This window comes from Dendrobates tinctorius, unplaced genomic scaffold (genome assembly GCF_039654945.1).
Source record: "Dendrobates tinctorius isolate UK_male_01 unplaced genomic scaffold, ASM3965494v1 ptg000017l, whole genome shotgun sequence".
Lineage (NCBI taxonomy): Eukaryota > Metazoa > Chordata > Amphibia > Anura > Dendrobatidae > Dendrobates > Dendrobates tinctorius.
In genome coordinates this window covers 4358655-4430743 of record NW_027361685.1, presented here as the reverse complement: position 1 = coordinate 4430743, position 72089 = coordinate 4358655, and the positions used below count along the sequence as shown (strand labels likewise).

Genomic DNA, 72089 nt, shown 5'->3' with positions numbered 1-72089 from the left:
TTGGCTATTTCGGACACGTTTCATGTGTCTCTCCTCAAGCCAGTTCACATGTCCCGGTTTTCTGAGCCAGCTGCCAGAACATCAGATCTGTCGTCTGACGAGTTTGAGGTCAATGCCATCGTGGGATGCAAGGTAAAAAGTTTTACTTGGTGGATTGGAAGGGTCATGGACCAGAGGCCTGGACCTGGGAGCCGGTGGAGAATATCCACGCTCCTCTTGTCATTGCAGAGTTTGAGCGGAGCGAGGCTCAGAGAGGAGGGGGCGTAATGTTAAACGTCGGATTTCCGGTGCTGCACAGCGGGAATCCAGAGCCTTGCCTCTGACGGTCTCCCATTCCTTCCCAGCCGCAGAGGAGCTTGCTCAGCAAACTCGTCGGTCCCGGCGCTCTGTCCAGACCAGCTCCGTGGGTTTGCTTACTGCTGCCACCCCTGGTTCAGCTTTGGCAATGCATGCTGCTCAGTAGCAAGATCCTCCAGGGACTAAGTCCTCATGTCGGGCCACTGAGCATGCCTGTGGAGTGATCTCCCATTGGAGATCAAAGGTCATGTGCTCAGGTCCTGCTCGTGTTCGGATTGGCCCATCCGAGAAGCAAGGAGGATCACGGATGCCTGCGGCTATAAAAGGTTTGCATGGCCCCTCGGCCATGCGCTAAGATAGACTCAAATAGTTTGGTGTGTATGATGATGGATGCATGTATCTGGTGTCTGACTCATTATGAAACCCCTACCCTTTGATACGTCTGTTGTTAGGGTTTAGAGACTGAGTCAGCGCCTGCTAGTGGCTAGCCTGTAGGCCACAGTGCATACCGGCCGTCTGCACACTTGCACACGCCATTTATTTGATCCCTGTTGGTATCGCAGTCGTGGTGCCGGGCGCTAGCGGTCTAGAGGGACTTCAGTCCTGCTGTCTAAGGGCTGAGTTCTGTGACGTTACGCTAGCGCTTACTCTGCCGAGCTCTGTGAGCGAAAACAGGCTACGGCATCTATTATTTGCGGTAGTGCGGCTCTAAGTCATAAGAGTTTGCCTCGGTACACCTTGGGTGAGGTTAACCCCGTGTGTGCCGTTATTACACTGCCATATCGCGTCCGCCATTACCGAGCAGCAGTTAACACCTCTGGACGGTGGACCTCGGGCTGCGAACGCACCTAAACACCATCTTATTATTTGGTGTGTTCCGCCAGCCCTTAACAATAATAATAATAAAAAAAAATATATATATATATAAAGACTTTTTTACAATTTCAAAATTGCAAAAAGGAAAAAGGGGCGATGCAAAATTTTGGGCACCCTGGGAGATTTGTGTACTGAGATAATTTTGACCAAGATTTCACACCTTAATTAGCTTGTTAGGGTTTTGGTGAGATCACATGGTGACCAGGAGCTACAGTCTGAGGAAAGGGCTAAAAAGCCTTCACTAGACCCCTGTACAGCTGTATAATGAGGCCCAGGCTTTAATCATAGAATCATAGAGTTGGAAGGGACCTCCTGGGCCATTTGGTACAACCCCATGCTCAAAGCAGGATTCGCTAAATCATCCCAGTCAGATGTCTGTCCAGCCTCTGTTTGAAGACTTCCATTGAAGGAGAACTCACCACTTCTCGTGGCAGCCTGTTCCACTCATTGATCACTCTAACTGTCAAAAAGTTTTTTCTAATATCTAATCTGTGTCTCTTCCCATTCAGTTTCATCCCATTGCTTCTAGTCTTTCCTTGTGCAAATGAGAATAAAGTTGATCCTTCTACAATGTGACAGCCCTTTAGATATTTGTAGACAGCTATTAAGTCTCCTCTCAGTCTTCTCTTTTGCAAACTAAACATTCCCAAATCCTGCAACCTTTCCTCATAAGACAGGGTTTGCAGACCGGTCACCATTCTGGTCGCTCTTTTCTGAACTTGCTCCAGTTTGTTGATGTCTTTTTTAAAATGTGGTGCCCAAAACTGGACACAATATTCCAGATGAGGTCTGACCAAAGAGGAGTAGAGGGAAATAATGACTTCACGTGATCTAGACTGTATGCTTCTGTTAATACATCCTAGAATTGCATTTGCCTTTTTTGCTGCTGCATCACACTGTTGACTCATATTCAGTCTGTGATCTATTAGTATACCCAAGTCTTTTTCACATGTGCTGTCACTTAGCCCTATTCCTCCTATTCTATATATGCTTTTTTCATTTTTATTGCCCAGATGTAGTACTTTGCATTTCTCCCTGTTAAAAACCATTCTGTTAGTTGCTGCCCACTTCTCCAGTTTATTTAAATCTTTTTGAATCCTCTCTCTCTCTTCTCTAGTATTAGCTATCCCTCCTAGCTTTGTGTCATCAGCAAATTTAATCAGTTTACCCTCAATTCCTTCATCTAAATCGTTGATAAAGATGTTGAACAATACAGGGCCCAGGACAGAGCCCTGTGGTACCCCACTTGAGACATTCTTCCAACTGGATGTGCAGCCATTTACGACCACTCTTTGGGTCCGATCACTAAGCCAGTTATGAATCCACCTAACAGTTGCCTTGTCCATTCCATACTTAGTCATTTTTTCAATAAGGATTGTATGAGAGACTTTGTCAAATGCTTTGCTGAAGTCAAGATATACTATATCTACAGCATTTCCTTGATCCACCCAATCAGTGATACCGTCATAGAAGGAAATTAAGTTAGTCTGACATGACTTATTAGTTAGAAACCCATGCTGACTCTGTTTAATCACTTCATTCTTATCCAGGTATTGACATACATGTTGTTTAATAATTTGTTCAAAGATCTTTCCTGGTATAGAAGTCAGACTCACCGGCCTATAGTTGCCTGGGTCCACCTTCTTCCCCTTTTTGAAGATAGGAACAACATTTGCTCTTCTCCAGTCTTCTGGCACTTCTCCTGTTCTCCAAGAATTTTCAAAGATTATGGAGAGGGGTTTATAGTGAAGGGACAGGAGTGAGGGCATGTGCCAAGGAGCTACAGTCTAAGTAAAGAGCTAAAAAGCCTTCACTAGACCCCTGTACAGCTGTATAATGAGGCCAAGGCTTTATAGTGAAGGGACAGGAGTGAGGGCCTGTGCCCAGGAGCTACAGTCTGAGGAAAGGGCTAAAAAGCCTTCACTAGACCCCTGTACAGCTGTATAATGAGGTCCAGGCTTTATAGTGAAGGGACAGGAGAAAGGGCCTGTTCCCAGGAGCTACAGTCTGAGGAAAGGGCTAAAAAGCCTTCATTAGACTCCTGTACAGCTGTATAATGAGGCCCAGGCTTTATAGTGAAGGGAAAGGAGTGATGGCCTGTGCCCAGGAGCTACAGTCTGAGGAAAGGGTTAAAAAGCCTTCACTAGACCCCTGTACAGCTGTATAATGAGGCCCAGGCTTTATAGTGAAGGGACAGGAGTGAGGGCCTGTTCCCAGGAGCTACAGTCTGAGGAAAGGGCTAAAAAGCCTTCACTAGACCTCTGTACAGCTGTATAATGAGGCCCAGGCTTTATAGTGAAGGGACAGGAGTGAGGGCCTGTTCCCAGGAGCTACAGTCTGAGGAAAGGGCTAAAAAGCCTTCACTAGACCCCTGTACAGCTGTATAATGAGGCCCAGGCTTTATAGTGAAGGGACAGGAGTGAGGGCCTGTGCCCAGGAGCTACAGTCTGAGTAAAGAGCTAAAAAGCCTTCACTAGACCCCTGTACAGCTGTATAATGAGGCCCAGGCTTTATAGTGAAGGGACAGGAGTGAGGGCCTGTTCCCAGGAGCTACAGTCTGAGGAAAGGGCTAAAAAGCCTTCACTAGACCCCTGTACAGCTGTATAATGAGGTCCAGGCTTTATAGTGAAGGGACAGGAGAAAGGGCCTGTTCCCAGGAGCCTACAGTCTGAGGAAAGGGCTAAAAAGCCTTCACTAGACCCCTGTACAGCTGTATAATGAGGCCCAGGCTTTATAGTGAAGGGACAGGAGTGAGGGCCTGTTCCCAGGAGCTACAGTCTGAGGAAAGCGCTAAAAAGCCTTCACTAGACCCCTGTACAGCTGTATAATGAGGCCCAGGCTTTATAGTGAAGGGACAGGAGTGAGGGCCTGTTCCCAGGAGCTACAGTCTGAGGAAAGGGCTAAAAAGCCTTCACTAGACCCCTGTACAGCTGTATAATGAGGCCCAGGCTTTAATCATAGAATCATAGAGTTGGAAGGGACCTCCTGGGCCATTTGGTACAACCCCATGCTCAAAGCAGGATTCGCTAAATCATCCCAGTCAGATGTCTGTCCAGCCTCTGTTTGAAGACTTCCATTGAAGGAGAACTCACCACTTCTCGTGGCAGCCTGTTCCACTCATTGATCACTCTAACTGTCAAAAAGTTTTTTCTAATATCTAATCTGTGTCTCTTCCCATTCAGTTTCATCCCATTGCTTCTAGTCTTTCCTTGTGCAAATGAGAATAAAGTTGATCCTTCTACAATGTGACAGCCCTTTAGATATTTGTAGACAGCTATTAAGTCTCCTCTCAGTCTTCTCTTTTGCAAACTAAACATTCCCAAATCCTGCAACCTTTCCTCATAAGACAGGGTTTGCAGACCGGTCACCATTCTGGTCGCTCTTTTCTGAACTTGCTCCAGTTTGTTGATGTCTTTTTTAAAATGTGGTGCCCAAAACTGGACACAATATTCCAGATGAGGTCTGACCAAAGAGGAGTAGAGGGAAATAATGACTTCACGTGATCTAGACTGTATGCTTCTGTTAATACATCCTAGAATTGCATTTGCCTTTTTTGCTGCTGCATCACACTGTTGACTCATATTCAGTCTGTGATCTATTAGTATACCCAAGTCTTTTTCACATGTGCTGTCACTTAGCCCTATTCCTCCTATTCTATATATGCTTTTTTCATTTTTATTGCCCAGATGTAGTACTTTGCATTTCTCCCTGTTAAAAACCATTCTGTTAGTTGCTGCCCACTTCTCCAGTTTATTTAAATCTTTTTGAATCCTCTCTCTCTCTTCTCTAGTATTAGCTATCCCTCCTAGCTTTGTGTCATCAGCAAATTTAATCAGTTTACCCTCAATTCCTTCATCTAAATCGTTGATAAAGATGTTGAACAATACAGGGCCCAGGACAGAGCCCTGTGGTACCCCACTTGAGACATTCTTCCAACTGGATGTGCAGCCATTTACGACCACTCTTTGGGTCCGATCACTAAGCCAGTTATGAATCCACCTAACAGTTGCCTTGTCCATTCCATACTTAGTCATTTTTTCAATAAGGATTGTATGAGAGACTTTGTCAAATGCTTTGCTGAAGTCAAGATATACTATATCTACAGCATTTCCTTGATCCACCCAATCAGTGATACCGTCATAGAAGGAAATTAAGTTAGTCTGACATGACTTATTAGTTAGAAACCCATGCTGACTCTGTTTAATCACTTCATTCTTATCCAGGTATTGACATACATGTTGTTTAATAATTTGTTCAAAGATCTTTCCTGGTATAGAAGTCAGACTCACCGGCCTATAGTTGCCTGGGTCCACCTTCTTCCCCTTTTTGAAGATAGGAACAACATTTGCTCTTCTCCAGTCTTCTGGCACTTCTCCTGTTCTCCAAGAATTTTCAAAGATTATGGAGAGGGGTTTATAGTGAAGGGACAGGAGTGAGGGCATGTGCCAAGGAGCTACAGTCTAAGTAAAGAGCTAAAAAGCCTTCACTAGACCCCTGTACAGCTGTATAATGAGGCCAAGGCTTTATAGTGAAGGGACAGGAGTGAGGGCCTGTGCCCAGGAGCTACAGTCTGAGGAAAGGGCTAAAAAGCCTTCACTAGACCCCTGTACAGCTGTATAATGAGGTCCAGGCTTTATAGTGAAGGGACAGGAGAAAGGGCCTGTTCCCAGGAGCTACAGTCTGAGGAAAGGGCTAAAAAGCCTTCACTAGACCCCTGTACAGCTGTATAATGAGGCCCAGGATTTATAGTGAAGGGACAGGAGTGAGGGCCTGTTCCCAGGAGCTACAGTCTGAGGAAAGCGCTAAAAAGCCTTCACTAGACCCCTGTACAGCTGTATAATGAGGCCCAGGCTTTATAGTGAAGGGACAGGAGTGAGGGCCTGTTCCCAGGAGCTACAGTCTGAGGAAAGGGCTAAAAAGCCTTCATTAGACTCCTGTACAGCTGTATAATGAGGCCCAGGCTTTATAGTGAAGGGACAGGAGCGAGGGCCTGTGCCCAGGAGCTACAGTCTGAGGAAAGGGCTAAAAAGCCTTCACTAGACCCCTGTACAGCTGTATAATGAGGCCCAGGCTTTATAGTGAAGGGACAGGAGTGAGGGCCTGTGCCCAGGAGCTACAGTCTGAGGAAAGGGCTAAAAGGCCTTCACTAGACCCCTGCACAGCTGTATAATGAGGCCCAGGCTTTATAGTGAAGGGAAAGGAGTGATGGCCTGTGCCCAGGAGCTACAGTCTGAGGAAAGGGTTAAAAAGCCTTCACTAGACCCCTGTACAGCTGTATAATGAGGCCCAGGCTTTATAGTGAAGGGACAGGAGTGAGGGCCTGTTCCCAGGAGCTACAGTCTGAGGAAAGGGCTAAAAAGCCTTCACTAGACCTCTGTACAGCTGTATAATGAGGCCCAGGCTTTATAGTGAAGGGACAGGAGTGAGGGCCTGTTCCCAGGAGCTACAGTCTGAGGAAAGGGCTAAAAAGCCTTCACTAGACCCCTGTACAGCTGTATAATGAGGCCCAGGCTTTATAGTGAAGGGACAAGAGTGAGGGCCTGTGCCCAGGAGCTACAGTCTGAGTAAAGAGCTAAAAAGCCTTCACTAGACCCCTGTACAGCTGTATAATGAGGCCCAGGCTTTATAGTGAAGGGACAGGAGTGAGGGCCTGTTCCCAGGAGCTACAGTCTGAGGAAAGGGCTAAAAAGCCTTCACTAGACCCCTGTACAGCTGTATAATGAGGTCCAGGCTTTATAGTGAAGGGACAGGAGAAAGGGCCTGTTCCCAGGAGCCTACAGTCTGAGGAAAGGGCTAAAAAGCCTTCACTAGACCCCTGTACAGCTGTATAATGAGGCCCAGGCTTTATAGTGAAGGGACAGGAGTGAGGGCCTGTTCCCAGGAGCTACAGTCTGAGGAAAGCGCTAAAAAGCCTTCACTAGACCCCTGTACAGCTGTATAATGAGGCCCAGGCTTTATAGTGAAGGGACAGGAGTGAGGGCCTGTTCCCAGGAGCTACAGTCTGAGGAAAGGGCTAAAAAGCCTTCACTAGACTCCTGTACAGCTGTATAATGAGGCCCAGGCTTTATAGTGAAGGGACAGGAGCGAGGGCCTGTGCCCAGGAGCTACAGTCTGAGGAAAGGGCTAAAAAGCCTTCACTAGACTCCTGTACAGCTGTATAATGAGGCCCAGGCTTTATAGTGAAGGGACTGGAGTGAGGGCCTGCTCCCAGGAGCTACAGACTTAGGAAAGGGCTAAAAAGCCTTCACTAGACCCCTGTACAGCTGTATAATGAGGCCCAGGCTTTATAGTGAAGGGACAGGAGTGAGGGCCTGTGCCCAGGAGCTACAGTCTGAGGAAAGGGCTAAAAGGCCTTCACTAGACCCCTGCACAGCTGTATAATGAGGCCCAGGCTTTATAGTGAAGGGAAAGGAGTGATGGCCTGTGCCCAGGAGCTACAGTCTGAGGAAAGGGCTAAAAAGCCTTCACTAGACCCCTGTACAGCTGTATAATGAGGTCTAGGCTTTATAGTGAAGGGAAAGGAGTGAGGGCCTGTTCCCAGGACCAGGAGCTACAACCTTCACCAGACCCCTGTACAGCTGTATAATGAAGTCCAGGCTTTATAGTGAAGGGACAGGAGAAAGGGCCTGTTCCCAGGAGCTACAGTCTGAGGAAAGGGCTAAAAAGCCTTCACTAGACCCCTGTACAGCTGTATAATGAGGCCCAGGCTTTATAGTGAAGGGACAGGAGTGAGGGCCTGTTCCCAGGAGCTACAGTCTGAGGAAAGCGCTAAAAAGCCTTCACTAGACCCCTGTACAGCTGTATAATGAGGCCCAGGCTTTATAGTGAAGGGACAGGAGTGAGGGCCTGTTCCCAGGAGCTACAGTCTGAGGAAAGGGCTAAAAAGCCTTCACTAGACTCCTGTACAGCTGTATAATGAGGCCCAGGCTTTATAGTGAAGGGACAGGAGCGAGGGCCTGAGCCCAGAAGCTACAGTCTGAGGAAAGGGCTAAAAAGCCTTCACTAGACTCCTGTACAGCTGTATAATGAGGCCCAGGCTTTATAGTGAAGGGACTGGAGTGAGGGCCTGCTCCCAGGAGCTACAGACTGAGGAAAGTGCTAAAAAGCCTTCACTAGACCCCTGTACAGCTGTATAATGAGGCCCAGGCTTTATAGTGAAGGGACAGGAGTGAGGGCCTGTGCCCAGGAGCTACAGTCTGAGGAAAGGGCTAAAAGGCCTTCACTAGACCCCTGCACAGCTGTATAATGAGGCCCAGGCTTTATAGTGAAGGGAAAGGAGTGATGGCCTGTGCCCAGGAGCTACAGTCTGAGGAAAGGGTTAAAAAGCCTTCACTAGACCCCTGTACAGCTGTATAATGAGGCCCAGGCTTTATAGTGAAGGGACAGGAGTGAGGGCCTGTTCCCAGGAGCTACAGTCTGAGGAAAGGGCTAAAAAGCCTTCACTAGACCCCTGTACAGCTGTATAATGAGGCCCAGGCTTTATAGTGAAGGGACAGGAGTGAGGGCCTGTTCCCAGGAGCTACAGTCTGAGGAAAGGGCTAAAAAGCCTTCACTAGACCCCTGTACAGCTGTATAATGAGGTCCAGGCTTTATAGTGAAGGGAAAGGAGTGAGGGCCTGTTCCCAGGAGCTACAGCCTTCACCAGACCCCTGTACAGCTGTATAATGAGGCCCAGGCTTTATATAGTGAAGGGACAGGAGTGAGGGCCTGTGCTCAGGAGCTGCAGTCTGAGGAAAGGGCTAAAAAGCCTTCACTAGACCCCTGTACAGCTGTATAATGAGGCCCAGGCTTTATAGTGAAGGGACAGGAGTGAGGACCTGTTCCCAGGAGCTACAGTCTGAGGAAAGGGCTATAAAGCCTTCAATAGACCCTTGTACAGCTGTATAATGAGGCCCAGGCTTTATAGTGAAGGGACAGGAGTGAGGGCCTGTTCCCAGGAGATACAGTCTGAGGAAAGGGCTAAAAAGCCTTCACTAGACCCCTGTACAGCTGTATAATGAGGCCCAGGCTTTATAGTGAAGGGACAGGAGTGAGGGCCTGTTCCCAGGAGCTACAGTCTGACGAAAGGACTAAAAAGCCTTCACTAGACCCCTGTACAGCTGTATAATGAGGCCCAGGCTTTATAGTGAAGGGACAGGAGTGAGGGCCTGTTCCCAGGAGCTACAGTCTGAGGAAAGGGCTAAAAAGCCTTCACTAGACCCCTGTACAGCTGTATAATGAGGCCCAGGCTTTATAGTGAAGGGACAGGAGTGAGGGCCTGATCCCCGGAGCTACAGACTGAGGAAAGTGCTAAAAAGCCTTCACTAGACCCCTGTAGAGCTGTTTAATGAGGCCCAGGCTTTATAGTGAAGGGACAGGAGTGAGGGCCTGTGCCCAGGAGCTACACACTGAGGAAAGGGCTAAAAAGCCTTCACTAGACCCCTGTACAGCTGTATAATGAAGCGCAGGCTTTATAGTGAAGGGACAGGAGTGAGGGCCTGTTCCCAGGAGCTACAGTCTGAGGAAAGGGCTAAAAAGCCTTCACTAGACTCCTGTACAGCTGTATAATGAGGCCCAGGCTTTATAGTGAAGGGACAGGAGCGAGGGCCTGTGCTCAGGAGCTACAGTCTGAGGAAAGGGCTAAAAAGCCTTCACTAGACTCCTGTGCAGCTGTATAATGAGGCCCAGGCTTTATAGTGAAGGGACTGGAGTGAGGGCCTGCTCCCAGGAGCTACAGACTGAGTAAAGGGCTAAAAAGCCTTCACTAGACCCCTGTACAGCTGTATAATGAGGCCCAGGCTTTATAGTGAAGGGACAGGAGCGAGGGCCTGTGCTCAGGAGCTACAGTTTGAGGAAAGGGCTAAAAAGCCTTCACTAGACTCCTGTACAGCTGTATAATGAGGCCCAGGCTTTATAGTGAAGGGAAAGGAGTGAGGGCCTGTGCCCAGGAGCTACAGTCTGAGGAAATGGTTAAAAAGCCTTCACTAGACCCCTGTACAGCTGTATAATGAGGCCCAGGCTTTATAGTGAAGAGACAGGAGTGAGGGCCTGTGCCCAGGAGCTACACACTGAGGAAAGGGCTAAAAAGCCTTCACTAGACCCCTGTACAGCTGTATAATGAAGCGCAGGCTTTATAGTGAAGGGACAGGAGTGAGGGCCTGTTCCCAGGAGCTACAGTCTGAGGAAAGGGCTAAAAAGCCTTCACTAGACTCCTGTACAGCTGTATAATGAGGCCCAGGCTTTATAGTGAAGGGACAGGAGCGAGGGCCTGTGCTCAGGAGCTACAGTCTGAGGACAGGGCTAAAAAGCCTTCACTAGACTCCTGTACAGCTGTATAATGAGGCCCAGGCTTTATAGTGAAGGGACTGGAGTGAGGGCCTGCTCCCAGGAGCTACAGACTGAGTAAAGGGCTAAAAAGCCTTCACTAGACCCCTGTACAGCTGTATAATGAGGCCCAGGCTTTATAGTGAAGGGACAGGAGCGAGGGCCTGTGCTCAGGAGCTACAGTCTGAGAAAAGGGCTAAAAAGCCTTCACTAGACTCCTGTACAGCTGTATAATGAGGCCCAGGCTTTATAGTGAAGGGAAAGGAGTGAGGGCCTGTGCCCAGGAGCTACAGTCTGAGGAAATGGTTAAAAAGCCTTCACTAGACCCCTGTACAGCTGTATAATGAGGCCCAGGCTTTATAGTGAAGAGACAGGAGTGAGGGCCTGTGCCCAGGAGCTACAGTCTGAGGAAAGGGCTAAAAAGCCTTCACTAGACCCCTGTACAGCTGTATGATGAGGCCCAGGCTTTATAGTGAAGGGACAGGAGTGAGGGCCTGTGCCCAGGAGCTACAGTCTGAGGAAAGGGCTAAAAAGCCTTCACTAGACTCCTGTACAGCTGTATAATGAGGCCCAGGCTTTATAGTTAAGGGACAGAAGTGAGGGCCTGATCCCAGGAGCTACAGTCTGAGGAAAGGGCTAAAAAGCCTTCACTAGACCCCTTTACAGCTGTATGATGAGGCCCAGGCTTTATAGTGAAGGGACAGGAGTGAGGGCCTGATCCCAGGAGCTACAGACTGACGAAAGGGATAAAAAGCCTTCACTAGACCCCTGTACAGCTGTATAATGAGGCCCAGGCTTTATAGTGAAGGGACAGGAGTGAGGGCCTGTGCCCAGGAGCTATACACTGAGGAAAGGGCTAAAAAGCCTTCACTCGACTCCTGTACAGCTGTATAATGAGGCCCAGGCTCTATAGTGAAGGGACAGGAGTGAGGGCCTGCTCCCAGGAGCTACAGTCTGAGGAAAGGGCTAAAAAGCCTTCACTAGACCCCTGTACAGCTGTATAATGAGGCCCAGGCTTTATAGTGAAGGGACAGGAGTGAGGGCCTGTGCCCAGGAGCTACAGTCTGAGAAAAGGGCTAAAAAGCCTTCACTAGACCCCTGTACAGCTGTATAATGAGGCTCAGGCTTTATAGTGAAGGGACAGGAGTGAGGGCCTGTTCCCAGGAGCTACAGTCTGAGGAAAGGGCTAAAAAGCCTTCACTAGACCCCTGTACAGCTGTATAATGAGGCCCAGGCTTTATAGTGAAGGGACAGGAGTGAGGGCCTGTGCCCAGGAGCTACAGTCTGAGGAAAGAGCTAAAAAGCCATCACTAGACCCCTGTACAGCTGTATAATGAGGCCCAGGCTTTATAGTGAAGGGACAGGAGGGAGGGCCTGTGCCCAGGAGCTACAGTCTGAGGAAAGGGCTAAAAAGCCTTCACTAGACCCCTGTATAGCTGTATAATGAGGCCCAGGCTTTATAGTGAAGGGACAGGAGGGAGGGCCTGTGCCCAGGAGCTACAGTCTGAGGAAAGGGCTAAAAAGCCTTCACTAGACCCCTGTACAGCTGTATAATGAGGCCCAGGCTTTATAGTGAAGGGAAAGGATTGAGGGCCTGTTCCCAGGAGCTACAGCCTTCACCAGACCCCTGTACAGCTGTATAATGAGGCCCAGGCTTTATAGTGAAGGGACAGGAGTGAGGGCCTGTGCCCAGGAGCTACAGTCTGAGGAAAGGGCTAAAAGGCCTTCACTAGACCCCTGCACAGCTGTATAATGAGGCCCAGGCTTTATAGTGAAGGGAAAGGAGTGATGGCCTGTGCCCAGGAGCTACCGTCTGAGGAAAGGGCTAAAAAGCCTTCACTAGACCCCTGTACAGCTGTATAATGAGGTCTAGGCTTTATAGTGAAGGGAAAGGAGTGAGGGCCTGTTCCCAGGACCAGGAGCTACAACCTTCACCAGACCCCTGTACAGCTGTATAATGAGGTCCAGGCTTTATAGTGAAGGGACAGGAGAAAGTGCCTGTTCCCAGGAGCTACAGTCTGAGGAAAGGGCTAAAAAGCCTTCACTAGACCCCTGTACAGCTGTATAATGAGGGCCAGGCTTTATAGTGAAGGGACAGGAGTGAGGGCCTGTTCCCAGGAGCTACAGTCTGAGGAAAGCGCTAAAAAGCCTTCACTAGACCCCTGTACAGCTGTATAATGAGGCCCAGGCTTTATAGTGAAGGGACAGGAGTGAGGGCCTGTTCCCAGGAGCTACAGTCTGAGGAAAGGGCTAAAAAGCCTTCAATAGACTCCTGTACAGCTGTATAATGAGGCCCAGGCTTTATAGTGAAGGGACAGGAGCGAGGGCCTGTGCCCAGGAGCTACAGTCTGAGGAAAGGGCTAAAAAGCCTTCACTAGACTCCTGTACAGCTGTATAATGAGGCCCAGGCTTTATAGTGAAGGGACTGGAGTGAGGGCCTGCTCCCAGGAGCTACAGACTGAGGAAAGTGCTAAAAAGCCTTCACTAGACCCCTGTACAGCTGTATAATGAGGCCCAGGCTTTATAGTGAAGGGACAGGAGTGAGGGCCTGTGCCCAGGAGCTACAGTCTGAGGAAAGGGCTAAAAGGCCTTCACTAGACCCCTGCACAGCTGTATAATGAGGCCCAGGCTTTATAGTGAAGGGAAAGGAGTGATGGCCTGTGCCCAGGAGCTACAGTCTGAGGAAAGGGTTAAAAAGCCTTCACTAGACCCCTGTACAGCTGTATAATGAGGCCCAGGCTTTATAGTGAAGGGACAGGAGTGAGGGCCTGTTCCCAGGAGCTACAGTCTGAGGAAAGGGCTAAAAAGCCTTCACTAGACCCCTGTACAGCTGTATAATGAGGCCCAGGCTTTATAGTGAAGGGACAGGAGTGAGGGCCTGTTCCCAGGAGCTACAGTCTGAGGAAAGGGCTAAAAAGCCTTCACTAGACCCCTGTACAGCTGTATAATGAGGTCCAGGCTTTATAGTGAAGGGAAAGGAGTGAGGGCCTGTTCCCAGGAGCTACAGCCTTCACCAGACCCCTGTACAGCTGTATAATGAGGCCCAGGCTTTATATAGTGAAGGGACAGGAGTGAGGGCCTGTGCCCAGGAGCTGCAGTCTGAGGAAAGGGCTAAAAAGCCTTCACTAGACCCCTGTACAGCTGTATAATGAGGCCCAGGCTTTATAGTGAAGGGACAGGAGTGAGGACCTGTTCCCAGGAGCTACAGTCTGAGGAAAGGGCTAAAAAGCCTTCACTAGACCCCTGTACAGCTGTATAATGAGGTCCAGGCTTTATAGTGAAGGGAAAGGAGTGAGGGCCTGTTCCCAGGAGCTACAGCCTTCACCAGACCCCTGTACAGCTGTATAATGAGGCCCAGGCTTTATAGTGAAGGGACAGGAGTGAGGGCCTGTTCCCAGGAGATACAGTCTGAGGAAAGGGCTAAAAAGCCTTCACTAGACCCCTGTACAGCTGTATAATGAGGCCCAGGCTTTGTAGTGAAGGGACAGGAGTGAGGGCCTGTTCCCAGGAGCTACAGTCTGACGAAAGGACTAAAAAGCCGTCACTAGACCCCTGTACAGCTGTATAATGAGGCCCAGGCTTTATAGTGAAGGCACAGGAGTGAGGGCCTGTTCCCAGGAGCTACAGTCTGAGGAAAGGGCTAAAAAGCCTTCACTAGACCCCTGTTCAGCTGTATAATGAGGCCCAGGCTTTATAGTGAAGGGACAGGAGTGAGGGCCTGTGCCCAGGAGCTACAGTCTGAGTAAAAAGCTAAAAAGCCTTCACTAGACCCCTGTACAGCTGTATAATGAGGCCCAGGCTTTATAGTGAAGGGACAGGAGTGAGGGCCTGTGCCCAGGAGCTACAGTCTGAGTAAAGAGCTATAAAGCCTTCACTAGACCCCTGTACAGCTGTATAATGAGGCCCAGGCTTTATAGTGAAGGGACAGGAGTGAGGGCCTGTTCCCAGGAGCTACAGTCTGAGGAAAGGGCTAAAAAGCCTTCACTAGACCCCTGTACAGCTGTATAATGAGGCCCAGGCTTAATAGTGAAGGGACAGGAGTGAGGGCCTGATCCCCGGAGCTACAGACTGAGGAAAGTGCTAAAAAGCCTTCACTAGACCCCTGTAGAGCTGTTTAATGAGGCCCAGGCTTTATAGTGAAGGGACAGGAGTGAGGGCCTGTGCCCAGGAGCTACACACTGAGGAAAGGGCTAAAAAGCCTTCACTAGACCCCTGTACAGCTGTATAATGAAGCGCAGGCTTTATAGTGAAGGGACAGGAGTGAGGGCCTGTTCCCAGGAGCTACAGTCTGAGGAAAGGGCTAAAAAGCCTTCACTAGACTCCTGTACAGCTGTATAATGAGGCCCAGGCTTTATAGTGAAGGGACAGGAGCGAGGGCCTGTGCTCAGGAGCTACAGTCTGAGGAAAGGGCTAAAAAGCCTTCACTAGACTCCTGTACAGCTGTATAATGAGGCTCAGGCTTTATAGTGAAGGGAAAGGAGTGAGGGCCTGTGCCCAGGAGCTACAGTCTGAGGAAATGGTTAAAAAGCCTTCACTAGACCCCTGTACAGCTGTATAATGAGGCCCAGGCTTTATAGTGAAGAGACAGGAGTGAGGGCCTGTGCCCAGGAGCTACACACTGAGGAAAGGGCTAAAAAGCCTTCACTAGACCCCTGTACAGCTGTATAATGAAGCGCAGGCTTTATAGTGAAGGGACAGGAGTGAGGGCCTGTTCCCAGGAGCTACAGTCTGAGGAAAGGGCTAAAAAGCCTTCACTAGACTCCTGTACAGCTGTATAATGAGGCCCAGGCTTTATAGTGAAGGGACAGGAGCGAGGGCATGTGCTCAGGAGCTACAGTCTGAGGACAGGGCTAAAAAGCCTTCACTAGACTCCTGTACAGCTGTATAATGAGGCCCAGGCTTTATAGTGAAGGGACTGGAGTGAGGGCCTGCTCCCAGGAGCTACAGACTGAGTAAAGGGCTAAAAAGCCTTCACTAGACCCCTGTACAGCTGTATAATGAGGCCCAGGCTTTATAGTGAAGGGACAGGAGCGAGGGCCTGTGCTCAGGAGCTACAGTCTGAGAAAAGGGCTAAAAAGCCTTCACTAGACTCCTGTCCAGCTGTATAATGAGGCCCAGGCTTTATAGTGAAGGGAAAGGAGTGAGGGCCTGTGCCCAGGAGCTACAGTCTGAGGAAATGGTTAAAAAGCCTTCACTAGACCCCTGTACAGCTGTATAATGAGGCCCAGGCTTTATAGTGAAGAGACAGGAGTGAGGGCCTGTCCCCAGGAGCTACAGTCTGAGGAAAGGGCTAAAAAGCCTTCACTAGACCCCTGTACAGCTGTATGATGAGGCCCAGGCTTTATAGTGAAGGGACAGGAGTGAGGGCCTGTGCCCAGGAGCTACAGTCTGAGGAAAGGGCTAAAAAGCCTTCACTAGACTCCTGTACAGCTGTATAATGAGGCCCAGGCTTTATAGTTAAGGGACAGAAGTGAGGGCCTGATCCCAGGAGCTACAGTCTGAGGAAAGGGCTAAAAAGCCTTCACTAGACCCCTTTACAGCTGTATAATGAGGCCCAGGCTTTATAGTGAAGGGACAGGAGTGAGGGCCTGATCCCAGGAGCTACAGACTGACGAAAGGGATAAAAAGCCTTCACTAGACCCCTGTACAGCTGTATAATGAGGCCCAGGCTTTATAGTGAAGGGACAGGAGTGAGGGCCTGTGCCCAGGAGCTATACACTGAGGAAAGGGCTAAAAAGCCTTCACTCGACTCCTGTACAGCTGTATAATGAGGCCCCGGCTCTATAGTGAAGGGACAGGAGTGAGGGCCTGCTCCCAGGAGCTACAGTCTGAGGAAAGGGCTAAAAAGCCTTCACTAGACCCCTGTACAGCTGTATAATGAGGCCCAGGCTTTATAGTGAAGGGACAGGAGTGAGGGCCTGTGCCCAGGAGCTACAGTCTGAGAAAAGGGCTAAAAAGCCTTCACTAGACCCCTGTACAGCTGTATAATGAGGCTCAGGCTTTATAGTGAAGGGACAGGAGTGAGGGCCTGTTCCCAGGAGCTACAGTCTGAGGAAAGGGCTAAAAAGCCTTCACTAGACCCCTGTACAGCCGTATAATGAGGCCCAGGCTTTATAGTGAAGGGACAGGAGGGAGGGCCTGTTCCCAGGAGCTACAGTCTGAGGAAAGAGCTAAAAAGCCATCACTAGACCCCTGTACAGCTGTATAATGAGGCCCAGGCTTTATAGTGAAGGGACAGGAGGGAGGGCCTGTGCCCAGGAGCTACAGTTTGAGGAAAGGGCTAAAAAGCCTTCACTAGACCCCTGTATCGCTGTATAATGAGGCCCAGGCTTTATAGTGAAGGGACAGGAGGGAGGGCCTGTGCCCAGGAGCTACAGTCTGAGGAAAGGGCTGAAAAGCCTTCACTAGACCCCTGTACAGCTGTATAATGAGGCCCAGGCTTTATAGTGAAGGGAAAGGAGTGAGGGCCTGTTCCCAGGAGCTACAGCCTTCACCAGACCCCTGTACAGCTGTATAATGAGGCCCAGGCTTTATAGTGAAGGGACAGGAGTGAGGGCCTGTGCCCAGGAGCTACAGTCTGAGGAAAGGGCTAAAAAGCCTTCACTAGACCCCTGTACAGCTGTATAATGAGGCCCAGGCTTTATAGTGAAGGGACAGGAGTGAGGGCCTGTGCCCAGGAGCTACAGTCTGAGGAAAGGGCTAAAAAGCCTTCACTAGACCCTTGTACAGCTGTATAATGAGGCCCAGGCTTTATAGTGAAGGGACAGGAGTGAGGGCCTGTGCCCAGGAGCTACAGTCTGAGGAAAGGGCTAAAAAGCCGTCACTAGACCCCTGTACAGCTGTATAATGAGGCCCAGGCTTTATAGTGAAGGGACAGGAGTGAGGGCCTGTTCCCAGGAGCTACAGTCTGAGAAAAGGGCTAAAAAGCCTTCACTAGACCCCTGTACAGCTGTATAATGAGGCCCAGGCTTTATAGTGAAAGGACAGGAGTGAGAAAAGTGGGGAAAGGAGGAAGAAGAGCCTGACTGCCCATCACTAACCTGCAGAGCCGCACTCCACATATATGGCTGCTCTGTGCACAGGACCTGTGATGAGGTCACAGGAGGGGAGGAGTCAGGGGTCACATGATCTCCGGAGTGCAGACCTCCATGGAGGCTTCTCCTCAGTCAGTGACATTCCCGCCATTATTCGCCCCTCACTACTGGCACAATTACCCCGCGCCGCCTTCTCTACACAGTGTTATGTGTGGAATGTAACGTGTGATTTCTCTGGAGGGAAATAGACCCCACACAGGAGGGAATTCTCACCAGTTACCCGCCGTCTACTACAGTGGGGAAAAAAAGTATTTAGTCAGTCAGCAATAGTGCAAGTTCCACCACTTAAAAAGATGAGAGGCGTCTGTAATTTACATCATAGGTAGACCTCAACTATGGGAGACAAACTGAGAAAAAAAAATCCAGAAAATCACATTGTCTGTTTTTGTTTCATTTTATTTGCATATTATGGTGGAAAATAAGTATTTGGTCAGAAACAAAATTTCATCTCAATACTTTGTGATATATCCTTTGTTGGCAATGACAGAGGTCAAACGTTTTCTGTAAGTCTTCACAAGGTTGCCACACACTGTTGTTGGTATGTTGGCCCATTCCTCCATGCAGATCTCCTCTAGAGCAGTGATGTTTTTGGCTTTTCGCTTGGCAACACGGACTTTCAACTCCCTCCAAAGGTTTTCTATAGGGTTGAGATCTGGAGACTGGCTAGGCCACTCCAGGACCTTGAAATGCTTCTTACGAAGCCACTCCTTCGTTGCCCTGGCGGTGTGCTTTGGATCATTGTCATGTTGAAAGACCCAGCCACGATTCATCTTCAATGCCCTTGCTGATGGAAGGAGGTTTGCACTCAAAATCTCACGATACATGGCCCCATTCATTCTTTCATGTACCCGGATCAGTCGTCCTGGCCCCTTTGCAGAGAAACAGCCCCAAAGCATGATGTTTCTACCACCATGCTTTACAGTAGGTATGGTGTTTGATGGATGCAACTCAGTATTCTTTTTCCTCCAAACACGACAAGTTGTGTTTCTATCAAACAGTTCCAGTTTGGTTTCATCAGACCATAGGACATTCTCCCAAAACTCCTCTGGATCATCCAAATGCTCTCTAGCAAACTTCAGACGTGCCCGGACATGTACAGGCTTAAGCAGTGGGACACGTCTGGCACTGCAGGATCTGAGTCCATGGTGGCGTAGTGTGTTACTTATGGTAGGCCTTGTTACATTGGTCCCAGCTCTCTGCAGTTCATTCACTAGGTCCCCCCGCGTGGTTCTGGGATTTTTGCTCACCGTTCTTGTGATCATTCTGACCCCACGGGGTGGGATTTTGCGCGGAGCACCAGATCGAGGGAGATTATCAGTGGTCTTGTATGTCTTCCATTTTCTAATTATTGCTCCCACAGTTGATTTCTTCACTCCAAGCTGGTTGGCTATTGCAGATTCAGTCTTCCCAGCCTGGTGCAGGGCTACAGTTTTGTTTCTGGTGTCCTTTGACAGCTCTTTGGTCTTCACCATAGTGGAGTTTGGAGTCAGACTGTTTGAGGGTGTGCACAGGTGTCTTTTTATACTGATAACAAGTTTAAACAGGTGCCATTACTACAGGTAATGAGTGGAGGAAAGAGGAGACTCTTAAAGAAGAAGTTACAGGTCTGTGAGAGCCAGAAATCTTGATTGCTTGTTTCTGACCAAATACTTATTTTCCACCATAATATGCAAATAAAATGAAACAAAAACAGACAATGTGATTTTCTGGATTTTTTTTTCTCAGTTTGTCTCCCATAGTTGAGGTCTACCTATGATGTAAATTACAGACGCCTCTCATCTTTTTAAGTGGTGGAACTTGCACTATTGCTGACTGACTAAATATTTTTTTTCCCCACTGTATATGGCGGCATATGATTGTGCTATCGACTCCACACCAGGAGCTAAAATGCCCAAATCTCGGTTATTTCCCCCTTCCAGAGTCCGTCTGAAGCCGGGGTCACACTTGGGAGAAACTCGCCCGAGTCTCGCACCTCAGTGCCCTTGTGGATTAGCCTCTGTAGGGGAAACGACACCGGCTGTCAGGGACAGGGGGCCCCAACATAAATCCAATATTCATTGTAAGAAAACCCAACCTGATGCCGCCATTCGGGGTAACCAATGCTCCCGCAGTCTGTGACAATGTCAGTAATTGTATTTTTCCTCACTGATTGGTAGATTTGTGGTAATTTTCCAGGATGATATATTGATAGTGTTGATCGATACCATCCGATATTCAGAAATATCGGATCGGCCCGATATCCCAAAAAGTATCGGTAACGCCAATTCCGATACCGGAAGTCCCATTCAAGCCAATGGGACAGAAATATCGGAATTAAAAAAAACCCTTTCTTGCCTTGTACATCCTGTTCGGGAGGGGGGAAGAGTGTGGGCGGTGCATGGACGGACACTGTGCGTGTCTGTGTGTGCGGGCGGGGTCTGTGTGGGCCTCTCGGGGGTCTGAGCCGACTGTCGGGGGCCTGTGCCAGCTGCCGGTGGTCTGTATGGGCCTCTCGGGGGTCTGTGCCGAGTGTCGGGGGCCTGTGCCGGCTACTGGTGGTCTGTACGGGCCTCTTGGGGGCCTGTGCTGGCTGTTGGTGGTCTGTGCGGGTCTGCCGGGGGTCTTGTGTGTGTGCAGGCATCGTCCGATGCCTGCTACAATGACAGTGATTGACACATTAGCCAATGATGGGACAGTAGTAGTCCCATCATCCGGCTAATGTGTTGAATGTAAAAAAAAAAAAAACATACTACATACATACTACATACTACATATATACTACATTCATACAACATACATAGTACATACTACATACATACTACATACATACAACATGCTACAGACATACAACATACATACAACATACTACATACTGCATACATACTGCATACAATACATTCATACAATACATACATATAGACATACATTACATACAACATAGAGTACATACTCACCATCACTTGTCACTTTGATCCCCAAAGCCAGTGTCATCTATAAAAAATTAGAAAATAACAAACAAGCGATATACTTCCTGATCAGCAGAAATCCACGAGGGTCCCACTCCGATTTCCCGTGGGGAACAGCAGCATCAGCTGATGCGACCGCTCTCTAGGGGCTTCAATAATCCAATGATGGGAGGTAGGTATCCTTCCGCACTGTATTCCTCCGCCACTGCAAAAAAGTATTCCTTAGTCTCACATTTGGCATTGCTGTGTGAGAAAGTTCCCACACAGCTTTTGCCATAAAGTGAGACTAGGGACTATTTTTTTGCAGTGGCGGAGGAATACAGTGCGGAAGGATACCTACCTCCCATCATTGGATTATTGAAGCCCCTAGAGAGCGGTCGCATCAGCTGATGCTGCTGTTCTCCACGGGAAATCAGCGTGGGACCCTCGTGGATTTCTGCTGATCAGGAAGTATATCGCTTGTTTGTTATTTTCTAATTTTTTATAGATGACACTGGCTTCGGGGATCAAAGTGAAAAGTGATGGTGAGTATGTACTCTATGTTATATGTACTGTATGTCTATGTATGTATTGTATGAATGTATGAATGTATTGTATGCAGTATGTATGTAGTATGTCTGTAGCATGTTGTATGTATGTAGTATGTATGTAGTATGTACTATGTATGTATGTTGTATGAATGTTGTATATATGTAGCATGTATGTAGCATGTATGTATGTTGTATGAATGTAGTATATATGTAGCATGTATGTAGTATGTATGTATGTTGTATGACTGTAGTATATATGTAGCATGTATGTAGTATGTATGCATGTTGTATGAATGTAGTATGTATGTATGTTGTATGTATGTTGTATGTATGTAGTATGTATGTAGTATGTACTATGTATGTATGTTGTATGAATGTTGTATATATGTAGCATGTATGTAGTATGTATGTATGTTGTATGAATGTAGTATATATGTAGCATGTATGTAGTATGTATGTATGTTGTATGACTGTAGTATATATGAAGTATGTATGTAGTATATATGTATGTAGTATGAATGTAGTATATATGTAGCATGTATGTAGCATGTAGTATGTATGTATGTTGTATGAATGTAGTATATATGTAGTATGTATGTAGTATATATGTATGTTGTATGAATGTCATATATATGTAGTATGTATGTAGTATGTATGTTGTATGAATGTAGTATATATGAAGTATGTACAGTATGTAGTATATATATATATATATGTTGTATGAATGTAGTATATATGTAGCATGTATGTAGTATGTAGTATGTATGTTGTATGAATGTAGCATGTATGTAGTATGTATGTATGTTGTATGAATGTAGTATATATGTAGCATGTATGTAGTATGTATGTATGTTGTATGAATGTAGTATATATGTAGCATGTATGTAGTATGTATGTATGTTGTATGAATGTAGTATATATGTAGTATGTATGTAGTATATATGAATGTAGTATATATGTAGCATGTATGTAGTATGTATGTATGTTGTATGAATGTAGTATATATGTAGCATGTATGTAGTATGTATGTATGTTGTATGACTGTAGTATATATGAAGTATGTATGTAGTATATATGTATGTAGTATGAATGTAGTATATATGTGGCATGTATGTAGCATGTAGTATGTATGTTGTATGAATGTAGAATATATGTAGTATGTATGTAGTATATATGTATGTTGTATGAATGTCGTATATATGTAGTATGTATGTAGTATGTATGTTGTATGAATGTAGTATATATGAAGTATGTATGTAGTATATATATATATGATGTATGAATGTAGTATATATGTAGCATGTATGTAGTATGTAGTATGTATGTTGTATGAATGTAGCATGTATGTAGTATGTATGTATGTTGTATGAATGTAGTATATATGTAGCATGTATGTAGTATGTATGTATGTATGTTGTATGAATGTAGTATATATGTAGCATGTATGTAGTATGTATGTATGTTGTATGAATGTAGTATATATGTAGTATGTATGTAGCATGTAGTATGTATGTATGTATGTTGTATGAATGCAGTATATATGTAGCATGTATGTAGTATGTATGTATGTTGTATGAATGTAGTATATCTGTAGCATGTATGTAGTATGTATGTATGTTGTATGAATCTAGTATATATGTAGTTTGTATGTAGTATGTATGTATGTTGTATGAATGTAGTATATATGAAGTATGTATGTAGTATATATGTATGTTGTATGAATGTAGTATACATGTAGTATGTATGTAGTATGTAGTATGTATGTATGTTGTATGAATGTAGTATATATGTAGCATGTATGTAGTATGTATGTATGTTGTATGAATGTAGTATATATGTAGCATGTATGTAGTATGTATGTATGTTGTATGAATGTAGTATATATGTAGTATGTATGTAGTATGTATGTATGTTGTATGACTGTAGTATATATGAAGTATGTATGTAGTATATATGTATGTAGTATGAATGTAGTATATATGTGGCATGTATGTAGCATGTAGTATGTATGTTGTATGAATGTAGTATATATGTAGCATGTATGTAGTATGTATGTATGTTGTATGAATGTAGTATATATGTAGCATGTATGTAGTATGTATGTATGTTGTATGAATGTAGTATATATGTAGCATGTATGTAGTATGTATGTATGTTGTATGACTGTAGTATATATGAAGTATGTATGTAGTATATATGTATGTAGTATGAATGTAGTATATATGTGGCATGTATGTAGCATGTAGTATGTATGTTGTATGAATGTAGAATATATGTAGTATGTATGTAGTATATATGTATGTTGTATGAATGTCGTATATATGTAGTATGTATGTAGTATGTATGTTGTATGAATGTAGTATATATGAAGTATGTATGTAGTATATATATATATGATGTATGAATGTAGTATATATGTAGCATGTATGTAGTATGTAGTATGTATGTTGTATGAATGTAGCATGTATGTAGTATGTATGTATGTTGTATGAATGTAGTATATATGTAGCATGTATGTAGTATGTATGTATGTTGTATGAATGTAGTATATATGTAGTATGTATGTAGCATGTAGTATGTATGTATGTATGTTGTATGAATGCAGTATATATGTAGCATGTATGTAGTATGTATGTATGTTGTATGAATGTAGTATATCTGTAGCATGTATGTAGTATGTATGTATGTTGTATGAATCTAGTATATATGTAGTTTGTATGTATGTTGTATGAATGTAGTATATATGAAGTATGTATGTAGTATATATGTATGTTGTATGAATGTAGTATACATGTAGTATGTATGTAGTATGTAGTATGTATGTATGTTGTATGAATGTAGTATATATGTAGTATGTATGTATGTTGTATGAATGTAGAATATATGTAGTATGTATGTATTATGTAGTATGTATGTATGTTTTATGAATGTAGTATATATGTAGTATGTTTGTATGTTGTATGAATGTAGTATACATGTAGTATGTATGTAGTATGTATGTAGTATGTATGTATGTTGTATGAATGTAGTATATATGTAGTATGTATGTATGTTGTATGAATGTAGTATATATGTAGCATGTATGTAGTATGTATGTATGTTGTATGAATGTAGCACATATGAAGTATGTATGTAGTATATATGTATGTTCTATGAATGTAGTATATATGTAGCATGTATGTAGTATGTAGTATGTATGTATGTTGTATGAATGTAGTATATATGTAGTATGTATGTATTATGTAGTATGTATGTTGTATGAATGTAGTATATATGTAGCATGTATGTAGTATGTATGTATGTTGTATGAATGTAGCATATATGTAGTATGTATGTAGTATGTAGTATATATGTATGTTGTATGAATGTAGTATATATGTAGTATGTATGTAGTATGTTGTATGAATGTAGTATATATGTAGTATGTAGTATGTATGTAGTATGTATGTATGTTGTATGAATGTAGTATATATGTAGTATGTATGTATGTTGTATGAATGTAGTATATATGTAGCATGTATGTAGTATGTATGTATGTTGTATGAATGTAGTATATATGTAGCATGTATGTAGTATGTAGTATGTTGTATGAATGTAGTATATATGTAGTATGTATGTATTATGTAGTATGTATGTTGTATGAATGCAGCATATATGTAGTATGTATGTAGTATGTATGTATGTTGTATGAATGTAGTATGTATGTATGTTGTATGAATATAGTATATATGTAGTATGTATGTAGTATGTTGTATGATTGTAGTATATATGTAGTATATATGTATGTTGTATGAATGCAGTATATATGTAGTATGTAGTATGTATGTAGTATGTTTTTTTTTTTTTACATTCAACACATTAGCCGGCTGATGAGACTACTACTGTCCCATCATTGGCTAATGTGTCAATCACTGTCATTGTAGCAGGCATCACCCGATGGGACTTGTAGTCCCATCGGATGATGCCTGCACACACACAAGACTCCCGGCAGGCCCGCACAGACCACCGGCAGCCGGCACAGGCCCCCGGCAGCTGGCACAGACCATCAACAGCCAGCACAGGCCCCCGAGAGGCCCGTACAGACTACCGGCAGCCGGCACAGGCCCCCGGCAGCCGGCACAGACCACCGACAGCCGGCACAGGCCCCCGAGAGGCCTGTACAGACCACCGGCAGCCGGCACAGGCCCCCGAGAGGCCCATACAGACCACCGGCAGCCAGCACAGGCCCCGACAGGCCTGTACAGACCCCCGAGAGGCCCATACAGACCACCGGCAGCCGGCACAGACCCCCCCGCAGTCGGCACAGACCCCCCGCAGTCGGCACAGACCACGCATCATGATGCGCACAGACCGCGCATCATGATGACATCATTTCAGCAGCCACAACAGTGGCTCATTGCATTATGGGGACTTCCGATACCGGTATCCGATATTGAAAAAATATCGGTACTCGGTATCGGAATTCCGATACAGCGAATATTGGCCGATACCCGATATTTGCAGTATCGGAATGCTCAACACTATATATTGAGTTACTCCCATCCTCTGGAGGAGCATGCTGAGCATGTCAGACAGGTTCTCCAGGTTCTACGTGACAACTCTTTATTTGGTAACCTGGAGAAATGACAATTTGTGGTCCAGCAGGTCCAGCTCTCAGGACATTTGGTTTCTGCATTGAGGGTTCAGATGGACCCCGTTACGGTCCAAGCAGTCCCTTCATTGGTTTGGACTATAAGCCGCACTAGACCATAAGACGCACCCCAAATTTTCAGAAGGATAATAGGGCAAAAGTTGATGCGTCAAATGGGGGTCTGTCCCACAGTCCGAAATCAGTAACCCCTGGGGCGGGGATCGGCAGCAGTGGTGGAGCTGGGTCACAGAAGGTGTTCGGTGATCCGGAAATGATCTGACTTATCCCAGGCTGGTGCACCAGGAGCCTCTGTAACATCTGTAATCTCACTGAGGCCATTTGGAGTAAGGGGGTTTAGTTTATAAATCCAGAAGATTTCTTTCCGATGAAGTTGTCCAATGCGATTCTGACCCTGTGGGGGAATCTCCTCTGTGGGGAATATTCTCAGTTGTGTGGAATCTTTCTTGTGTTTGATGGTGCAGTGACGTGAAAGCCCATGTTGGAGAAAACCCTATGGAGTATTGGAGCGGTGTGAGTTCAGCCTTTTGTGGAGGGGTTGGGTCATCCTTCCCACATATAATTTCTGGTATGAGCATATAATCACGTATGTAACACAACTGGTGGAACACGACATGGGAGTTTTGATCGAGAAAATTTCGCCAGTAGAAATAAGGGTGAATTCAGAGAGACCAAGGCAGATAATATTTACACCTAAGAAATCTAAGTTATTCTGTGCAAATTGTGAATAAATCTCATATTAACCTTATTCTCCTCGTTCAAATATTTCATGAAATCATTAACCCCTTTCTGTCCCAGCCCACACCAGAAACACATCATCCACGTACCGGTGGTCCGCACGGAGGTGTCAGGTGGGGGTTTTACACTATAAATATATTTATTTTCAAAGTCTGACAAGAACAAATTAGTGAGACTGCAGCATCTGGTGCCCCCATCGCTGTCCCCGTCATCTGGGTGGACCAGCTGCCCCCAAAAGAGAAGGCCTTATGGGACAATATAACATTCAGGCTTTCCAGGATGAATCCAATATAGTCATCTGTTTCAGCAGTTTTTTCCATAGATTTGTTATTGCTTCCAGTCCTGTGATTTGTGGAATTCGTGCGTACAAGCTCCCGACGTCGATCAAAGCCAATTTATAACCCTCCTGCCAATCTATACCGGACACAGTTCTCTATAAATCTCCGGTGTCCTTGATGTGAGCAGGTGCTATTCTCAGTAATGGTCTCAGACACCGGTCTATAAATGTAGATAAAGATTCTGTTACTGACCCCGCACACTATCGGGCGGCCTGGTGGGGGCGCTGCGTCTTTGTGGACTTTAGGAATATAACACCAATGCGGCTTGTGTGGAAATTCAGGGAAGAGTTTCTCTGATATTAGACAATCGTCCCTTCTCTATGTGAAATCTCAGAGAAGATCTTAGTTGTTCCTTCTCGTTATTTGTGGGATCAGCGCTTGTTTTTCTCTGTGCTGCTCTCTGATCGCTGTCTTTCTGCTCCTTACTATATTGTCCATTGCTACTAACACTACATTATTGCCTTTATCGGCTTCTCTAATAACAGGATCTTGGCAGTTTTTATCTCCTTCAGTGCTCGCTGTTCTTTTTTGTTACATTATCTGTTGTTTTTGTACAGCACTGCCTGTGTGTCTTTTACCCCTCTGTAAAAAAACATAAAAACAATTAACCCGATAAGTAAACACCGGAAATAGGAAAAATGTGAGAATGACAAAATTACATATTTATGGATGGCACAATTCCACAAAAAATGCTGTAACGAGCGATCACAATTGTACTAATAAAAACGTTATCTCGTCCTGCAGAAAATAATCCATCATACAGCTCCACCGGAGGAAAATAACAATGTTACGGGGCTCGGAAAATGGAGGAACTGCTCCAAAAATGTTTCTTTCCAAACCTCAGATTTTTTTCTCCACTAAAAGAATAATAAAACCTGGACATGTTCGGTGTTGCCGTAATCATAGTGATGAGGAGAATCATATTACACGGTCAATTATACCACAAAATGTACAAAAACAATTCACAAAAAACAATGTCAGAATTGTTTTTTTCACAATTTCACCGCACTTGGAATTTTTCCTCGTTTTTGAGTGCACTATGTGGTAAAACTAAGGGAGTCATTGAAAAGTACAACTCACCCTGCAAACATCAAGCCCTCATATGTCTATGTGGAGAGAGAGATAAAGAGTTATGGCTCTGGGAAGAGGGGAAGGAAAGAATAGAAACAAAAAAACGAAAATGTCCCGCAGCATGAAGGGGTTAATTGCGTCTTTCTGCCACTTACAGGGAAAGTTAGAAATTAGCTGTGTCAGGTCAGCGTTATGTTCATGGCTTCTGATTTAGAGGAGTTGACTATAAAATTCCTTCCATGGCTGAATTCTCCGAATTCCTTTATTACAGAGGGAAATGAGATCATTGGGGTGAAACATAGAGCCACAAGTCACCTGTGTATAGAGCGAGTGTATGGAGCTGTGAGCCTATAGTAACCCACTAATATCGGGATTTATACGTAATGCCACCACTAAATGCTCCATCACCGGTGTGTATAGGAGAAGTGATGAGGGGCGCCCTTGTCTCGTCCCATTATTAATAGATAATGTGTCGGATAGAAGGCCGTCTCCCCTAATTATCAGTTTAGGGTCAGTGTATAAGGAGAGAATGATAGATAACAAGAAAAGGCCCAACCCAATATGTCGTAGGGTGATCTTCAAGAAAGTCCGGGCACTATGTCCAACGCTTCTTCAGTGTCGGCAGAAACAAGGCACATTGGGATCCCAGGGGTTTCCGCATGTGACATTAATAACAATGTTTTCTCACAAGCTTCTCTGTCCTTAATAAAGCCAACCTGATGGTCGGTAACAATTGGGGGCAGGTAGTGGGAGAGCCGGGCTGTAATCACTTTAGAGAGTATCTTCACATCTACAGTAATTAGTGATATTGGATGAAAATTAGGGCCGACATTTGGTTCTTCTCCAGGCTTTCAGAAACAATGTTATGTCAGCCTCAAGTAATTAAGGGGCAGAGAGGGAGTCTTCTGAGATATTACTGATCACTTCTCCTAAAATGGTGATAACTGGGGTGCAAACATCTTATAAAATCTATTATTGCCTCCATCCGGCCCAGGGCTCTTCCCGATAGGGAATGATTTAATGGCCTCTCCGATCTCTTCCTCAGTGACAGCTTTGTCTAGTTCCTCCTGCTCAGGGGTCTGTAAGGAAGGAAGAGCAGCGTCCATAATATATTTGTCAGTTTTTCTTTCCAGAATATTAGGTGGCATGTCGTGGTATTATCCATGGATATTATAGAGCGAGCTATAATAGCAACAACATGCCTCAGCTGTGTCAGAGGGGTTATGAATTTCTGGCCCGGGTGCCTCTTTTATTTTGGATACATATGTCCTTTGCATGCATGGATATAACCTCCTTGCCAATGAGTGACCACATTTATCTGTGAATTCGTACGAGCACCTTCTCATGTGATCTTGGTATTTTCTATCGTTTCATCTATTAACAACTTTATCGCCTTTTTTCAATCAGATCCTTTTTATTGAACAAAACAAAGAATTACTAACATTGTGTTTTTCTTAAACAAATATTGTGAGAAAAACAATAAAAAGAGAGAAAAACCAGTAAACAATACAACAACCGGTTACAATGAGATAAATCCCGATTTCGCTCTATAGTATAATGCTTTGGAATAGTAATTTTACATTTGTAGAGACATAAATATCAGAATATTTCCTGACTGATTATTTTTTTCCTATTGGGACATCAAAAGAAAAAGAATAGATCTAAGAAGGGGAAGTTGTGAGGTTTGAGACAATTCTTATCTGCGGATACCTTGGGTATAAATATATAAATTCCCAGTTTACTGTAAGGAAATGGAGAAAAGGTTCAGTGTAGGATTTCTGAGAAGGTTTTCTGAAGCAATACCTGGGGTAATTACCCATTGTTCCATATGTGGATGGATTTCTTGAGAGCGTTCCTTTAATATAAGGGTACTGTTACACCTAGGTCAGGATCGCTGGTGCATCGCTAGGTGGTCGCTAGTGAGCTGCCACACAGGCAGATCTCACCAGCGACATCGCTGGGGACGGGGGTCGCTACTTACCTGTCAGACGCGGCGATCCTGCGTCCTCCCGCCCGCGTCCACGCGTCGCTCGTCAGCGCTACAGGAAGCCCAGCAGGAAGTGGCCGATGAGGAATGGTCCAGGAGCTTCTCGCACGACCAGCGATAACCAGCGGGGGAGCCGGTCGGAGGTAAGTATCACACACAGCGATATCGCTAGCAATATCGCTATAACGTCACAAAATCGGTGACTTTACAGCGATATTGCTAGCGATATCGCAGTGTGTAACGGGGGCTTAAGCTTCCCCTTTCCAAGCATAGAATGATATTTATCCTGGATTTTAGCCCTTTTATCATTGGGGGAGAATTGTGTATCCAATGTAGAGCCAACAACTTTCTGGCTAGAACAATATTCTTGAGCTATTGCCATATGGAGTCTGGGTCTACACCCTCTCCCAGGAGTCCTATGAGAAAGATTTTAGGCTCCTACTGAAGTTGTATCCCAAATACAGAAAGTACAACAGTGAACACCCCCTTCCTGTAGTCGCCAATATTACCACGTCCAGGGCCGGCGTTTGGGGCAAGCAGACCAGGCAGATGCCCAGGACCCGCACCCACAAAGGGGGCCTCCTGCATCTGCAGCCCCTTTATGAAGTGCACAGAGGGTGTACAGCAGTGAATAACACTGTGCATCCTCTGAAGTCCTAGAGCTTCTCTCCCAAACCCCCTCCAGCCTCCCTCTCTCTCTTTCTCCCTACAGTCAGGTTAGAAGTTGAGAGTGAGGTGGAGGGGCCAATTACAGCACAGCAGAGATCAGAGCAGGGCCAGAAAGATGCCTGCAACCCTGTGTATCTGTGTCATTTCCTTCAAGTCCTCATCATGGCTGCTCATAAAACACTGTCCTGGGAATGGATCTGTACAAGTGAAGCCGCAGAACCTTGTAAGTATACATGTATCTGAGCGTGTACATGTGCAGTATATAGTGTGTGTGTCTGTATATGTGTATATAGTATGTGTCAGGGATTTTTGTCTTCCAATTAGAAATCGTCCAGACCTGAATAAGTAAGATGTTTCTTTATTTGGTCATGCCGGCACGGAGAGAGAATGACAGCCACACTAGGTGTGGGCCGTCCTCTGTCTAACTCAATACATATTCTTAAGAGTTTAAATAGCAGAGCCGAAAGGGTGTTCTAACTACTGCGTTTGCAGAAATAGCACATACAATATGCCTAGCTGTTGTAATCCTTATCTACGTTACCAGAGAAGTCACGCAAGACAAGGAAAGCCAGCTAACGTTCACAAAAAGTAACACCCAAAGGTAACACCCATATATTCACAATACGTAAGCTAAAAGAGTTTCAAAGTCTAGGCAAAATAAATGGCATATGCAATCATGTGTACATATTGTATATATACATACTCCTACACATATGTATATAGACATATATATACATACATATATATACACATAAAAGGACTTCATTACAATTATTATAACATTCCCTCATCTTGTAATAAAATCATCTATCTGTACACATTGGGGACAGATTTCTTTTTGTCAGATTTCACAGAAGATCTTCATATAATATAGAGGGAGAGTAATATGTTCAGTATACGTATTTATTATTAAGTCCCAAAATTTTCATTCTTTCCTTGGATTCCAAGGTCTCCATTCCTTGATGCATACTTTTTGTTATGGCAGAGTCAATCAGTCTTTGAACAAGTCCTCTAATGCATAGAATAGCACAGCATCCACAAACAATCAGCACTCCGGCCACGATGGTAAGAGATGTCAACGCAGAAGTGAATAATCTGGACCATTTCCCAAACCATCCTTGAGTCCAGGAAGTGAATATGTCATCACATCCAGAGTTGTCTGCTAATTCATTAGACAGGGCAGTCAGTCCATCAAGAGCTTTGGAGATACTCCCATCGGGATCTGTATTAGGGATAAAGGGTGCAACAAAATCCTCCAAACATTTTATATACACCTCCCTTTTCTGCTAAGAACTTGTCTAATGCCATCCTATTCCACCAAGCCATGAGAGAAGTTGGTCCTAATTGCTCAGCTATCCCTTTAACTGCATCTCGGGTATAATTAACAAATCTCTGCTGGTTATAGTATAAGTAGTTTATCCAATCTACATTCATTTTTATAATCACCCACCAAATTATGGATTCCCACCCGGCTGCTACCTGGTTCCTAGCCTTGTACTCGGTGGTCACTCCCCTGGGAACTCCAATGTCAACTCTGTAGATACTAGAATGGAAGGATCCTTGCGGAGTTTCATGCTTCTGTCTCTTCCACTACGTACCTTTGGCCATATCTCTGTTGACAACAGGTGGAACGGCATGATTGGCTGGACCACTGCACAATCCCCTCGGGAACCATGTGGTAGTCTGGCTCTTATCCTTTTATCACCGCATAACCACCATATATCCGCTCTCAGGGTAGTGTGGTCTGACCATATGGCTGAGTACTTGGCCCTGTGGGAGACAATGATCCATTCTCTACAAGAGTCGCCTTGGAGCTCTCCGAAGTCGTGCCCATGCCCTGGAAGACTAGAACAAGTATAGTTACCAGGATTAGCAATCACCTGTGGTGGGATATCCGGTTTCTCATGTGGAGGATATAAAAATGATAACATTTTACATTTTCCTTCCCTTTCTGAGCAGACATAAGTTTTACTATACAACTTAATTTTTTTAAGCTTTTTGCAATATATTTAAACCATTCTAACCTTTCATTCGTCTCCTCACAGACTCTCTCTAGAGCTAGTTTATCTTCATAAGTTAGGTTAGACAATCTAACTATGAACCCTATGGACTCTGTTATGGTTCTCTCTGGCATACCTTCCTTGGGTCTATGTGCTATTATTCTGAACTTCTATGTAGAAATATCATATTGGCTCTAATCCTGACATATCAGCTCTTCTAACCTTTGATCCCTCATCTTAGGGGTTTTTAAAAGTTCTCAGTAGCTGATTACAATTATTCTTATTTGTGTAAGGGGATCTCCTTTCTCCTAATAGAGAATCAGGCTTTAAAATCTATGTAGCCATAAGGCTTATACCTATAGTCTCGGGCTACAATTGTCCATGCTGCTTTACTCCAGTCACACACATTCATCCCCTCTGCTATTAGAGCTCATAACACAGACATATTTATCAGACTCTGCTAGTTTCACAGCTTGTTCCCTGTCTCTACATCATATATACAACAGACAGAAATCCACTAACATGGCGGCCTCCTGCCCAATTTCAAAAGTAGGATTTAAAGTCTTAAATCTGAAACCATTCTACCACCCTGGACTTTCCTCTCCTGCTGGGTCTATTACCCTCCACTCTCCCATCACTATGGTCACGAAGAATATACATGTGACTAACCCTGATGTACACATCCTAGATCTGACCGTCTTGTCCGGGTAAGGGGATGAATGGGAGACCACCAGTTTGAGACAAGCTTTCCCTTGTGGAAAACCTCCCTTTGTAGCTGGACTTTGACAAGCAAGTCAGATCCTACTCTGTCCCTACCTGTCTGACAAGTTTACAGTATGAGAGATGGATCCAAGAATCTTGACCGCAGTAGGAGTAGTCCACAGGACCTGGTAAGGACCTTCCCACTTAGGATGGTGCTGGTGTTTCTTCTTTATCACCTTCACAAGGACCCAGTCTGCAAGTTTCACAATCTCAGGTTTTGTTAGTGAGTTTCCTGGAAAAAAACTACGAGTAGAAACTTCTTTGTGAGTTAATATCTTAGCCATATATTCTGCTAATGTACAATCACCTTCCTCATCTATCCTTCTAAAGGGTTTTAGCTGAGGTGACAGAAAAGATCTCCCGTATATGACTTCAAAGCCTGTCAGCACTACCGAAGTCCGTGTGACATACATATTTAGTACAACCAATAGGAGACAGTGCAACCAATTTTTCCTGTTTCCTGCATGGTCTTTGTCAACCTATTTTTCAAGCTCCCACTGTGTCTCCCAACCAGTCCGGCTGACTGAGGATGACAGGCACAGCGGTTTCCCAACTCAATTGACAATGTTTTAGGTAATAATAACATTACTTAGTTTACTATATATTTTCTGGAACCCCAAATCTGGGTATGATTTCCTTTAGAAGGGCCTTCGGTACCATTAATGCATCAGGGTGGACAGCTTCAATCCACCTGCTGAAAGCATCCATAATAACAAGGCCGGACTTTTTCCCTCACACTTGTTCAATAAAATCCATACAAATGTGTTGGAATAAGTATTCAGGGTGAGGACATTGTCCTCTCTCTGGTCTCATGTTCCCTTAGGAATTATGTTTTTGCACAAGTAATGCAGATTAAACAAAAAATTTTTAATAGTTAGTAAAGTCATACATCATAAATACGTAAGATATGATCTCTACCATCCCTCCTGTTGAGACATAGCTTATGCCATGGCTCAATACTGTGACATATCTTAGGAGGTCACTGGGCAGTTTATACATATAGGGCATCTTTAAAGATAACCACTTTGGTTACCAATTTGTTTGTATTCTTTTTTTAAATGCCAATAGCATGTCATCCACATATAAGAGCATCTGGCTCCTTCTGGTGACTCACACTGAGCTAGGTTAGCCAATTTTACCTGGAAACAATAGTAGGTGATTCACAGTACCCTTGTGGGATTCCGGTGACTGTATACCTGCTCCCCTTATATGTGAGTACAAACCAAACCTGGCTCTCTGGATGTACCAGGATGCTGAAGACATTACTGACATCACTGTAAAGACCTTATGTCCCGGCCTCCAGTCATTCAGCAGAGTATGGGGGTCCGGCACTGTGGGGGCTCTTGGAATCACAGCCTCGTTTACAGATGGGGGCGCCCTCCCTACTGGAAACAAGGCTGTGTTACAAGGTGAGCTGGACAGGGTATAATCACCCCTTTTATCAATCCCACATCTGCAGGTCCTGAGGACCACAAAGATCCTGGGTATGTGGTCAATTCCTCCTCTAATTCTAGGAAAGGATCAGCATTTCTCACTCGTTCCCCTGCCTCGCTGCAGGTGGACACTGGGTTTAGAAATGGTGTTCCACTTTAGTACTTGTGAATATGCCTGCAGTCTGGTATTGTAAAATGAGCCATCACCCAAATCCTCCCATCGTTACTTTCCTTACACTCCAACAAAATCACCAAGGAATTTCCATGATCTACTTTACATCTGGAGAGGGAAACATGTGGCACAGGGCCTCTAAAAAGCAAAAACAACAATTTAATTTGTTCTGACAGATTACAACTGATAGTAGAAACAAAATAGGAGAGAGGAGGGGCGCTCCTGGTGTGATACCCGGTGGTCAAATAGAGTAGGTTAAGAACAAAGTCCACTAACCTGCCGTGGTTATGCTGCCGGAATAACCACGTTTGCAGAGCCTGCTGTGCTTATCGTGCACCATTCGTCATCCTGGCTTCCAGGTTCCAAGGTTAGCCGGTCACAAGGGGCGTCACGTGATGCTGATGTCAACACAGGTCCTCCGACTTTCAGGCCTTGCAGGATGGTTGGAAGCCTGCTGGGTCCGTGCTGCACCAAGCCGCTCACCCAAGAAGGGTGTAAAATGATGCATCACCTGATAAAGGTGCATTCACTGCCGAAAAGCTTTGTGAGGACATAATGACCAAGTAAAGAAGTTTCTTTTCCATCCAACACAAGTGTCTGTCTTGGTCTGAGCGCCCTAATCAGCCATTCTTCTCTTTCCTTGTAGTTTACAACTGGCGACACAGTTGCCTTATGATCCCAGTATAGAGTGTCCAAGAACACTCCACAGGCAGAGACACAGCGTCGGACTGGAGCACCTCGGGCCCACCAGAGAAAATCATTCTTGGGGCCCACTATGTAGCTACATAGAAATAAATACAAGACCACCAATTGTGTGGTAAGACACGCTAATATCAGGGTATAATATAAGGTAGTACACGTCTTAATTATGTAGCAGGGGTTGGGGTAGAATCATAGAGGGCTAGCCCTAGAATATAATGTAGCCTCCCTCATAAAATATAATGCAACCCCCTCATAAGGTATAACACAGTCCCCACCATAGAATGTAATGTAGCACCCTCATAGGGCGTAATGCAGCCCCCCCATATAGTATAATACAGCACCAACACAGAGTATAATGCAGCCTCCCCATAGAGAATACTGTAGCCCCCTAATAGGGCATAATGCTGCCCCCTCATATAGTATGATGTAGCCCCCCAGAATATAATGTAGTCCCCTGAGAGAATAATGCCGCCCCACCACAGAATATAATGCAGACCCCCATAGAGTATACTGTAGCCCCCTCATATAGTATGATGTAGCCCCCCAGAATATAATGTCCCCTGAGAATAATGCAGTCCCCATCAGAATATAATGTAGCCCCCTCATAAAGTATAATGCAGCCCCTCTCCACCCCATCATTGTCCTCATCACCACCTCCATCATTTCCTTCTCCCCCACCATCCCTATCATTCTCCCCACCACTGCCCATTCCATCACCTCAATCATTGCCTCCTCCCCACCATCATTGTCCATTTTATCACCTCCATCATTGCCTCCCCCACCACCATCATTGCCCATCACCTCCATGATTGCCTCCCCCACCGCCATCATTGCCCATCACCTTCATTATTGCCTCTCCCCACCACCATCATTGCCCATCACCTCCATTATTGCCTCCCCCACCTCAATCATTGCATCCCCACCTCCATCATTGTCCATCACCTCCATCATTGCCTCCCCACCAATCATTGCCCATCACCTCCATCATTGCCTCCCCCACCATCATTGTCCATCACCTCCATCATTGCCTCCCCCACCACTATCATTGCCCATTACCTCCATCATTGTCCATCACCTCCATCATTGCCCATCACCTCCATCATTGCCTCCCCCACCGCCATCATTGCCCATCACCTCCATTATTACCTCCCCCCACCACCATCATTGCCCATCACCTCCATTATTGCCTCCCCCACCAATATCATTGCCCATCACCTCCATCATTGTCTCCCCCACTGCCATCATTGCCTCCCCCACCAATATCATTGCCCATCACCTCCATCATTGTCTCCCCCACTGCCATCATTGCCCATTACCTCCATCATTGTCCATCACCTCCATCATTACCCATCCCCTCCATCATTACCCATCACCTCCATCATTGGCCATCACCTCCATCATTGCCTCCTCACCGCCATCATTGCCCATCACCTCCATTATTGCTTCCCCATCAATATCATTGGCCATCACCTCCATCATTGTCTCCCCCACTGCCATCATTGCCCATTACCTCCATCATTGTCCATCACCTCCATAATTGCCCATCACCTCCATTATTGCCTCCCCCCACCACCACCATTGCCCATCACCTCCATTGTTGCCTCCCCCCAACAATAACATTGCCCATCACCTCCAGTATTGTCTCCCCCACTGCCATCATTGCCTCCCCCCACCAATATCACTGCCGATCACCTCCATCATTGCTTCCCCCACTAATATCATTGCCCATCACCTCCATCATTGTCTCCCCCACTGCCATCATTGATCATCACCTCCATCATTGCTTCCCCCACCAATATCATTGCCCATCACCTCCATCATTGCCTCCCACCACCCCTCACACACACACACATACACACAGCACCGGTCCGCATCACTCACTCACATAGCAACTCATCACACACACACAGCACCGCATCACTCTCACACACACACAGCACCACATACACACGCAGGCACACAGCACAACTCACCTCCCCGCAGCAGCACATCCCGGAAGCCTCTTTCTCTCTGGCAGCTTTCCCTCTGATACAGAACACTGGATGATGATATCATCCCGCTGGGCTGTCACAGACAGGAAACGCCCAGAAAGCAGGAAGCCGGGAAGTGCTGCGGCTGCGGGGAGGTGTGATGTGCTGTGTGCCTGTGTGTGTATGTGGTGCTGTGTGTGAGAGTGATACGGTGATGTGTGTGTGGTGCTGTGTGTGAGAGTGATACGGTGCTGTGTGTGTGGTGCTGTGTGTGAGAGTGATACGGTGCAGTGTGTGTGGTGCTGTGTGTGAGAGTGATACGGTGCTGTGTGTGTGGTGCTGTGTGTGAGAGTGATACGGTGCTGTGTGTGTGGTGCTGTGTGTGAGAGTGATACGGTGCAGTGTATGTGGTGCTGTGTGTGAGAGTGATACGGTGCAGTGTATGTGGTGCTGTGTGTGAGAGTGATACGGTGCAGTGTGTGTGGTGCTGTGTGTGAGAGTGATACGGTGCAGTGTATGTGGTGCTGTGTGTGAGAGTGATACGGTGCAGTGTGTGTGGTGCTGTGTGTGAGAGTGATACGGTGCAGTGTATGTGGTGCTGTGTGTGAGAGTGATACGGTGCAGTGTATGTGGTGCTGTGTGTGAGAGTGATACGGTGCAGTGTATGTGGTGCTGTGTGTGAGAGTGATATGGTGCAGTGTATGTGGTGCTGTGTGTGAGAGTGATACGGTGCTGTGTGTGTGGTGCTGTGTGTGAGAGTGATACGGTGCTGTGTGTGTGGTGCTGTGTGTGAGAGTGATACGGTGCAGTGTGTGTGGTGCTGTGTGTGAGAGTGATACGGTGCAGTGTGTGTGGTGCTGTGTGTGAGAGTGATACGGTGCAGTGTATGTGGTGCTGTGTGTGAGAGTGATACGGTGCAGTGTGTGTGGTGCTGTGTGTGAGAGTGATACGGTGCAGTGTATGTGGTGCTGTGTGTGAGAGTGATACGGTGCAGTGTGTGTGGTGCTGTGTGTGAGAGTGATACGGTGCTGTGTGTGTGGTGCTGTGTGTGAGAGTGATACGGTGCTGTGTGTGTGGTGCTGTGTGTGAGAGTGATACGGTGCAGTGTGTGTGGTGCTGTGTGTGAGAGTGATACGGTGCAGTGTATGTGGTGCTGTGTGTGAGAGTGATACGGTGCAGTGTATGTGGTGCTGTGTGTGAGAGTGATACGGTGCAGTGTGTGTGGTGCTGTGTGTGAGAGTGATACGGTGCAGTGTATGTGGTGCTGTGTGTGAGAGTGATACGGTGCAGTGTATGTGGTGCTGTGTGTGAGAGTGATACGGTGCAGTGTATGTGGTGCTGTGTGTGAGAGTGATACGGTGCAGTGTATGTGGTGCTGTGTGTGAGAGTGATACGGTGCAGTGTGTGTGGTGCTGTGTGTGAGAGTGATACGGTGCAGTGTATGTGGTGCTGTGTGTGAGAGTGATACGGTGCAGTGTGTGTGGTGCTGTGTGTGAGAGTGATACGGTGCTGTGTATGTGGTGCTGTGTGTGAGAGTGATACGGTGCAGTGTATGTGGTGCTGTGTGTGAGAGTGATACGGTGCAGTGTATGTGGTGCTGTGTGTGAGAGTGATACGGTGCAGTGTATGTGGTGCTGTGTGTGAGAGTGATACGGTGCAGTGTGTGTGGTGCTGTGTGTGAGAGTGATACGGTGCAGTGTATGTGGTGCTGTGTGTGAGAGTGATACGGTGCTGTGTGTGTGGTGCTGTGTGTGAGTGATACGGTGCTGTGTGTGTGGTGCTGTGTGTGAGAGTGATACGGTGCAGTGTGTGTGGTGCTGTGTGTGAGAGTGATACGGTGCAGTGTATGTGGTGCTGTGTGTGAGAGTGATACGGTGCAGTGTGTGTGGTGCTGTGTGTGAGAGTGATACGGTGCTGTGTGTGTGGTGCTGTGTGTGAGAGTGATACGGTGCTGTGTGTGTGGTGCTGTGTGTGAGAGTGATACGGTGCTGTGTGTGTGGTGCTGCGTGTGAGAGTGATACGGTGCTGTGTGTGTGGTGCTGTGTGTGAGAGTGATACGGTGCAGTGTGTGTGGTGCTGTGTGTGAGAGTGACACGGTGCAGTGTATGTGGTGCTGTGTGTGAGAGTGATACGGTGCAGTGTGTGTGGTGCTGTGTGTGAGAGTGATACGGTGCTGTGTGTGTGGTGCTGTGTGTGAGAGTGATACGGTGCAGTGTATGTGGTGCTGTGTGTGAGAGTGATACGGTGCTGTGTGTGTGGTGCTGTGTGTGAGAGTGATACGGTGCAGTGTATGTGGTGCTGTGTGTGAGAGTGATACGGTGCTGTGTGTGTGGTGCTGTGTGTGAGAGTGATACGGTGCTGTGTGTGTGGTGCTGTGTGTGAGAGTGATACGGTGCAGTGTATGTGGTGCTGTGTGTGAGAGTGATACGGTGCAGTGTGTGTGGTGCTGTGTGTGAGAGTGATACGGTGCTGTGTGTGTGGTGCTGTGTGTGAGAGTGATACGGTGCAGTGTGTGTGGTGCTGTGTGTGAGAGTGATACGGTGCAGTGTGTGTGGTGCTGTGTGTGAGAGTGATACGGTGCTGTGTGTGTGGTGCTGTGTGTGAGAGTGATACGGTGCAGTGTATGTGGTGCTGTGTGTGAGAGTGATACGGTGCTGTGTGTGTGGTGCTGTGTGTGAGAGTGATACGGTGCTGTGTGTGTGGTGCTGTGTGTGAGAGTGATACGGTGCAGTGTATGTGGTGCTGTGTGTGAGAGTGATACGGTGCAGTGTGTGTGGTGCTGTGTGTGAGAGTGATACGGTGCTGTGTGTGTGGTGCTGTGTGTGAGAGTGATACGGTGCTGTGTGTGTGGTGCTGTGTGTGAGAGTGATACGGTGCAGTGTATGTGGTGCTGTGTGTGAGAGTGATACGGTGCTGTGTGTGAGAGTGATACGGTGCAGTGTATGTGGTGCTGTGTGTGAGAGTGATACGGTGCTGTGTGTGTGGTGCTGTGTGTGAGAGTGATACGGTGCAGTGTATGTGGTGCTGTGTGTGAGAGTGATACGGTGCAGTGTATGTGGTGCTGTGTGTGAGAGTGATACGGTGCAGTGTGTGTGGTGCTGTGTGTGAGAGTGATACGGTGCAGTGTATGTGGTGCTGTGTGTGAGAGTGATACGGTGCAGTGTGTGTGGTGCTGTGTGTGAGAGTGATACGGTGCAGTGTATGTGGTGCTGTGTGTGAGAGTGATACGGTGCAGTGTATGTGGTGCTGTGTGTGAGAGTGATACGGTGCAGTGTATGTGGTGCTGTGTGTGAGAGTGATACGGTGCTGTGTGTGTGGTGCTGTGTGTGAGAGTGATACGGTGCAGTGTGTGTGGTGCTGTGTGTGAGAGTGATACGGTGCAGTGTGTGTGGTGCTGTGTGTGAGAGTGATACGGTGCAGTGTATGTGGTGCTGTGTGTGAGAGTGATACGGTGCAGTGTGTGTGGTGCTGTGTGTGAGAGTGATACGGTGCAGTGTATGTGGTGCTGTGTGTGAGAGTGATACGGTGCAGTGTGTGTGGTGCTGTGTGTGAGAGTGATACGGTGCTGTGTGTGTGGTGCTGTGTGTGAGAGTGATACGGTGCTGTGTGTGTGGTGCTGTGTGTGAGAGTGATACGGTGCAGTGTGTGTGGTGCTGTGTGTGAGAGTGATACGGTGCAGTGTATGTGGTGCTGTGTGTGAGAGTGATACGGTGCAGTGTATGTGGTGCTGTGTGTGAGAGTGATACGGTGCAGTGTGTGTGGTGCTGTGTGTGAGAGTGATACGGTGCAGTGTATGTGGTGCTGTGTGTGAGAGTGATACGGTGCTGTGTGTGTGGTGCTGTGTGTGAGAGTGATACGGTGCTGTGTGTGTGGTGCTGTGTGTGAGAGTGATACGGTGCAGTGTGTGTGGTGCTGTGTGTGAGAGTGATACGGTGCAGTGTATGTGGTGCTGTGTGTGAGAGTGATACGGTGCAGTGTGTGTGGTGCTGTGTGTGAGAGTGATACGGTGCTGTGTGTGTGGTGCTGTGTGTGAGAGTGATACGGTGCTGTGTGTGTGGTGCTGTGTGTGAGAGTGATACGGTGCTGTGTGTGTGGTGCTGCGTGTGAGAGTGATACGGTGCTGTGTGTGTGGTGCTGTGTGTGAGAGTGATACGGTGCAGTGTGTGTGGTGCTGTGTGTGAGAGTGACACGGTGCAGTGTATGTGGTGCTGTGTGTGAGAGTGATACGGTGCAGTGTGTGTGGTGCTGTGTGTGAGAGTGATACGGTGCTGTGTGTGTGGTGCTGTGTGTGAGAGTGATACGGTGCAGTGTATGTGGTGCTGTGTGTGAGAGTGATACGGTGCTGTGTGTGTGGTGCTGTGTGTGAGAGTGATACGGTGCAGTGTGTGTGGTGCTGTGTGTGAGAGTGATACGGTGCTGTGTGTGTGGTGCTGTGTGTGAGAGTGATACGGTGCTGTGTGTGTGGTGCTGTGTGTGAGAGTGATACGGTGCAGTGTATGTGGTGCTGTGTGTGAGAGTGATACGGTGCAGTGTGTGTGGTGCTGTGTGTGAGAGTGATACGGTGCAGTGTGTGTGGTGCTGTGTGTGAGAGTGATACGGTGCTGTGTGTGTGGTGCTGTGTGTGAGAGTGATACGGTGCTGTGTGTGTGGTGCTGTGTGTGAGAGTGATACGGTGCTGTGTGTGTGGTGCTGTGTGTGAGAGTGATACGGTGCAGTGTGTGTGGTGCTGTGTGTGAGAGTGATACGGTGCAGTGTGTGTGGTGCTGTGTGTGAGAGTGATACGGTGCTGTGTGTGTGGTGCTGTGTGTGAGAGTGATACGGTGCAGTGTATGTGGTGCTGTGTGTGAGAGTGATACGGTGCTGTGTGTGTGGTGCTGTGTGTGAGAGTGATACGGTGCTGTGTGTGTGGTGCTGTGTGTGAGAGTGATACGGTGCAGTGTGTGTGGTGCTGTGTGTGAGAGTGATACGGTGCAGTGTGTGTGGTGCTGTGTGTGAGAGTGATACGGTGCTGTGTGTGTGGTGCTGTGTGTGAGAGTGATACGGTGCAGTGTATGTGGTGCTGTGTGTGAGAGTGATACGGTGCTGTGTGTGTGGTGCTGTGTGTGAGAGTGATACGGTGCTGTGTGTGTGGTGCTGTGTGTGAGAGTGATACGGTGCAGTGTATGTGGTGCTGTGTGTGAGAGTGATACGGTGCAGTGTGTGTGGTGCTGTGTGTGAGAGTGATACGGTGCTGTGTGTGTGGTGCTGTGTGTGAGAGTGATACGGTGCTGTGTGTGTGGTGCTGTGTGTGAGAGTGATACGGTGCAGTGTATGTGGTGCTGTGTGTGAGAGTGATACGGTGCAGTGTGTGTGGTGCTGTGTGTGAGAGTGATACGGTGCAGTGTATGTGGTGCTGTGTGTGAGAGTGATACGGTGCTGTGTGTGTGGTGCTGTGTGTGAGAGTGATACGGTGCAGTGTATGTGGTGCTGTGTGTGAGAGTGATACGGGGCTGTGTGTGTGGTGCTGTGTGTGAGAGTGATACGGTGCTGTGTGTGTGGTGCTGTGTGTGAGAGTGATACGGTGCAGTGTGTGGTGCTGTGTGTGAGAGTGATACGGTGCAGTGTGTGTGGTGCTGTGTGTGAGAGTGATACGGTGCTGTGTGTGTGGTGCTGTGTGTGAGAGTGATACGGTGCAGTGTGTGTGGTGCTGTGTGTGAGAGTGATACGGTGCAGTGTGTGTGGTGCTGTGTGTGAGAGTGATACGGTGCAGTGTGTGTGGTGCTGTGTGTGAGAGTGATACGGTGATGTGTGTGTGGTGCTGTGTGTGAGAGTGATACGGTGCAGTGTATGTGGTGCTGTGTGTGAGAGTGATACGGTGCTGTGTGTGTGGTGCTGTGTGTGAGAGTGATACGGTGCAGTGTGTGTGGTGCTGTGTGTGAGAGTGATACGGTGCAGTGTGTGTGGTGCTGTGTGTGAGAGTGATACGGTGATGTGTGTGTGGTGCTGTGTGTGAGAGTGATACGGTGCAGTGTATGTGGTGCTGTGTGTGAGAGTGATACGGTGCAGTGTATGTGGTGCTGTGTGTGAGAGTGATACGGTGATGTGTGTGTGGTGCGGTGCTGGGGATGGGCTGCCCACTATTAAAGAGGAATGGTATTCACGCCTCTCCACACCCATAGGGGCATGGAGAAGCGTGAATATTAATTTCGTTTTAGCAGCGGGGACAGGAACTTGTCTCCTGCTGCTGCTAGCTGGCACAGGGTGGGCCCCCTTGACTCAGGGGCCCTATACCCACTGACTTGGGGGCCCTCGAGCAGTGGGGGCCCTTGGAGCAGTGGGGCCCTAGGCACTTGCTGGCCAGTAAGCCAGCAGGTGTCAGTGCCTGGGCCCACCGGAGAATCCTCCGGTTCTCCGGTGGGCCAGTCCGAGCCTGCGTAGACAATGGTCCTCTGTGTCTTACCACTTGCTCCTTTTACCACTATGCAGGCAGCAGACAGTCCAATAGTCGGTATCTCTTCTGGATGTACTAAGGTTCTAGTGCTGCTGCTGAATCAACAAGAGAAGTGACCTCATGGCCTCCCACAAGGACGGTTACTTCTGGAAATACAGTGTTTTATAAATGTATTTCTACTTTAGCCAAATTAAATATTTCCTCTCATTACACATTTCTTGTACCAAATTTTCACATTTTATCAAAGTAGTTTACCATCAAATACAACCCATCTGTCAGGGGACACACTCAGCTCTTCTAGTGGCCCCTTCTTATCTTAAAACCACAACCACATTCCACAACAATCCTCAGGCTCACAGCTTATCTCCCACCTCAGGACTGTGTGCTCTTGGTGGTGCCGTCTCCTAGTTTTTCAAGATTAAAAAGACATTGTCAGGGATATAGAATGTTTACTCTCTATTTGTTATGATATATAAGAGTTAGGCCTATAAGTTACCAATAAGGACACACTGCACATCTGATCTGAAGACTGTTCTCTCTGGGTACCTGATGAGGAAGGACCATATCCGGTCTCATTCCAGGGATACCCTCTTGGTACAATCTTAATAACTTTCCAGCCATCAGATGAAATGGTCAATAACAATTCTGCCTTAAGGGCCTGTCACACTAAGCGATATCGCTAGCAATATCGCTATAACGTCACTGGTTTTTATGACGTTATAGCAATATTGCTAGCGATATCATTGTCTGATACTTACCTACAACCCGCTCCCCCGCTGGTTATCGCTGATCGCGCGAGAACGTCCTGGACCGTTTCTCGTCGTCAGCTTCCTGCTGGGCTTCCTGCTGGGCTTCCTGCTGGCGCCGACGAGCAACGCGTGGACGCGGGCGGGAGGACATCAGGATCGCCTCGTCTGACAGGTAAGTAACAACCCCCGACCCCTGCGATGTTGCTGGTGAGATCTGCCTGTGTGGCAGCTCACTAGCGACCACTTAGCGATGCACCAGCGATCCTGACCGTGTCATATCGCTGGTCGGGATCGCTGGTGCATCGCTAAGTGTGACAGTACCTTTACAATGAGGACAAAACCTTAAAATATAGCTATGGGACAAAGTCCCATAAGGATGTTACATGAAATTCTTAAACACAAAAGACAAACAAGATGAGGACTATACACAATATAAACCCTGGAGCACAATGGATTTCTACCCACTTGTATGAAATCTAACAAATATCAGTGAAATTCATAAGTCAACAAGAAGATAATAAACCAGTAGCGACAATTCAATTACTGCTACTAATATCCAGGATCTAAATAATCCTCACTGATTACACTATGTCCTAGGTATTCACCAGCTTGTATCTATATCGTGCCACCTCCGTCCGATGAAGGCCTGTAAGGGGCGAGTGTGACAACACAGTGTAATAATAACAAAGTGCCCCAAGGACTATGGCTACTGATATCACAAAGATACATATGCTCACAAGGACTTCGGACTAGTGCAAAGGCCCCTTTACATTTAGCGATGTACCAGCGATCTGACCAGCGATCCGACCAGGTCAGGATCGCTAGTGCATCGCTAAATGATCGCTAGTGAGCTGTCACACAGGCAGACCTCACCAGCGATGCAGCAGCGACGCAGCGGATGATACTTACCTTTCACACACAGCGATCCTGACGTCCTCCCGCCCACCTCCACGCGTCGCTCGTCGGCACCAGCAGGAAGCCCCAGCAGGAAGCTGACAACGAGAAATGGAGCCAGACATTCTCGCGCGATCAGCGATGGACAGCGGGGGAGCCGGTCGGAGGTAAGTATCACACATAGCAATATCGCTAGCGATATCACTATAATGTCACAAAATCGGTGACGTAGCGATATCGCTATAACGTCACAAAATCGGTGATGTTACCCCCCTTTACAGTACAAACACACAACGATTTTCACAGTTAGGGACTGGACATACACACATACACAGAGACATATAAGACAAGAGAGTAAAGTTCCCTCATACTCTTACAACCTGAACTGCTGAGATAAAGTCCAATGACACCGCCTCTTTATATCCAGAGACGTTCCCGTTCTTAATATCAGGTATTCAGAGCACCACCGGCGCAGACTCTCCTCAGTGAAACGAGGAGGGTTCAGTCACTCTGTGTTATTAAAAGAAAAACATATAACAATACAACATAGAATATTCTCTATGGGGATCAGGTGGCGTGTACCTAGGTGATTTATACCACTATAATAACCTATGATTTGTCTCCAGTTCACAGGTGACTGTCAACCACGCCTACTGGACTCCCCTATACAGTCAGGATTTTATATTTCAATCCTTATACATTCACTCAAGATAACATTCAAGGAGTCTCATGTGTAACATAAAACATATAGTTATGGCGTTTTAGTTCTATATAATTTTAAAAGACAGACAAAACAGCACACTTACCAGGAAACAACATTCAACAAAGTACAGAAGACAAAACAGAATACTGGCAAAATTCATCTTATACTGGGTTCTATTTTAGGTTAATCCAGCGGATTCCTTAATCCGACGAGAATCTCCCTCGATTCTCCCATCTAGATCAATTTAACGTGCACACACAGTTGCCTTCTCACACTGGCTTTGTACCCATTCTACAGAATTTTTTACAAGAACAAACCCCATTCCTATGGAGCTTCGCAACTTACAGGAGTTATTATAACTCCAATTGCATGTAAACAACTTCCAACTTACAGGAGCCAATCACAAACTCCAATTGGAAAAGTCTACAATAACAGTCCCCATTCAATTCCTAGAATAACATTCATACTGGATTAACAAGGTTACCGAATATAATGAAAACTAGTAAATGTTCTTACCTGTATTCAGATACAGACGATTCCCAGAGATCCTTAGACTATACGAAATCCGTCACTTTCCCTCAGACCGGGATAACTGATAATGCCCCTGGTGACGCCTACTGTCAAGGCGGAGGACTTACTCCCCCGTGCACGGTTTACAGTACTCACCGGTGAGGGAAAGGTGTTGGATTTCTCGGCCAACGTACTAAATGTCAGTGGTTTTAGTCTTCCAATTAGAAATCGTCCAGACCTGAATAAGTAAGATCCTTTATTTGTCATGCCGGCATGGAGAAAGATTGACAACCACACCAGCTGTGGGCAGTCATCTGTCTGACTCCATACAGATTCTTAGAGTTTAAATAAGAAAAGAATAGGGTGTTCAAAATACTACATTTTCAAATATAGTGCATACATTGGAATATGCTTAGCTGTAAACAATTCTTATCTACGTTACCAGAGAAGTAAAGGTATGACATTTTATTTTTGTACGTTAGATAAGGATAGCAACCTAAGCATTACACCCATGTATTACATCAGCTGAAAAGAGTGTCTAGGCATAATAATGGCATATATGCAATCATGTATATACTGTACAGTATATATATATACTCACACACATACACGTATGCATATATATACAGTGGGGCAAAAAAGTATTTAGTCAGTCAGCAATAGTGCAAGTTCCACCACTTAAAAAGATTAGAGGCGTCTGTAATTTACATCATAGGTAGACCTCAACTATGGGAGACAAACTGAGAAAAAAAAATCCAGAAAATCACATTGTCTGTTTTTTTTTCATTTTATTTGCATATTATGGTGGAAAATAAGTATTTGGTCAGAAACAAAATTTCATCTCAATACTTTGTGATATATCCTTTGTTGGCAATGACAGAGGTCAAACGTTTTCTGTAAGTCTTCACAAGGTTGCCACACACTGTTGTTGGTATGTTGACCCATTCCTCCATGCAGATCTCCTCTAGAGCAGTGATGTTTTTGGCTTTTCGCTTGGCAACACGGACTTTCAACTCCCTCCAAAGGTTTTCTATAGGGTTGAGATCTGGAGACTGGCTAGGCCACTCCAGGACCTTGAAATGCTTCTTACGAAGCCACTCCTTTGTTGCCCTGGCGGTGTGCTTTGGATCATTGTCATGTTGAAAGACCCAGCCACGTTTCATATTCAATGCCCTTGCTGATGGAAGGAGGTTTGCACTCAAAATCTCACGATACATGGCCCCATTCATTCTTTCATGTACCCGGATCAGTCGTCCTGGCCCCTTTTGCAGAGAAACAGCCCCAAAGCATGATGTTTCCACCACCATGCTTTACAGTAGGTATGGTGTTTGATGGATGCAACTCAGTATTCTTTTTCCTCCAAACACGACAAGTTGTGTTTCTACCAAACAGTTCCAGTTTGGTTTCATCAGACCATAGGACATTCTCCCAAAACTCCTCTGGATCATCCAAATGCTCTCTAGCAAACTTCAGACGGGCCCGGACATGTACAGGCTTAAGCAGTGGGACACGTCTGGCACTGCAGGATCTGAGTCCATGGTGGCGTAGTGTGTTACTTATGGTAGGCCTTGTTACATTGGTCCCAGCTCTCTGCAGTTCATTCACTAGGTCCCCCCGCGTGGTTCTGGGATTTTTGCTCACCGTTCTTGTGATCATTCTGACCCCACGGGGTGGGATTTTGCGTGGAGCACCAGATCGAGGGAGATTATCAGTGGTCTTGTATGTCTTCCATTTTCTAATTATTGCTCCCACAGTTGATTTCTTCACTCCAAGCTGGTTGGCTATTGCAGATTCAGTCTTCCCAGCCTGGTGCAGGGCTACAATTTTGTTTCTGGTGTCCTTTGACAGCTCTTTGGTCTTCACCATAGTGGAGTTTGGAGTCAGACTGTTTGAGGGTGTGCACAGGTGTCTTTTTATACTGATAACAAGTTTAAACAGGTGCCATTACTACAGGTAATGAGTGGAGGAAAGAGGAGACTCTTAAAGAAGAAGTTACAGGTCTGTGAGAGCCAGAAATCTTGATTGCTTGTTTCTGACCAAATACTTATTTTCCACCATAATATGCAAATAAAATGAAAAAAAAAACAGACAATGTGATTTTCTTGATTTTTTTTTCTCAGTTTGTCTCCCATAGTTGAGGTCTACCTATGATGTAAATTACAGACGCCTCTCATCTTTTTAAGTGGTGGAACTTGCACTATTGCTGACTGACTAAATACTTTTTTGCCCCACTGTATATATATACATGCACATAAAAGAAAGGACTTTATTACTATTATTATAACATTAGTAGTTTGGGGGACATGTAGGACTTGTTTTTAATCACTTTTTATTCTGCTGTTTGTGAGGTAGGATGTAGAAACAGACGGCAATTCTGCTAATGTTTTCTATTATGTGACTGTACGGCCCCTTCACACGACCTGTCATGGTTTTCACAGATGCCACGTGTCCCCTATTTGACATACGGTGCTGCTCTTATGTCCGTGTTTTCCCAGCAGCACATGTGGGTATACAGGTGTATATGGGTCGCCCCATCCCAGGGCTGTGGGGTACTCGGTACCGGTGTCAGCGGGATGTGTCACAGCGGCGGTGACTCGGTCTGTGGCCCTGGGCGCCCAAATCAATGGTGGTGTGTTGTTAATGAAGTGGAATAGTTCGTGACGCCACCTGTGGTGTTTGGCAAGCAAGATGTTAAAGCCAACGCTGCGTGCAGATCCTCTGGGGCTGATGGTGTGTTGCAGCATAGATGGTGTAGCTCCCCACAGGTGAAGATGTAACCCCAGGGCAGTGTATAGGCGCAGGCGGTGTGAGGAATGTTGGTACCAAGATGTAGCAGTGCTGAAGGTGTTGGCGCACAAAGGAATGGAAGACACCAGGGCATGTAGTTCCAAAGCTTTACTCACAGTTCGTGGTACACACTGGCGCCTGCCTCTGTGCCGTGTCCTCCGGGGTAGAGACTCAATCAACCTCCCGGGCAAGTCAGGATTCTCCTCTCCAACACCCCGCCAACTTGTACCTCTCCTGAACGACTCCTCTATTGTGCCTTTTAGTGTGAAGAGCTCCAGTACCGTGGTACTCTGAAGTTCCTCCTGTCAGATGTTCCTAACAGCTCTCCTCGTACGGCAGACAGCTGTAGCCTCTCTCGGGGACTCCCTTTATCCTGAGTCCCGGCTCTCTATCTGTGTTGCTTTTGTGCCCCAAGTCTTGGATGGGAGTAGTGCATTTACAGCCAACTACTCTACCGGTGTCTGCTGCAGAAACATAAGTGTCCATACAACCTCGGGGACCGGGCCCCGGCCTTGCGCTGAGAACCTATAGGCAGGGTTCCTCTTCCAACCCACAACTCCTCTCTGTTCTCCTACTCCTTCGTTCCGTGCTGTTCCTTCTCTCTCTTATGGAAGCTTAGGTTGCAGTTCTATGTCTTCTCCTTCTGTTCCCTTCCCGTGTCAGCTGGCTCAGATCACTGAGGCAGCTGCAGAACTCCTTCCACTCTCTCTCTCGGACCCATCCTCAGTCTCTCCTGACTGACTGTCCTTCTCCGGCCTGACCTCCCGTCAGACTGACCTGTCATTCTAAACCTTCCCAACCTTTTATGTATCTCAACTCCACCCACCTCCCAGCACATCTCGTGTTACAAAGCAAGGACCCACGAAAGGTGCTCTGCTATCCTCTAAGCGTGGAGCTGCAATCTGGTCCATTGCTGAACTATCCTGTGTGTGGGTGCAGGTGTTGGAGCGTGGAAAGGAGTTCCCAACTTACCTAGGTGGTGGGGCACTACACCTTAGGAGAAGATGCAGTACCTCTGTGGCGACCGAGCCCCAGGGGCGCCACATATACAGTGTACACAGAGGGGTCTGCGACTGAAGCTGTGGGTATACGGGTGTATACCGCGTACATGGGAGTCTGTGACGGAAGCTGAGGGAATACAGGTGTATACAGCGTTCACAGAGGGGTCCCCTCCGTACACACACGGCTCCGCTCCGTACACCTCGTACACACACGGCTCCGCTCCGTACACCTCGTACACACACGGCTCCGCTCCATTCACCTCGTACACACACGGCTCCGCTCTGTACACCTCGTACACACACGGCTCCGCTCCGTACACCTCGTACACACACGGCTCCGCTCCGTACACCTCGTACACACGCGGCTCCGCTCCATTCACCTCGTACACACACGGCTCCGCTCTGTACACCTCGTACACACACGGCTCCGCTCCGTACACCTCGTACACACACGGCTCCGCTCCGTACACCTCGTACACACACGGCTCCGCTCCGTACACCTCGTACACACGCGGCTCCGCTCCGTACACCTCGTACACACGCGGCTCCGCTCCGTACACCTCGTACACACGCGGCTCCGCTCCGTACACCTCGTACACCTCGTACACACACGGCTCCGCTCCGTACACCTCGTACACACGCGGCTCTGCTACATCCACCCTGTAAACCCCTCCTGACCCCACACAGAAACTTCCCCTCATCCAGCACCATGACAACCAGCACAGCAGAGTCCTGCCCACACTGAGGCCCCTGATCATGTGACCCCTGACTCCTCCCCTCCTGTGACCTCATCCCAGGTCCTGTGCGCACAGAGCAGCTGTAGAAATCTCCGGCCTCGGGGGTCTCACCAGACTTCGCTCTTTTCTTGCAGGGGCCGCAGTGGATTTCATCCTGGATCCATAGAGCTGAATAGAGGAGCGATGTTCCTTCACTCTGATGGGAATTGATGGTGACGTTTGTCCAATGTCCACGTTACCGAGTAAATCCCCCCAGGACTGCAGCCGGTAAAGACCCCGATATCCACAGGTGTCCCCTCTATTTGGGGGAAAGGGATAGAAAAGCCTCTTATCCCGAGGGGAAACCCTGTACATGGAGACATCGGCCTCAGATCTCTCCTGTCCTGTTCTTCCAGAAAAGCCTCAAACTTCTGTGTGTGACTCAGAGCTGAGATCTAACGTGAGAGAAGATTCCAGTGCGGGGAAGACGGGAAACCTTCATATAGACGGCCGGTGGGGATGGAGGCAGTGACCGACTCTGGCCAAATCTGTCTCTAGAGCCGCAGTAGAAGATGAAGATGTCGTCCTCATCATGAAGGAGTTATTTCTCATGTCGCGTGTAATGAATATCTCCTGCAGTATTGCTAATGCCGATTCCAGTGTCGGTAATGAGACGAGAATTAGCGTTATGGAAGATGAGTCTATGAGGAACGTGTTCAGCTGCCGACTCCGAGGAGGAAACTGCTTGTTGTCTGTAGCCTAAATATATAGGTTTTATTAGTAGATGTCAGGGAAGAAAACTAAACCCTGTAAGATAATAAATCTCCTCATATGTTTCCCTTATTATCTCCAATAATTGTATTATTACACAGGATTCTTATGATGTTACATCGGATCATCTTCTTCTCATTCAGGTCTCTACAATATCGGATCCTCTCAGTGAAGATCTTCTACAAAAGAGAATTTTCCTGATTTACCCATCAAGGACGGATATGGACAGAGACAAGATGGCGGAGAGGATATTACACCTCACCCTAGAGATCCTCTTCCGTCTCACTGGAGAGGTGAGAGATTCTGATGACGTCACATTACATCATTCTTATCTATGGGAATAACAGATGGACAGAACTGGAGAGGTGAGGACTCTGGAAATGTCTGTAGTGAGATTTATTAATGTGTCTCTCCATAACCAGGATTACACAGTGGTGAAGAAGACCTCTAGTGACCGCTGTCAGGACCCTGTGTCTGAGGGATGTGGAAGACCCCTGAGCCCAATCACGGGGCCTCCACCTCACCCCCTGATCCATGAGGACATCAATGACCAGAAGATCGTAGAACTCACCTACAAGATGATTGAGCTGCTGACTGGAGAGGTGACACTGCTGGGAATGCTGGGACATTATACAGTAACACTATGAAGGGATCGGGGGATGACGGTATCATTGTATGTGTCAGGTTCCTATAAGGTGTCAGGATGTCGCTGTCTATTTCTCCATGGAGGAGTGGGAGTATTTAGAAGGACACAGAGATCTGTACAGGAACGTCATAATGGAGGTTCCCCAGCCCCTCACATCACCAGGTAATAGACAGGACTAAATACACACGGCCTATAATTATCTGTATGTAGAGAATGAATTCAGTCCCAGTATGTGTTTCCTCCAGATCTATCCAGTAAGACGACAACACCAGAGAGATGTCCCCGTCCTCTTCTTCCACAGGACTGGAAACAAGAAGATCCCAGTGCTCCTCAGGATCATCAGGTAGATGGAGAGAAGATGTCAGGAGATCTCCCCTATGATGTGTAGACGGCTGTGAAGGTCTTGTGCTCAGTCTTGTTTTATCCACCAGTATTACATGTTTTATACTTGTGTAATGAGAACGGTGGAGATGGCAGGATTAGAGCTGATCATAGATGGGACTTCTCCATCTGTCTGTGACTTTTACAATATTTGTTTCAGGGTGAAGATCTGACCCATATTAATACTACAGAGACATATGTGAGGGGTGATGAGCGGTGTAAAGAGGAGATTCCCACATATGACTACCCAGGTGAGTAGTAACCACTGAATGCAGAGAAGTCACAGATTCCTCTCAGTCACCGGCTGTGGCTGCTTTATCGGTGGTGTAGTTCGGCCGTATTACCATGATCACCATTTTCCCTCTAGACCACAACATTCTCCTCCACCCAAAACTGTTCAAATGACTTTGGGCATTGAAAGCCCTTTTCTATAGAACTTACAACCAATTACATTGTTTTCGATCCTAAGGAATTCAGATTACTGCACAATCTCTCCTGAAATGGGGAGCAATATTATTTTCTCTAATCTTCTGGTCAGGATTCATAGTAGCTCCAATGGTCCACCATAAATGAGGGCAACTCTGGTTTACTGTTGTCTAATCTGTATTTGTAGTTTTCAGTTAATGAGATTCTCGTGCTCTGGGGCGGGGCTGTGGGTGGGGCTGTGGGTGGGGCTGTGGGCGGGGCTTTATGTGGTGCTCTGATTACATATTCATCTGTATTGGCTTATGACAGGTCGCTGACCCCTCACTGACCTGCCCCCCATTATTACATGATGCATATAGAGTTGAGCAACTTTTGTTTTTTTAGGGTCGCGTTTCGTTTCGTGAAACCCGACTTTTCCAAAAGTCGGGTCGAGCAAGATCGTCCGATTATAGGGAAAAGTCGGGGTCGTCCCGAAACACGAAACCCAATGTAAGTCAATGGGGAATAAAAGTCGGCAGTGAGAGGAGGACAGGAAACACACCTACAGTGCCCATTTGAATGCCAAAAGCATCAATTCTTCTTACTTAACCTTGTCAGCCTTAATTAACTTCATAATACAAGTTACGCACTGAAAAATGGGGGTTATTTGGCTAAAGTTGTGGGGGGGAGGGCTGGCTGCAGGTTTTCATGTGCCCTGGGCGAAAGAGCGCCCCTTTAACACATACCACAACTCATCAATGATCATGCTCCGATACGGCAGAGAAATAGCGGTATAGTACAATAGTACAATGAAAAATACTTCACTTTTTACATCTCATGACGAGGCCCATCTATTTCTCCATACAGAATAATTGGTCCCATATAATGTTTGAAACAGTATATGATGAGCTCCACATAATGCTACAGTATATGTTGGTCCCCATGGATGAAGCTCCACTGTCTTATGGGCCCAAATAATGCTCCAAACATAATGGGCCCCATTTCTAATGCTCTAGTGTATAATGGGCCCTGTAAATGCTGCTCCAGTGTCTGATGTCCACCTTTGGAATGTTCCAGTGTATGGTGGGCCCCATCTATCATTCTCCAGAGTAACGTGCTCCCCAAAAATTGCTGTCCCAACATTGAAAACAATCAAATAAGTCTCCTCGCTAGGGAATCCCTGTACTAGTCTGGACTCCTCGTCGTCCCCATCTTCCATCTCACTGCACAGTATTTCAACCTTGCAAGTGCTGTGATCCTGAGCAAGCAGGGGGGGCCCACTCGTTGGTGACGGCACTGGCACAGGGCCCCTGATAGTACGGTGGTGTGTCTGATGGCGGGTGGGCCGAACCTGCACTTTCATCTGCAGCTTCCTCTTTGTCACCGTGTAAGATGGAACTGTATATGGGAAGGGTAACCTGAGTTCATCAGGGTCAGATTCAGGCCGTGTAGCGTGCGAGGGGAATGTAGTGGTCTGGGTCAATGTACCAGCAGATTCATCGAGCAGTGGCTGGGCATCAGTGCACTTGTGTCGCCCCCAGGAGTACGGTCGCCACAGTGGCATTACCTTCCTCCTAGGGAGTGTGATGTCATGCTTGGGAGCAACGAAGGATCTCTCTAGCAGGTTAACTGATTGGGCGGCGTTATTACCACGAGTCATGACCCTCCAAACAGCGTTCATGAAGGCAAAGTGTTTGTTTTACGTGGGCAGTATGGTTGCAAAGCTGAACCTTAAAGGAATGTCCAGAAGGGCACCACCAGGAGTGGAGCCTACTGTTAAATTCGACTCCACCTGGGAAACCTCAACCATGCCAGCTACAGAACAGATGCACACATTGCAAGCTTAATTCCGTTAACGAACGAGACTCCGTCATGCCCCGCGGTCCGAGTCCGGCTTACTAGAGGGACACGTGAGGCTCTGGAACATGAGATTGGCCAATAACTGGTGTGTCATGCCCTTACATGTCCATGGCTGCATGTGCGCTACACTGAAAAGGCCAGCGTTTGTCGCTTACAGGTGCAGATAACCCGCTGAACAACGTTAGTGATGGGGATCACTGATTACAATTATTACCCGCGAACAATGATTTCCCAGTAAGTGCAGGTCAACTGCAGTTCCGGAATTAGGCCTAACCGTCATTCCTGAAAACATGAAAAACTTACGTGTGCAAACCACAGGTGCTGTAGCTTGCTTAACAGCTCGCCAGCCGTTCTCACACCCAGTATGGATTACACGTGATTGCACAAAGGTTAGAAAGGGTACCGTATCCCCAGATAACATGTATGGATAGCGTACACATTCAAAATATATGTCTCAGGAGGCAGGCTCAGACGGTGTTAGGCCCAGTATGGATTGCACGTGATTGCACAAAGGTTAGAAAGGGTACCGTATCCCCGGATAACATGTATGGATAGCGTACACATTCAAAATATATGTCTCAGGAGGCAGGCTCAGACGGTGTTAGGCCCAGTATGGATTGCACGTGATTGCACAAAGGTTAGAAAGGGTACCGTATCCCCGGATAACATGTATGGATAGCGTACACATTCAAAATATATGTCTCAGGAGGCAGGCTCAGACGGTGTTAGGCCCAGTATGGATTGCACGTGATTGCACAAAGGTTAGAAAGGGTACCGTATCCCCGGATAACATGTATGGATAGCGTACACATTCAAAATATATGTCTCAGGAGGCAGGCTCAGACGGTGTTAGGCCCAGTATGGATTGCACGTGATTGCACAAAGGTTAGAAAGGGTACCGTATCCCGGATAACATGTATGGATAGCGTACACATTCAAAATATATGTCTCAGGAGGCAGGCTCAGATGGTGTTAGGCCCTGTATGGATTGCACGTGATTGCACAAAGGTTAGAAAGGGTACCGTATCCCCGGATAACATGTATGGATAGCATACACATTCAAAATATATGTCTCAGGAGGCAGGCTCAGACGGTGTTAGGCCCAGTATGGATTGCACGTGATTGCATAAAGGTTAGAAAGGGTACCGTATCCCCGGATAACATGTATGGATAGCGTACACATTCAAAATATATGTCTCAGGAGGCAGGCTCAGACGGTGTCAGGCCCAGTATGGATTTGACGGGATTGCACAAAGGTTAGAAAGGGTACCGTATCCCCGGATAACATGTATGGATAGCGTACACATTCAAAATATATGTCTCAGGAGGCAGGCTCAGACGGTGTCAGGCACGGTATGGATTAGACGGCCCAGATTACACAGTGGAGGAGCAGGGAGAGGTAAAGATTGCAAATGCTGGGGCCCTGCCCAAGCAAGGGGGGCCCACTCGTGGGCGTCGGTACTGGCACTGGGCCCCTCATAGTACAGCGGTGTGTCTGACGGCGGGTGTGCACCACCACCGTCAGAGACACTTGATTGCACTATGAGGGACCCTGTGCCAGTGCCCGCGCCCAAGAGTCGGCCTACCCACCTGTCCAGGGCAACGGCACTCGCACGGTGTCGTGCGCTAGGTGGTGACCCCGGCCATGGGGGGGAGGCAGCACAGTTAGGGAGTTTTAGAAAGTGGCATATGTTGATGTTGGACATTCAGCTGATGCAAAAGGCGAAATAGGTCAAGTCCCAGGAAGAGGTGGACCAAAGCAAGCCATTTTTCTGTCACCCTATGTGTCATCAGGGGAAGGTGGGACAAAATCCTTGGAAACCCATGCATGGTTAATTTTAATGAAGGTTAGATCATCCACATTTTGGGTTGACAGACGGGTCCTTTTTTCTGTCAGGATTGATCCAGCTGCACTGAAGACTCTTTCCGATAGCACACTTGCAGCTGGGCAAGCGAGCTCCTGTAAGGCATATTGTGCCAATTCAGGCCAGGTGTCCAGTTTAGCGGCCCAATAGTCAAAGGGGAATGACCTGTGTGGGAGAACATCGATATGGGAGGAAAAGTAGTTTGTAACCATGGTTGACAACTGCTGTCTCCTGTCACTTTCCATCGATGCAGTATTACCAGTTGTGTGAGTGGTATTTGAAAAATCAGTCCACAACATTGTCATGAAACCCCTGTCTCCAACGCCACTTCTGCTGTGTGCACCACGAACACCTCTGCCAAGCTGCCCCCGGCCCGTACGGCTCGTGTGAGAACCATCACCGCTGCTGTGTGCTGGGAATGCCTCAAGCAACCGATTTACCAGAGTTGCTTGTTTATTAGCCAATATTAGGTCAAGGTTCTCCTGTGGCATGATGTTTTGTAATTTGCCTTTATAGCGTGGATCCAGGATGCTGGCCAACCTGTAGTCGTCATCGTTCATCATTTTGGCAATGCGGGGGTCCCTTTTTAGGATCCGCAAGGCATAATCTGACATGTGGGCCAATGTTCCCGGTGTCAATGATGCACTGCGAGTGCTGGTTGGAAGAGCACTTTCTGGCAAATCCACATCCCTCCAGTCACGCACAAACCCTGTACCAGACCTTGCCACGCCAACATTTTCACTTGCCCCACGAGATGCATCCTCCTCCCCTAAGTAATCATCCCCATCATCATCCTCCTCCTCCTCTTCCTCCACCTCGTCCAGGAGAGGTCCCTGAGCAGACAATGGCTGAATGTCATCAAGGATTCCCTCCTCCTCTTCCTCCTCATCAACATTGGCTGCAGACGCCTGCTCCTTAAGGTGCGTCAAAGTTTGCATGAGCAGACGCATAAGTGGGATGCTCATGCTTAGGATGGCGTCGTCTGCGCTTACCAGCCGTGTGCATTCCTCAAAACACTGAAGGACTTTACAGAGGTCTTTCAGCTTCGACCACTGCACACCTGTCAACTCCATGTCTGCTCTCAAAGTGCCTGGCCGTGTATCCTCCCACAAATGCATTATGGCCTGCCTCTGCTCGCACAGCCGCTCCACCATGTGCAGGGTGGAGTTCCACCTTGTTGCAATGTCGATAATGAGGTGGTGGTTGGGAAGGTGGAGCAATCGCTGCAGCTTCTGCATACGAACGGAGTGTACAGGCGACCGGCGGATGTGTGCGCACAGTCTTCGCACCTTCTGGAGCAGGGCTGTTAACTCCGGATAATTTTTGAGGAAGCACTGCACCACCAGATTCAAGGTGTGAGCCAAGCAAGGTATGTGGCTGAGTTTTGAAAGGGCTATGGCTGCCACAAAATTACGGCCATTATCACTAACTACCTTGCCTGCCTCAAGATGTACACTGCCCAGCCATGACTCAGTTTGTCGCTTCAAGTACTCGGCCAGCACCTCGGCGGTATGTCTGTCGCCCAAACACATCATCTGCAACACAGCCTGCTGACGCTTTCCACTAGCTGCTCGATAGGGGGACACATCGTGTGCAACAGTGGCAGCTGCAGATGGAGTGCTTGTACGACTGCGCTCTGTGGACGAGCTTTCGCTTCTGGAGGAGGAGGAGGAGGGTGGAATGCCTACAGCCAACTGTTTCCTATACCGTGGGCTAGGCAGCACTGTCCCACCACCGCTGTCCCCTGTGGACCCTGCATCCACCACATTAACCCAGTGCGCAGTGATGGACACGTAACAGCCCTGGCCATGCCGACTGGACCATGCATCAGTTGTGAGGTGCACCTTTCCGCTCACTGACTGCTTGAGTGCATGGACAATGCGGTCTTTCACATGGTGGTGGAGGGCTGGGATGGTTTTGCGAGAGAAGAAGTGGCGACTGGGTAGGTCATAGCGTGGTACTGCATAGGCCATGAGTTCGCGGAAAGCTGTGCTTTCCACCAACCGAAAGGGCATCATCTCAAACGAGATTAGTTTGGCAATGTGGGCGTTCAAGCCCAGTGTACGCGGATGAGAGACTGAGTACTTTCTTGACCTACTCATAGTGTCTGGGAGGGTGAGCTGGACTTGAGAGCTGCATATGGTGGAAGTAGCGGTGGACAGGGCGGACTGAGAGAGGGTTGATGATGGTGATGGAGTTGGTGTTCTTTCTGATGGCCTAGAATCAGTCTTTCGTTGATATAACAGTGGGATTCCCTGACTGCTGTGGCCTTGCAACGACACCTCAACATTTGCTGCTGTGCTAACCGGTGGGCTTACAATGGGGGAAACAATGTAGCGTTGATGACTACCTTCGTTGTGATCAGTTGCACATGTGGCACTTGAGGTTTGGTGTTGTGTCCACGCTTGCAAGTGCATGCTGGTTAAATGTCTAAGCATGCAACTGGTATTCAAATTTTTCAGATTTTTCCCTCGGCTAAAGGTCTTGGCGCACTTCTTACAGATAACCTTGGCCTGATCATGAGGATTTTGTTCAAAAAAGTGCCACACTGCACTCTTCCTACTTTGGCAGACATTTTGCGGCCTAGCACGCTGTGATCTTTTGACCCTCTGGACAAGCTGTCCATCAACTCTTTTGATGTTTGGAACCTGTCTTTGGAGTGCTCCGGGCCTGCCAGATAACAGCTGTTGCGATGTCGATGTCTGCTGTGGATGCTCCTCATCTGAGCTATTGGAAGCAGCACCCTCTTCCCCCAATGGATGCCAATCTGGGTCAACAACTGGGTCATCCATCACCTCCTCTTCTATGTCATGTGCACCTTCCTCTGTGTCACCGTGTATGGTGGTATAGTGTGCGGGAAGGGGCACCTGAGTTTCATCAGGGTCAGAATCTGGCTCTGTACACTGCGAGGACAATGTAGTGCTCTGAGTGAATGTACCAGCAGAATCATCCATCAGCAGCTGTGCATCAGTGCACTCCATGTCAGATTCATCTTGGCCTGGGTAATTCACCATTTCACTTGATAATCCAGGCATGGTATGTGAAAACAGCTCCATGGAGTAATCAGTAGTATGGCCTGCGTCATCCTTCAATCTTGGTTGGGGTGAAGGACACAAGGAAAGGTGTGGTTCATGAACATGAGCCTCCAATGACGACTCAGTGCTTTTACTTTTTACAACTGAAGAAGAGGAGGCGATAGAGCTGGAGGCTGAGTCAGCAATGTAAGACAAAACTTTTTCCTGATGCTCTGGCTTTAAAAGCGGTTTGCCAACTCCTAGAAAACTAAGCGTTTGAGGCCTTATGTAGCCAGACAATGACGCAGGCTCAACACCTCCTGCATTCGGTCCTATTTTGCTCTTGCCACTACCATCAGATCCACCACCAACACCATCATTACCAGCTGCCAACCCCCGCCCAATTCCACGGCCTCTTCCACAAGCCTTCCTCATTTTTGGTAGAAATGTAGACAAAATCCAACAAACTATATAGTATGTAAAACAAGGTACAAGGTGTCTATAGGACAGGGGAGATTTTGAATTTCTGCACACACTTTTGGACACTGGACACTTTTGGATTGTGTGAGGCCCAATGAATATCTGAGCGCTATGTGACAGGCTCGATGGCACAGCTGTGACCTAAGTGACTAGAGGATAAGTGAGATTTTGAATCTCTGCACACACTTTTGGACACTGGACACTTTTGGATTGTGTGAGGCCCAATGAATATCTGAGCGCTATGTGACAGGCTCGATGGCACAGCTGTGACCTAAGTGACTAGAGGATAAGTGAGATTTTGAATCTCTGCACACACTTTTGGACACTGGACACTTTTGGATTGTGTGAGGCCCAATGAATATCTGAGCGCTATGTGACAGGCTCGATGGCACAGCTGTGACCTAAGTGACTAGAGGATAAGTGAGATTTTGAATCTCTGCACACACTTTTGGACACTGGACACTTTTGGATTGTGTGAGGCCCAATGAATATCTGAGCGCTATGTGACAGGCTCGATGGCACAGCTGTGACCTAAGTGACTAGAGGATAAGTGAGATTTTGAATCTCTGCACACACTTTTGGACACTGGACACTTTTGGATTGTGTGAGGGCCAATGAATATCTGAGCGCTATGTGACAGGCTCGATGGCACAGCTGTGACCTAAGTGACTAGAGGATAAGTGAGATTTTGAATCTCTGCACACACTTTTGGACACTGGACACTTTTGGATTGTGTGAGGCCCAATGAATATCTGAGCGCTATGTGACAGGCTCGATGGCACAGCTGTGACCTAAGTGACTAGAGGATAAGTGAGATTTTGAATCTCTGCACACACTTTTGGACACTGGACACTTTTGGATTGTGTGAGGCCCACTGATATCTGAGCGCTATGTGACAGGCTCGATGGCACAGCTGTGACCTAAGTGACTAGAGGATAAGGGAGATTGGATTGCTTTTAAAAAAGCAGTTTGCGGAGCAGTGGGTAAACAGCAATGCCAGCCTGTCAGGAAGCCTTAAAAGGCAGCCCAACAACCAAAACCACTGATACACCACAATATAGCCTCCCCTTGCACTGCACACACAGTGACTGGTGTGTTGTGCAGGCCAAATTGCTATCAGCAGCAGAAGCAGTTTTTTTTTCTTCTCAGCAGGACAAAAAAAAAAAAAATTGGGATTGCTTTTAAAAAAGCAGTTTGAGGCCCAATGAATATCTGAGTGCTATGTGACAGGCTCGATGGCACAGCTGTGACCAAAGTGACTAGAGGATAAGGGAGATTGGATTGCTTTTAAAAAAGCAGTTTGCGGAGCAGTGGGTAAACAGCAATGCCAGCCTGTCAGGAAGCCTTAGAAGGCAGCCCAACAACCAACACCACTGATACACCACTATATAGCCTCCCCTTGCACTGCACACACAGTGACTGGTGTGTTGTGCAGGCCAAATCGCTAGCAGCAGAAGCAGTTTTTTGGTCTTCTTCCCTGCCTAACGCTCTCCCTACAGAATCAGCAGCAACCTCTCCCTATACTGAGATCGGCAGAAGTAAGATGGCGGTCGGCGTGCACGCCCTTTTATACCCCCTGTGACGCCCACCAAAGCAAGCCAATCACTTGCATGCCCTTCTGAAAGATGGTGGTGACCCGTGCCTATGTCATCACGTTGCCCACAGTGTCCGTGGATCCTGATTGGCTGAAAAATAGCGCAAAACAAACTTTTGAAACGCGACTTTGGCGCGTAAGTCGCCGACCTCGTGGCCGACCTCATCCTAGGGTCGGGTTTCGTTTCATGAAACCCGACTTTGCTAAAAGTCGGCGACTTTTGAATTTTTTCGACCCGCTTCGCTCAACTCTAGATGCATATAATAGCATTGATGTTATTGGTGATAATGCCTATAATATTGTGGCTATTGTGAGGCTTAGAAAGAAATTACATCCAGCACAATGTCACCGGCGATGGCGGCGCCTGCGCAGTAGCATCTATATCAACTATATCAAATTTTTTTGTTAGGAAGTTATAAGGGTTAAAAGTTAAACAGCGATTTCTCATTTTTACAACAACATTTACAAAACCATTGTTTTAGGGACCACCTCACATTTGAAATGAGTTTGGGGGGTCAATATGACAGAAAATACCCAAAAGTGACACCATTCTAAAAACTGCACCCCTCATGCTACTCAAAACTACATTCAAGAAGTTACTTAACCCTTCAGGTGCTTCACTGAAATGAATGGAATGTGGAAGGAAAAAATAAACATTTACTTTTTTTTTTTAGTTTCGCCAGGGTAACAGGAGAAAATGGACGATACATTTTGTTGTGCAATTTCTCCTGAGCATGCCGATACCCCATATGTGAGGGAAATCTACTGTTTGGGTGCACGGCAGGGCTCGGAAGGGAAGGCGCTCCATTTGATTTTTTGAATGTAAAATATACTGTAATAATTAGCGGTTGCCATGTCGTGTTTGGAGAGCCCCTGATATGCCTAAACAGTGGAAACCACCAACAAGTGACACCATTTTAGAAACTAGACCTCTTAGGGAACTTATCCAGATGTGTATTGAGCACCTTCAACCCACAGGTGCTTCACAGAAGTTTATAACATGGCGCCATGCAAATAAAAAAAAAATACGATTTTTCACAAATCTTTTTAGCTCCATATTTTGCATTTTCATAAGGGTAACGGGAGAAATTGCTCCATACAATTTGTTGTGCAATTTCTCCTGAGCTCGCCGATACCCCACATGTGGGAGAATACTACTGTTTCGGCGCATGGCAGGGCTTGGAAGGGAAGGAGCGCTGTATTGGAGAGCAGATTTTGCTGGAAGTGTTTGTGGGTGACATGTCACATTGTCAGAGCCCCTGAGGTGCCAGAACAGCAAAATCCCCCAAAAGTGACTGCATTTTACAAAATACTACCCTGAATGAATTCTTCTAGTGGTGCAGTGAGCATACTGACCCCACAGCTGTTCCATAGAAAATTATACCATTGGGCAGTGAAGAAAAAATAATTACTGTATTTTTTGGACTATAAGACGCACCCCAAATTTTCAAAAGGAAAATAGGGGAGAAAAATGTGCAAAATGGGGGTCCATCTTACATCCGAATTCAGCTTACCGGGGGGGGGTGGAATCAGCACAGGTGCAAGAGTGGTCACAGACGTTGTTCGGTGGTCCAGGCTGGTGCGGTGGCTTCCGGAAGCTCCCATTCCAGGCTGGTGTGGCAGCGGTGCTCTGTGCTTGGGTGGAAGTGCTTTGCGTTGGGTCGGCAGCGCTCCACCTGTGGCGGCGGCAGCGCTCTGTGCTGGGGCAGCGGCACCCTGTGCTGCGTGGGGGGCTTTGCCGCCATTTTGTCAAAGCCTTAAGCCCCTGCAGCTCCATTGCTGTGATGCGATGGCCTCCGGGAGAATGGCAGGTGGGGGCGGCACATGCTCAGATTTAGATCTCGGCAACGAGATCTCGGGGCGAGATCTGAATCTGAGCATGCGCCGTTCCCAGCGGCCATTTTTCTGGAGACCACCGCAATGAAACTGCAGGGGTCTCTGGACTTTGACAAAATTCCAGTGGAGCCCTCCACGCAGCACAGAGCGCCGCCGCCACAGCATTTGTAAGTAAATTCCTACTATAAGACGCATCCCTATTTCCCCACTAAATTTTTTGGCAAAAAGTGCGTCTTATAGTCTGAAAAATATGGTACATTTTTATCACTAAAATGTTGTTTTAACCCCAGATATTACATTGGAAATTAGGTAGATAGGTAAATGGTCACTACACCCAGAGATGAATTCACAGAGGGGGGGTCATTTCTAATTCCCAGAGGGGTGTCATTTCTAAAATGGGGTCACTTCAGGGGGGATTCTGCTGTTGTGGCACTTTGGAGAGCCGTTAAGTGCTAGAACAACAGAATCCCCCCCTGAAGTGACCCCATTTTGGAAATGACACCCCTCTGGGAATTCATCTATGAATATAGTGAACATTTTCTCTACATGGATGATTTCCAGAAACTCGTAGTGGAAGTTTTAGAGCAAAAATTGAAAAAATGTCATTGTAGTGCCCAATATATTGTGCCCAGCTTGTGTCTCTGGAGACCTCCCCCCACCTACCACCGGAAATTGTTAAGTCAGCTCTACTCAAATGTGTCTGTCACTAAATAAACCAAATGCTTGAATGTCAAAACAGTTCAAAGACGGGGTTCTGTGTGGAAGATTGTAAAGCCGTCATGGAGGCATAAGGCTGGCAATGATGGGCATTGTGGGTAATAATAGCGGGTATCATGCCTCATTCCTCTCTAGGAACATACACTACATCTTCTCTGGGGTTCTTTCTTGTTTCAGTTACTGGGATGAGTGCAATAAAATGTCGCTCAGTGAGTCTTCTGACGTCTTCAGATTATAAAGGATTGGCGGGGACAAAATTCTCAAAACAAGATTTTCAGTGACCTTTTCCTGATAATCAAGGAAAATATCTGCATTTCCGGCTTTTTTGTATAACACAAAAGAATTATATGTGGCCACCTGAAACAAATACATGACTAACTTTTTATACCAGGTATATGATTTTCTTGATTCCTGGTATGGCTGTAGAACCTGATCTGCAAGGTCCACACCCCCATATATTTGTTGTAGTCAATGACAGACCCAGGTTTTGGAGTAGTGGATCCCTGTTGGTCTGCAGTGGCCCTTGTGGAATCTGTGTGGATCGAGCTCAGGATAAAAATATCTTTATCCTTATACTTAAGGGCAAGCAGCTCTCCATTGTGTAAAGCCCCTGACTGCCCCTTTCGGAACTTTTTGCTGACCAATGATTGTGGAAACACCTGACGGTTTTTGCGAATAGTCCCACAAGCCCCTATGTTATGTTCAACCAGACTTTTAAATAGGGGTATGCTGGTGTAGAAGTTGTCAACATGCAGATTGTAGCCTTTTTGTAAAAATGGAGTTATCAGCTCCCAAACGATTTTTCCCTATGTCCCCAGATAAGTAGGGCCTCCTGGTGGGTTTAGTTGGCTATCTTTCTCCTCATAAATGCGAAAAGCTGATGTGTATCCGGTTGGACTCTCGCACATTTTATAGAGCCTTATTCCAAAAATTGCCCTCTTAGAAGGAATAAATTGCTTGAGGTGCAGTCTTCCTTTTCCTTTTCTGTGATGATGGGTCTGATTTTGAATAGTCTGTCATGTTCAGGGACATTTCTGGGCAGGCATTGACTATTGTCGTTAAAATGACAAAATCTCATGAGCATTTCATAATGGGTCCTATGAAGAACAGCAGAAAACATAAGGGTGGCTTGAACAGGGCAGTTGGACCAATAGGACCGAATGGTTATTTTTTTTAACAAGTTCCATATTGAATGTAAGTCCTAAAAATGTTTTCCTTTCTAGGACATTAGTTGGTGTCCATAAATTTGACCTAGCATAATAGGATCGTGGATTCTGGCTGATGAATTGGGACACATATGAATTTGTAGGACAATATGCTCTAGCAAGCTATCTGTCAGAAACAAATTAAAAAAATAATTGGTCCAAAATTTTCCACCTCCACATTTATACCAGGAATGGCATTAAAATTAGGGATGAATGGAGTAGCCGAATCCGAAGCCTCCCATCTGGGAAATGCTACATCAAGAGGCAAAGCCCCTTGGACATTGGTGTGCGCCAATTCACGAGCACTAGGGACAGCGCTAGTACTGGGCATTGTTCCCTGAGTTGGAGACATTTCTCCAGAAGCGCTATTTTTCCTTCTTGTTGTACTGGTCCTTGTGTGTGAGGATGGACCAGAATCACTGCTCATTTCTGAGCTATCACTGTCGCTGCTACTAAAACCCTCGAAATCCACATCGCCATCTGACACTGAACTTTCTTCACTGTCAGAACATAAAAATGCATAAGCCTCCTCTGCACTATAATACTGACGGGCCATTTTATTCGTTTATAGTTTTTTTTTTTCCGGAAATAGAAAACTCTCACGTAACATGACTGACGTGACCAAATTATTGGGGAGACAATTGAGAAAAGCCTAATTCTTTAGCCTACCCCTAACTGTAGAATAAACTCTAACTTTAGCCTAACAGTAACCCTAACTTTAGCCTAACAGTAACCCTAACTTTAGCCTAACAGTAACCCTAACTTTTGCCTATCAGTAACCCCAACTTTTGCCTAACAGTAACCCAACTTTTGCCTAACAGTAACCCAACTTTTGCCTAACAGTAACCTTAACTTTCGCCTGACAGGAACCCTTTAGCCCCCGTCTCACATAGCGAGATCGATTTTGTGACGCATCAGCGATCTCACCTGCGTTCTCGCTACTTGTGACACATAGCGGCGATTGGGCCCCTGCTGCGGTGTTGCTGATCATGCTCGAATGTCCTGGGCCATTTTTTGATCGCTGGTGTCCCGCGGGCCAGCATGCATCGCTGTGTTTGACAGGGACAATGAGGAATGACCTCAGTACTACAGGTCTGAGAGACCGGATCCCAACGACTGTCGTATCATTCTATATCGCTGCTGCGTCGCTGTGAGATCTGACTTTGACATCTCACCAGCGACCATGTAGCGATGCACCAGCGATCCCTATTAGGTCATATCATTGTCGGGATCGCTGGTGCATCGCCAAGCGTGACAGTACTCTTACTTTAGCCCCAACACTAACCCTAACTATAGCATTAACTCTAACCTGCCTTGACTAAGGGTGCTGAGACTCTAGAAATGCGTTGAGAATGCAAGCATCTGTATTTTCTATGCAGGCATTTTAACTTCCTCTTTGTAACGTCTGATGTGAATAAAGAAATCTGTTTTCACAACATCGTGGAGCTGGAGAACTTCTTCCAATTATTTTTGCCTATGTAACATTGATTGGTTTCTTTATATTTGATATTTGGGAGGCAGAATGAACAAACAGTTGAACACCACACACTACTGGCTCATCCAACAAGGTTTTCTATTAGACTGTGAACTGTCATTGTCTTGGTAAATAATTAAAGTTTTTACATAGCTTGCCATTTTTATGGACAGTTTAAGTAGAAATGTTCAAAAATATAAAACTCAAGGATATTTTATTAAAAAAATTGTTTTTTTATCCTAGAAGATGACTGTACCAAGCGATCAGAGGGACAGCTGACATCTTCAATTTTTAAATCTAATGATCTTGAGATCCTACAAGATACAACTGAAGTGAATGCTATTACTCCAGATATATCATCACCTATTCACAGTAAAGATCTGTCATCTGATCCTATGAAACAGGTCCCATCTTCTGATTCTTTACCGATTACTAAGGAAATTCAAAGTCACAAAAGAGACATTAAAAAACAAACTGCTCCTAAAGCAAAGAAGCCATTTTCATGTTCAGAATGTGGGAAATGTTTTAACACGAAATCACAATTGGTTAATCACCATAGGACTCACACAGGGGAGAAGCCTTTTTCCTGTTCAGAATGTGGGAAATGTTTTAGCCGGAAAGAGCATCTTATTAATCACCAGAGAACTCACACAGGGGAGAAGCCGTTTTCCTGTTCAGAATGTGGGAAATGTTTTAAACAGAAAGAGCATCTTATTAATCACCAGAGAACTCACACAGGGGAGAAGCTTTTTTCATGTTCAGAATGTGGGAAATGTTTTACTCAGAAACCAAATCTTGTTACACATCAGAGAATTCACACAGCAGAGAAGCCATATTCATGTTCAGAATGTGGGAAATATTTTAAATGGAAAGTAAGTCTTGATCGCCATCAGAGAACTCACACAGGGGAGAAGCCTTTTTCCTGTTCAGAATGTGGGAAATGTTTTACTCATAATTCAAATCTTGTTAGACATCAGAGAATTCACACAGCAGAGAAGCCATATTCATGTTCAGAATGTGGGAAATGTTTTAAATGGAAAGTAAGTCTTGATCGCCATAAGAGAACTCACACAGGGGAGAAGCCTTTTTCATTTTCTTAATGTGGGAAATGTTTTACTTGGAAATCAACTGTTAATAAACATCAGAGATGTCACATAGGTGAGAAGCCTTTTTTATGTTCAGAATGTTGGAAACGTTTTAACCAAAATTAGATCTTCTTAAAGGGGTTGTCTCTTGTCATTCCTCATGTTTGCTGACAAAAGGATAAAACTAAACTTTATTAACTCAAAATGTAAAACTATACCCATAAATTTACCCCCTGAAGGTTAGTCAGAAGATGACTAATAGAAAAAACATGTACCCCACGTTTCAGTAGATAGGGTATACACACTCACTCTCCAAGCCTCTCATTTCTGTGAGTTTTGTCATCCTCACCAAAGGCGACTCATCAGCAGACTACATTTAATATTTACCTATATTCAAGCCAGACTAGATGGAAAAAAACTAAAATCATGTATCATGTTATCCGAAACAGTCAGAAAACTAGTCACATATTGGCAGATCCCAGACCTCAGACTATATACTGTGTAAGTTTATAAGTCCCTCCAGTGTCAGGAATAGATAGTATGTGACAATACAGTATAATTCTTGTGTTTTTCTCCTATAGGGACTGCCCTAGTTTGGTAATGTAACTGCTGTTAATTAGTAGTGCAGACAAATTGTCCTAGACTAAACTCAGTCTTCAGACGGCCCAATATGTACCACTCAGGGAAAACTTACCTGCTCCAAAGATCATTAGCAGCTTCTAACTAATGGCCATGCTGCGGTCTGTCAGGGAATGAGTGCAATATCGTTATACAGACTAGGGATATGTGCAGTCATAATGTCTGGGAGATCTGTGCCATTATTTAGTATGAATATGGAAATTATCTCTGAAAGTAAAGTGTTCCCTGAGCGGTATCTACGGGATTTTCACATACTATCTATTCCTGACACTGGAGGGGCTTATAAACTTACACAGTATATAGTTTGAGGTCTGGGATCTGCCAATATGTGGCTAGTTTTCTGACTGTTTCGAATAACATGATACATGATTTTAGGGTTTTCTTCATCTAGTCCCGCTTGAATATAGTTCAATATTAAATAATCTCCTGATGAATGAATGATGAATCCAATGAATATTCATTTCTCTTAAGTAGCAGCACATGTGACCGCCGGCAGCAGTAGGATGTCGGTGGCTGATACTGCGCTCTACTGAAGAGCAATGAATACTCACCGTGATCTTTGAGGAACAGTCCTGGCGAGTACTCTGGCAAATATAATATTTTTTTTATGTTTTCTGATGGGGCCATGCATACCAGGATGGGGGTGGGGGCAATAGGGATGGGGCCATACATAACAGGATCGGGATGGGGGCCAATCGTACCAGAATAGAGATGGGGCCCTGCGTACCAGGGTGAAATGGGGGCCCTGCATACTAGTATAGGGATGAAGGCGATCATTCCTGTCAGGATAGGGATGAGGGATCCATGCATACCAGGATAGGGGATGAGGGATCCATGCATACCAGGATAGGGATGAGGGATCCATGCATACCAGGGTAGGGGATAAGGGATCCATGCATACCAGGATAGGGGATGAGGGATCCATGCATACCAGGATAGGGGATGAGGGATCCATGCATACCAGGATAGGGGATGAGGGATCCATGCATACCAGGATAGGCATGAGGGATCCATGCATACCAGGATAGGGGATGAGGGATCCATGCATACCAGGATAGGGATGAGGGATCCATGCATACCAGGGTAGGGGATGAGGGATCCATGCATACCAGGATAGGGGATGAGGGATCCATGCATACCAGGATAGGGATGAGGGATCCATGTATACCAGGGTAGGGATGAGGGGTCCATGCATACCAGGATAGGGATGAGGGGTCCATGTATACCAGGGTAGGGATGAAGGGGCCATGTGTATCAGGATAGGGATGAGGGGGCCATATATACCAGGATAGGGGATATTAAGTACAGAATTGACCACATTTTTTGCTTCAATTTTTTTCCTAATTTCCTCCTCTAAACCTAGGTGTGTGTTTATAGTCCAAAAAATACGGTATACATCTTAAATAATAGAGTGACACACTGGCGCTTGTCCACTTGGCCCAGAAGAAAAAATTGGGTGTTCCCAGATGCTGCTGGTGATTGACAGGTTCTGTGCTAATACCTGCTAAAAAGAGACAAGCTTAAAATAGTAATTACAGCGCGCTATACTGGGAAAGACAAGGGTTAACATTAGACTACTCACTTGATAATGTACAGAAAAAACAAGATGTCCTGGAGGCTGGTTGCCTGGTCTTGGAAATATGGATAGCTGGCACAAAAAGTGAGATGAATAAATGAATGAATAAATAAAGCCTATTTTTTTTTTTTTGGTTTTGTTTTAGAAAATAAGCTACTTACTTGTTAGTGTATAGAAAAAACGCAATGCCCTTAAGGCTGATCGCTTTGTCTTGAAAATGTAATTAGCTGCCAATAAAGTGAATGAATAAATAAAGAAGTAGAGTACGCTTATCTTACAAAAAAGGGGGGGCAACCCCTTAAGGGTTAAAAGAGATTCTGCTAGACTTACTTATTAATGAATCCGACCATAATGCATCCAACCTTGGAACTGTTACCTGGATATTGGCTGGCACATGTCCCCTAATCCTGGTTTAAATATAATTACTAATAAAAAAAAAGATTTGAATATCAGAAAAAAAGCCAAAAGGTACCAAGGAATAATGATAGATGGTTCGGGTGGAGGCTGAGGCTAACCTTGCCAAATGCTTGTGGCTGAATATCCTTAGATAAATCAAGAGCACCTGGTACTAGACTGTTCTATGCAGAGGCAGACCTGTGACATGGGTGAGGGTTAGAGGAGGCTTGTGCTCGCTGGTATAGTGCAGGGAGGGGTGGCACTTGGAAGCTGGTGGTCGGTGGTGCAGTCAAGCGTGCTAGGTGGGGTGGGTGATGACCGCTGCTGCTGGGCAGTGAAGCAGTGCGGATCGCCGCTACCTTGTGTGCTCCGGCCGTGAGCGACGCTGAGGAGGTCGGCATGTGGTGGGGGCAGGGTGTAGCGTGACGTCACACTGGGAAAGGACGGTGGCTGGCTAATGGCACAAAACCAACGCGTTTCGAGAGAACGTCTCTCTTCATCAGGGTTGTGCCTGCCATTGCATAGAGCGTCCTTATAAAGTATCCTGAAGCCCTGCAGAGTAATCACCTGACCCACAGCTGCCTGGTAAGAAAGCCTCATTAGGAGGAGAGATTGTGGATTCAGTGAGAATCAAAGGGAGGACGGCAGTGTCTGCATCTAACCCTAAAGCAAGTAGAGGTTGCATGAGACTGAATCCAAATGGATGGACATAGAGAATATGTGTATATAAAAGGGAATGAATGATGAGATTAAGAAAGACATAAATAAAATATGCATGTGGTGTAACCTTTATTTATTAAGATAATTAAAATAGATTAAA

At 46.4% G+C, this 72089-nt stretch overlaps 1 protein-coding gene across 1 annotated transcript; it reads left to right on the top strand.

The window, feature by feature from the left end:
* Positions 1-26307: 26307 nt before the first annotated feature.
* On the top strand, positions 26308-68730 carry LOC141082396 (uncharacterized). Its single transcript, XM_073566336.1, has 3 exons — positions 26308-26349; positions 53284-53374; positions 67817-68730. The coding sequence occupies exons 1-3, from the start codon at positions 26308-26310 to the stop codon at positions 68671-68673; spliced, it is 990 nt and encodes a 329-aa protein (XP_073422437.1). The 3' UTR covers positions 68674-68730.
* The last annotated feature ends 3359 nt before the right edge of the window (positions 68731-72089 follow it).

Coding starts and splice junctions, on each gene's coding strand:
- LOC141082396 (XM_073566336.1), top strand. CDS start 26,308: ATGGGAGTTTTGATCGAGAAAATTTCGCCAGTAGAAATAAGG. Junction 26,350..53,283: donor TTTCGCCAGTAGAAATAAGG/GTGAATTCAGAG, acceptor TATTTGTTTCAG/GGTGAAGATCTGACCCATAT. Junction 53,375..67,816: donor TCCCACATATGACTACCCAG/GTGAGTAGTAAC, acceptor TTTTTATCCTAG/AAGATGACTGTACCAAGCGA.